Genomic DNA, 62,631 nt, shown 5'->3' on the forward strand with positions numbered 1-62,631 from the left:
AATTACTTTTGGAACGGCTTCTCTGATAGACTTACTTGCTGATAACGTTCGAAAAGACTGGTTCTACGCAGTGGAGTGCTCCCGTGCAATTTGTCTGATCATGATATGGTATTTTGCGATGTTGGTGTGAATGTAGGTAGACAATCTCCAGTGTTTAAGTCTTTACGACTATTAAGGCGTATTGATAGTGTATCTTTTCTGCATGATTTACAATGAGTTCCATTCAATTTTATATTTTATCTAACTGATATTAACGACAAGGTCTCATTCTTTACACAAGCCTTAATTGATTTATTTGATATTCACGCTCCAATAAAGCAATGTCGATTTACCAAGCCTCCCGCACCCTGGATGACTGATAATATTAGATTAATGATTAAGTTGAGAAATGAGGCTAAAACCAGATTTAGACATACGGGCAGGCCGGCTCATTGGGAATATTATAAGACCCTTCGTAATCTTACTATTGCAGCTATAAGGAATGAAAAGCGAGCTTATTTTGGTTCTATTGCTGCTACGGACAATACCAAACAGATGTAGAATAACTTGAAAACTTTGAACTTGAAACCAATTCAAAAATCTTGTCTACCTTTAAATTTAAAACATCCTGATCAGATTAATAATTATTTTGTAGGCAGTGTAAATGACATTATTAAAGATTTACAGGCTTCTGACCTTGATCTGTACAGTTCTCCTATTTATAGTAGTGAGTTTTCACTTAAGACTGTGGACATCTCTCTGGTTTTTGACGTGATTGCATCTATTACATTTTCTGCTATTGGTACTGATGGAATTTCCATTGAGATGATCAAACTGTGTTGCCCCACCATTTTGCCATATTTAACCCACATACTCAATTGTTGTTTAGTTGGCCATGTCTTTCCCTTGGAATGGAAACGCACAGAGGTTATTCTTCTGCTCAAAAAGGATAACCCGCGAGAGTATAGTGACTTGCGACCAATAAGTATTCTCCCTGTTCTTTCTAAAGTTTTAGAAAAGGTTATGAAGGCTCAATTGGTGGTGTATATGGAGACCAATAGTTTGCTCTCTTCAGAACAATCGGGTTTTCGATGTGGGTATAGTTGCACAACATCAATGTTAAATCTAACTGATGATATATTGTCCGCTCTTGACGTGGGAGAGAGTACTGCTGTGGTTTTTTAGACTATTCAAAAGCATTTGACACTGTTAACCACACCATTTTGAGCAAACTACTTCGTTATCTGGGTTTTGGTGAAGGCGCAGTAACACTATTGAGTAACTATCTTAGTGATCGCACACAGAGGGTGATAGTTGATGATGCCATTTCTGGTGAACTCGCACTTTGTAATGGTGTTCCCCAAGGATCTGTGCTGAGACCTAGTTTATTTTCTATCTATACGTCACAATTTAATAAATTTATTAAATTCTGTAAAATGAGTACATATGCGGATGATACCCAGCTTTACGATTCATACGCGACAGCGGGCAGTGGTATTGCTGAGGCTGGTATTAGCGGTGACCTTGATATGATTTTTGAATTAGCAAGATACCACTAGCTTAAAATAAATCCTGACAAATCTATGTGGATGAGTTTTAATGGGCAACAGCGCAACCCTACTTCGCACTTAGCCATTAAGATGAATAACACCTTAATTAAAAAGGTCTCTGAAGCTAAGTGTCTTGGTATGATTTTAGACACTAGCTTAAGATTTAGAAAACAAATTCAAACATATATTCAGAGATCATATTTTTTTGCGTCGGCTGTACCCGCATCGTTCATGTTTACCTTTGAAATTAAAAGTACTCCTCTGTGATATGTTTGTTCTTTCACAATTTAATTATATGCCTGCTGTATATCATAGGGCTATAGATGCAGTCACGTCACGAAGTATACAAAAGGTTCAGAATAGTTACCTCAAATTCATTTATGGGATTCGCAAATTTGATAGAGTTTCTCATAAACTTAAGGATGCTGGGTGGCTGAACATGAGCTCTCGACGGGAGTTTCACAGTTTGTCTCTCTATCATAGAATCGTTACCTCTGGAGTCCCGGAGCACCTGCATAATAAAATTAAATATAAACCACAGTGCGAAGGAAGTCAGACAAGGTCAGGTATTAGTTTCTATCCTCCAAAACATAGAACATCACTTTTTCAAAGGTCATTTACATATCATGTTTATAAATCGTATGGAAGCTTGCCACATGCTCTACGTCAACTGAAATATGACCAATTTCTAATAAAATTGAGGAATATGATTTTTCAGCAGTCAACGGGTCTTGTCTGTTGTTTGTTATTCTTTGTTTCTCTGTGATTTTTTTGTGACCTCATTCTTATTGATATAAAGTCACTGTTACGATGTTAACAGTTACGCCATCAGTTATTACACTGAGTCCTTTTTTAATTTTCATTATTATTGTTTTTTTTTTCTCCTCTTCTTTCTTTTTTTTTCTCTTTCATTTAATTTACGTTTGGGTCTTTTGGGCCCTTTCATTTAATTTAATTATGTTTAAATTTAGATTTGATATGATGCGGGTGATACTGTATTAATGATTTCAAGATTTTGCCTTTGTTTTTTTTCTTTCTTTTTATTTGTTATAATTCATAGAATTTTTTTTTTAATTTTACGGTTGGATAGAACATACTATTCTGGATCTCGCCGTTTGATCTCCATATATTATGTATATATTTGTATTGTAGTTTCTTCTTTGTAATGGAGACAATAAAGTCATTTATTATTATTATTATTAATAAGAAATTTTCGTTTCTTTTGTTACTAAGTTTCTTTGTTTAAGCCTAGAAGCCAAAATTTCTGAAGCAGCCTTTGACAGTCCCAGATCTCTGACAAGGTCCTTTTAATCATCTTGGTTGAATAATTTTGGCGCTTTCAGGTCACATTCAAAGTCACTATCACTACTGTCAGTTTTCGTCTCAAAATGCATAGGCTCCTCCTGTGAAGCATCAGTTTGAGGTGCAAGTGATATTTTAGGACTCAAAACACGTCTATGTGCCAACCGTATCGTGGTAGCTCGATTTTTTCGGTTAACGCCAGTTATGTTCACCAAACAAAAATAACAGTCGTCGTGGTGGTTCAAGGGTTCAGTCCAGATCATAGCGGTTTCGCACCTAAAGCTATTCCTTTTCTTATTTGTCCACAAACGTAGAAACTCAACGCACGTTTTGCATACCTTTTGCGGAATCCAAGGCTTGTCTTTCATTTCTTGTGTGTGACCAAAGTAATTTGTTAAGCCTCAATCACGAACGCTGTCGCATTCAAACGGTATTCTTTAAGTATATACTCTCCGCAAACGAAACAAAAATTATTGAAATCATTGACACAAAGTCTTCTTGACGATGCCATATCAAATTATATTAATAAAACTTAATATTTTCTGAATTACAAGCAAATTAACACACTAACACAGCGATTTTTTCGTGAAAGCTATATCTCGTAAACAAGAGCTGTCACAAAAAAACTCAGGGTGTATTTGAAATCAGCGACGTCAAATTAGTAAATATCACGTGATAAAAGTCAATCATCAGAGAAAAGTTGCCATATTGTTGTGCAGTGTAATTTATTGAGTGTAAAATAAAGTTTACAATACGTCAAAGAAGAAACAAAGAAAAATTTAATACTACTATTTAATACTGTAAAAGACATTTTGCGTAAGATATGTTCTAAGGTATATTTTCATTTTCTTCAGTAGTGTAATTCTGAATAGTAATCAGTTATAAAATTTATATGTCTAAATGTTGAACTATTGTGTGGAAATTTTAACGAAAATACTAAATTATGTATTCTTTCAAATTAAATTTAGAAAAGTTTAGAAAAGTAAAATTCTTTGTATTCAAATTATGTGATTGTGTGGATAATGTAAGTATAATGTTGCTATTACGTAGAAATTATCATAAAAATCATCATATATAAAACGATTTTTGATTTCACTCTCTGTAAACAACAGACTGGCCAAAAAGAAGTAAGTTTTTTAAATATTTAAACTCTCTGATAATGTAATATATTTCTTATACTCTTTTAGTTTATTAAGTTATCATGGCTCCTAAAGATTCTGGCGCCCCCTTAATAAAGTCAATGAAAAAATTAAATGATAATCATCAAGAAACACCAAAAATGTTTGGTAAATACAATATTTTTGGTTTTAAATTCCAGCAGGAACTTAAATACAATAACATCATCTTCTTCGCCAGTTTACATCTACTATTGTTCTTCAGTATAATTACTTTTCCATGGATTCAAAAATGGAAATTAGTTTTATGTAGTAAGTTACATTATTTGAATTTTTTTCATTACGTTGAAAAATACTTTCTTTAAGGTATCGTTTATGTCCACTTTATTGGGTTGGGTGTAACAGCGGGAGTTCATCGTTATTTTACTCACCGCACATTTAAAGCAAGTCTTCCATTAAAACTATTCTTTTTGATGATGTACGCCGCTTCTGGACAGGTATAAAAATGTTCAACCGTTAACATAGCTTTATTTCAATCATTTTGATTTCAGAATAAACTTTTTGAATGGGTTAGAGACCATCGTGTCCATCATAAATACTCAGAAACCGACGCAGATCCACACAATTCCAACCGTGGTTTTTTTTTCGCTCATATTGGGTGGTTAATGATAAAAAAACATCCGGAAGTGATTAGAAAAGGAGCTAGTATTGATATGAGCGACATAAAAAATGATCCAATTCTGGTTTGGTTCGACAGAAACATAAGTTATCTCATGATATTGTTCTGTTTCCTCATTCCCTGTACGTTCATGCGATATTATTTAGAAGAATCTTGGTTTTGGAGTTTTTTATCTCAACTAGGCAGATACGTGATTTTGTTAAATGTAATTTGGTTGGTGAATAGTGCAGCCCATCTATACGGAAATAAACCTTATAATAAGTATAGTTAAAAATGGTCTTCAAATTACCCTAATTGTTTATTGTTACATTTTTTAGGACTATTAATCCAAGAGAAAATTTGTTTGTGAGCATAGTTAGTACAGGCGAAGGTTGGCATAATTACCATCACACATTTCCCTGGGATTACAAAGCTTCTGAGTACGGAAAATGGAACTTAACGACTCATTTCCTGAATCTTGCCGCAAAGTTAGGTTTAGCTTACGATTTAAAATCACCATCTGATGAATTAGTAAAGAAAACAATTGATAAAGTTGGAGACGGGACTTATTCGCATTACGTTAACGAAAACGGTGACATCGTAAAATTGGGATTAGATTAAAACACTTCACAAAATGTGAATATTATGTATGGCAAAATTAAATAATTGAACTTTACTTCAAGTCTATTAGAAGTATTTATTTATTTTAAAATGAAACTAATTAAGTAGTCCTAATAATCCAGTCATGATAATATCCAACTCCGTTTCATTTCCTTTGTTAGTAACTCGTACAATACAGCGAACCAGATACTTATCAAATGCTTATATGTAGATAAAATAAAGAATATCCCAATAAGATTACCCGATATAAATTTTTACGCCATTTTTTGTTTCTGTGCCAGTGGCATATCTGAAATTTAACTATCGGTTTAGCTATCATTTGCGATTATTCCGATTATTAATTATAGAACGCTACACAAAGGAACAACGAGCAATTCTCAGTCACATTATTGAGCACCAAATGTATCGACGATTTGAAGAATGATCAATAAAGAAAGCGTGTAATAAGGAAAATGGAATAAAAAAAAATCAAAATTAAGGCGAACGATTAAAAATCAGATTAAACTCAAAGTAAAAACAGCGGAATTCAAATACCATTATAAAAAAAAATAATACAATAAAGCAAAAAGTAAAATAAATAAACAATGCCTAATAATAACGACGAAATTAAACATTATAAAAAGACTGAACCAACGAAAATCCTGAACTACCAAAACGTAGGAAGTAATGCGCTGACAGCATTACAAAGTAAGCGCCTAAATGTAAAAAATTAGTCCTGAAATAAATCGATATCAGTTCCTAAAAGCATTGGTGCGCGGAATAAGCGTACAGAACAAGAAATTATAGCGAAGTAGACGGGGATTTCAAAAGAACTGTGAAATCACACATATTGTGTAAAATCTTGTAGAAGAATAATACGTCATTACACCGGCGACGCTATTATTAACAGTAGTGTCAATGTGCTGTGCATAAAGAAGCTTGGAATCGAGGGTCACTCCAAGGTCTCTAATAAATGAAACGCGTGTTAGGTTTTCACCAGCGATGCTGTAATTGTACTCTTTCTTCCCGAAAAAGAAATAACATTATATTTAGACAGATTTAGGGTCGAGTGGTTTTTAGTGCAAAAGTTAGAAATCCTAAGAAGGTCAGTCTGCAGCCTAGAGCAGTCCATATGAGAGAATATAAGCAGATAAAGCTTGAGATCATCTGCTTACATTAAACATTCACGATGCTTCACAACCTTGAATATATCGTTAATATAGAGATTAAATAGCAAGGGTCCGAGATGGCTACCCTGAGGGACGCCAGAGGGAATTGACATAAGGTCAGAGTAATATCCGTTAACATTATTAACAATTTAATTTATTTTTTGTTAGTAATTTAACGAACAGTACAAGATAATAGAATATTGTTAAACTTTGCTTTCTTGCTAGATTACGGCACTTTCGTTTGCAAAATAATCTGCAAATCTGCTACGTACTTGAAAACCTTCGGCGCAAGCAAATCCTCCTGTTCCTTTGAGAGGAATCATATTTTCAGTAGAAAGTGGAAAAAGGTTTTCCTCTAAATACATTTGTCTCGGATTGTTAAGTGTACATTCGTTACGCAACATATTATGTATACAACAGCAAGCAAGAATAATTAGATCAACAGTACTAGATTTTACATTAATAGGAGAAAAAAAAATTCGAAATACATGGCAAAGTATACCAAAAGCGTTTTCTGTTACTCTTCTAACCCGAGACAGTCTGTAATTAAAAACTGTTTTCTTTTTGTCCTCTAAAACTTGCTTTTTTGGGTAAGGTTTCATGACATATTTGTCAAGGTTAAACGCATCATCTCCAACAATAACATGTGATAAAATCAATTTTTTTGAACGGGGAAGTAATGCTGGTGGAGGGAAATTGAATTTTTCACCGTAAATTTGTTGTTCAATATCAGATTTGAACAAAATTCCTGCATAGCCCTCTTTCCCATATGATCCAATGTCCACATAAAGAAATTTGTAATTAGCATCAACAAGAGCTAACAGCACTATTGAAAAATAATTTTTATAGTTAAAAAATAGTGTTCCGTCGATGGCTGCAATAACGTTAGGAAAATTCCAACGATTCCAAAATTCGTCAGCCTTTCCTTTTAAATCAAATTTTGAAGGTTGTGGTAGTAGAATTGGCATTAATTTTTTACACAAACTATGTATGACAACTGGTACAAACACGCTGATGTAGCTGTGGGAGATTCGAAACGCAAATGATATAGATCTGTAAGACTCCCCTGTTGCAAGAAACCTGTAAAAAAGAGAATTCTTAAATAATATGACGTATAAAATTTTAAATATTAACATTTCTTTTAAGTTGCGTCTTGCAAAAAAAGGTGGAAGAACATTCGGGACAATTATTACAAACAAATAAAGAACACCCAAATGCCAACAGGAAGTGCCTCAAAGAACCGGAAAAGAAATCCAATTTTGGATCAGTTAGGGTTTTTAGATGTAGATTACCGGTTAAGAAAAAAATAAATACATTTATATATCTTTACTATTGCAGCGTGCTGACAAATATGCAAGTTGATAATATACAATCGGTTGCTAGGGAAGCGAACACTGAAATGAACGCAGAAGAATCTGACGAAAGTATACAGGAGGAAATAGCGCCTGAAGTGCCAACATGCAGCGCGTCGAAAAGAAAGCCACATGAAATTTTGGCTGCAGTAAAGAAAAATCGGTTGGAAAGAGAAGTTATAATAGTCAACTAAATTCGGCATAAACTGTGTCAACTGAAGACGAAACAGACATGTTTTTCCAAACTCTTGCGATGAATGTAAAAAAATTTACACCACTATTAAAGGCACAGACGAAAAGCAAAAATTTTAATGTTATGTCAGAAGCTGAAGTGGAAGCACTGCTCCCAGAAGCAGCACAACCTTCTCGGCTATATTCATACGAAACCAGCTGTACTAGCTCACCCTCTCCTTCAAGCTGGGAACAAAGAAATTATCATGTGGGCGAATCCAATGACCAGTAAGATTGCTCTAATGCAGCACATTTTTTTAATTGACTTACTGAATAAAACAATAGCTTTAATAATGTTGCATTTTTACTTAAAATATAGTAAATATAGTAAGAATAAAGGAAATTTGATTACCTTAACGTTATTGCCAATTTTTGTCCTGGTGTTATTGGATCCTTCACACGGTTGTAGGGTTTTGTTACAAGATCATCTTGGATGAGTTCCAATATATAATGAAATTGATGGCGTGTGATTCGAAAAAACTCTTTAAATCTTGTTTCATTGTCTTTTAAATACTGGTTTATTAATATTGATTGAAATTCGTGCAATTTTCTCCGCTGAAACATGGATGATATTTTTTTCCTTTTTCCTTCACTTTTCGTGAAGTCGAAATTCGTCAGCGAATCAGTCGCAGTCGTCGGCGACCGGCGACCAAGGAGGAAAACGTACCTTTATATATACAAGAGGTATATGTAAAATTGAAGCAAAACGGTCTTAATTTATTAGTTAACATATTATTATGATTAATCCTACAGTGAAATACCTACATATGTATGTACCTACCATATGTATAAGTACATAATATATAGGTGTTTCTAAATTAATGCAAGACATTTCAAGGGGTGATTTTTCAGCAATTTGTTCAAAACCCCCTCCACTCCCATTTACAGCCCTCTAAAGTTAAGGGGAATATTGCTTTTATTTAATACATATGTCCCTGATGAAATATCCACTATGAAAAATGCCTGTAATAAAAATATTTGTCATATGACTTTATTTGCCTACTTGATTTTTCTTAACAAATAATAACCAATCTGAATTACCTATGTTAAATGAGCCTATGTTTTATTTTATTTTTTTGTGACCAAACTAACAATTTTGGGAGAAAATGTCTGGAGAGAAAAAAGTTTGCAGATTGAACCACTTTGTTTAAACCAAAATTTAAAATAGAAAAATGTAGACGCATTAAAACGTTCTGATGCAAAGTATTGTAGGGATTGATTTTTTCACCCCCTTGTAACAACATTTTAGGGTTATAAATATCGTCAAAAGGTGTCATTTTATTAACAACAATTATCTGCCAAATTTCATTCTTCTAAATTCCTCCATAGTGAATTTATTAAATAAAAACAATTTTTTCCCTAACTTTAGAGGGCTGTAACTTGGAGGAGAAGGGGTTTTGAACAAAAAGTTATATGAAAGATACACCTTAATTTTTGCTGAAAAATCAACCCTTGAAATCTTTCGCATCATCCTGTATATTACAATTTAGGGTTTAAAATAAAAAAAAAAGTTTAACATTTCGCACCTAAAAGTGTGTATTTTGCATTACCCTGTATCTGAAAATAAAAAAAACATTTTAAGGGATGAAAATAGAAAAATAATTTTGTCCAGCTAGAATGGGCAAATACCCCATTGTGCGTCGTCTGAAGTTAAACACGTTAGAAGATTCAGTAGGAAGACGGTGTTGTAATAACTTAATAAGTGTTCTTCTCTATTAAGTATTGGGAAGATTGGTAAAGGTGATCAATTAATAATTAAAGACTGTATCGTTGTCTTAACTTCTATTTGACTTCTTTGTAACTATATCTTTTACAATTAATTACACCATACTTATACTAGACTTACTGCTAACGTAACACAACAAACCTTGTTATGTTTGTCGTACTAACCTTATTAAATAACCTTATTACTCCTAACCTACTTAATATTAATAGCAACATTACTATTAGTCATACCTTACAGTGCGGTTTTTCAAACGACCAGAAGAATTCCAAAGTGGTATAAGCACGATTCTCAAGAATCAGAGGATGCGTGCTTAATGAAATAGAAGATATATTAGAAAAATTAGCAAGAATTAAATCAAGAGTGTTCCGAAAGGCATTCAGGGTTTAACCACAGCAGTATTAGGCCTCCCAGTAGAAATAAGTTTATCGCAAAACTGCAAAATAATCTGTATTACGGAACATTTTCTAAATTTAGATAACCTGAAACGTGTTAGTATACCGGGTTTCAAGCTGTCAGCGCACTACTGTAGACAGCAACCACAAAAAGGAGCATCAGCTATATACATATCAAAGGATACTCAAGATGCGTCCAACAACCTTTTCATAAACAATATGGCAACTGAAAGTGTCTTCGAGTGCTGTAGTGTCGATACCATTATAAATAAAAACCTTTTTACGGTAGTATGCTTGTATCGTACACCGACTAGTAATTTTAATGTTTTTTGCTACAATTTTGAAAATATGTTAAATAGTATATTCGCTCGTGGTCATCAAACGGTCATAGCAGGGGATTTTAATGTAGATCTCTGTTGTGATACTCAAAAATGTAATGTATTTCTAAATTTATTAGCTAGCTTTGATGCCGAAATATTGTTTCGTGTACCTACCAGGATAGCTAAAACAGCTCAAACTTGTTTAGACAATGTAATTCTTATAAACCCATCGCGTGCTAAAAGCCCTACCATTGTAGCTACGACCTCACAACGTACCACCTACTCCGATCATAATGTTTTAACAGCCACTAGAAAATACGATATAAAGCCGAAACCATTATTTAAGGAAATAAGGGTAATTAATAAGTATTCTATAAATAATTTTGTAGGCGCAGTATCTTCTGAAACCTGGGTTGATGTGTACGATGATGATCTCGATATTAATGACAAATTTTCTAATTTTTTAAAGACCTATGTGAATTACTTTAATAGATTCTTTCGGCTATTCTAACTTGGTTTCGGCTGTACAGACGGTTGCTACATTCGACTGTGACTTTAAATCAACCTATAATTTATACAAAAATCTTTATGACACCGAAATTAACCAGCTTAAACGCAAACGGAATGATCATATACTTGAACGGTCAACTAATAAGAACAAAAGTATGTGGAAAATAATTAATGAACATACAGGGAAGCAAAAGTCATCCAATCTCCCCTTCACGGATGACCTTCAATCTCTGGCTGATGATTTTAATAACATGTTCTCTAGCATTGCCGGTGGTTTGCCTGATATAGTTGGAAAAGATTTAAACACAAGTTACAATAGTTGTCCACATACGTTTTATTTTTTCCCAGTTTGCAAAGACGAACTGGTTTCGATTGTAAAAACGCTGAGTTACTCGCAGGCATGTGGTTTTGATGGAATACCAATCAACTTCCTAAAAAAATGTCCACTAACTTTTATGGATCCGATATGCCACATAATAAACCAATCTCTGCAGTGCGGGATATTCCCTGAATACCTAAAAAAGGCAATGCTTATACCACTATATAAGAAAGGCGATTCAAACGATATTTCCAATTACCGACCAATCAGTTTGCTAACTGGCTTCTCTAAGATCTTTGAAAAAGTAGTCTACAACAGACTGTATAATTATTTAGAAAAGCACAAATCACTGAGCGAGCGCCAACATGGTTTTCTGAAACGGAGAAGTGTGGAAACTGCATTATTCACGTACACGTGCGACATTTATGATGCTTTAGAGAGAGGAGATATTATCGAAGGCGTTCGACACGATTAATCACAAAATACTGATCTCGAAATTGGACTCGTGTGGGATGAGGGGAATCGCTCTTGATTGGTTTGCTTCGTACCTATGTAATAGAAAACAAAATGTGCGAATTACGGAAAATGGCGTTCCAATTATTTCAAGGGAGACCACTATGTCGAGAGGTGTACCGCAGGGCAGTATACTGGGTCCTATATTGTTCCTGATATACATAAATGATATACACAGTGCTACCGAACACGTAAATGCAAACTTCTCCGCTATTAGCTACGCTGACGATACCAGCTTTCTATTATATGGTGATACATTTGAATCTATTGTTACTGGTGGTTCAGAATTGTTAAATACTGTAGAAAATTGGCTAACCACCAACGACCTCATTATAAACCATGACAAGACTAACGTTATTCTGTTTAAAACTGCAAATAGCTCTTATCCCAATACTATAACCTTCAATCATCGTTTATATACAACTGAAGAACGGGTACGTATGCTTGGAGTGGTTATCGACGAAACTCTGTAAAAAGTTGAGCAGTTTTCAAATGAAAAAGTTGGTGAATGATCGCGTTATACATTTATGCCCGGGATACACGAGGCTAGTTTTGTAAGCTAGGATAGCAAGCTAGGTAAGCTAGATAACTGTCCTGGCTTGCTGTCCTCGCTTGGAAGATTCTAGTGCTGTTTACATGATGCCAGTAATTTTAACCCAGCCAAGCCAGTACCATTGCAGACGGTTGACGGTATTGACGGTACAAAACGTCCGTGAAGTAAAAGGAACTGCATTCGTAAGAAAAACACAATACGACTGAAACAGTTACTTCGGAAACTATGTCAATTTGCATTAGACGAATTACTAGAAGATGTATTAGAAAAACGTGTATGGACAAGACCATGGCTTTTAAGAAGGAATGAACGTGGATCATCGCTTTACTTTTAAAAGAACTTTGCAATAACGATATAGGCGAGTACAAGAGTATTTTGCGAATGACGCCCGATATGTTTGATATTCTGTTGAGTCTTGTGACGCCAAAAATACAAGGAATGGATACAATAATGAGACAGGCGTTACCTGCAAGAATAAAATTGGAGATCACTTTAGATTTTCTTTCGTCCGGTATTAGTTACAGGAGGCTTAGTCACTTTTATCGGGTTTCAAGATGTGCTATAGGCAAATTTATACCAGAAGTATGTGTCGAAATCTACAAGGTATTGGAAAAAAACATTAAGGTTTGTATTATTTTTTATTTATTAAAAATACATTTGGGAATAATAACAAAGAATGTGATGTTTTTCCACCTCCACAACATTATGCATTTTGAATGCTGTGGTAATCACATCGAAAACGTTCGTTGAATCTTCATAGTCAATACTGAATGTCGTGTCTGAAGAATCGTGACTCGGTGTCTGGTATGATCTCTGGCACTTTGAGCTGTGATTTAGATGTAGATGGTTTCGCAGCAGCTGGTACTGTTGTTTTCGTAGTTATTTCCGCGGACTTGTTGCGTTGCGTTATATTATTTGATGTAGACGTAGATTGTGAAAAATTTTCTGACATTGCATCATTGTCATCATTGTTAACATTATCGATATTCAGATTTTCAGTATTGGTTCGTTCTTCATCCACTGTTGACTCTTCACTGTCCTGAAAAAAAAACAATCATTTTACTAATTATAAACTGTATATTTTTACAGATCCCTACTAATTTCGAAGAATGGGCGGAAATAGAAAATGGATTTAGAAACAGATGGAATTTCCTATTTTGCTACGGTGCCATTGATGGAAAGCATATTCAAATTTTAGCTCCTGGTAATAGTGGAACTATATATTTCAATTATAAAAATTTATTCAGTATAGTTCTTATGGCAATAGTTGATTACGACTATTGTTTTCGATATATAGATGTCGGATCCTGTGGAATGTCATCAGATGGAGGGGTATTTAAAAATTGTTCCATATATAATAAACTGGAGAATAATCTTTTACCAAATGGTGGAGTGATTGTTGCTGATGCCGCATTTCCTTTAAAATCATACATTTTAAAACCTTATCCAGGCGACAACTTAACATTGTCACAGAAAGTTTTCAATTACCGACTATCCAGAGCCAGACGTGTAGTGGAAAATGCCTTTGGGATATTGGCAAGCCGATTTCGTGTATTTCAAAAACCAATAGCAGCTAATGTAGATACAGTGGATAAAATTGTATTAGCAGCATGTGCTTTGCATAATTGGTTGAGAAAAGAAAATCGAAACACTTATCTAACCAGCAGTGATGTCGACCATGAAGATATTGAAACAGGAAACTCCCCTCTTGGCTCATGGAGAACAGATACAGAAGGTTTACAAAGCATATGTCACCAAGGAAGTAACCATTCTTCGATTTCAGCAATCCAGAAAAGAGAAACCTTTAAAAACTACTTTAACAATAAAGGTGCTGTGCCTTGGCAATCAAGAATGATAAGATAATCATTAATTTTTATACCTAAACTGAAGTATTGTTCAAGAGTGATTCTTCTGTACGCTTGTACTACATACTACTTTATTCTGTGCTGTAGGTATAATAAATAGATAATAAGTAATACGTAATAAATAAATAATGAATGAAAACAATTCACTTACCGTTGTTTTTCTTTTCATTGGTACATTTTTAATGAAACTGTGCATTTCCTTGAACCAATTTAACTTTGACGTATATTCCTCTTGAGAACCAGCTCCAGACCTGGTTGATTTATCAATTTTTGACAGTTCTTCACAATAAGTTGCTCTTAAATTTTTTATTTTATTTTTTACTTCTTTGGTATTCATTTGTATACCCATTGTCAATAATTCGCCACACATTTTTTGTAGTGCTGAATCTCGCATAGATTTGTCTTTATAAGACGGAATGGTAGCGTTCCATAGACATTCCTTCTCACGGTACAATTGTACAAACTTTAAATTTATTTCGTTACTTAGTTTCGGCATCTCGTTGCAGAAACATACGTAGTTGCAGTCAGACAAACAAAACCGCGTGGACACTGCGGCACTGTAGCCGAACGGATACTAGCTTCCCCGGCCACACGAAGCTAAACCACAGAATAACCAGAAAGGACAAAACCGGCGGTGCCTTTGAAGTTTCACCAGCTATTTTATTTGACCTTCGGCCATATTGTTGGCGTTTAGGCGCCAATTTGAAAAGTAAAGTACTCTGTTTTAGGAGAGTGTCCACTAAAATGATTTTGAAATTTAATTTTACTAAATTTGTATTGAAGTTATAATTACGGTTATTTTTATGAAAATTTAATACAATATATAAAATTCATTTAATACAGTATATCGTTAATTAAAAAAAATATGTAGATCATTTAAAAATATTTATTTTATAAATTATTAACAATTTTAAATTTTGCACTTGGTCCATTTACAGGTGTTTTTTTCATATTCCGATTGTGATACTTTAAGGTATAAAATAATCTTAATCTAATAAACAAGCTTAATAAAAACTTTGTAGGAAAATTTGAACAATCAAAATGGTGCTCTATTGTTTTTAAATTTTGTAAAAATTGACTACCCACTCCTCTTTTGTGTAGTATAGTCGGATAGACTGCTTTGATCTAAAACAATTACATAAATATAATTTAAATTGTAAATATTACTACTAAATTTTCTTTACCTTTCTAGATCTTTTGGTATGCGAAACATACTTATCTTCGTGCCAACAGTACTGGTATTACAACCACGTACCATACAATAACAGCCACCTTTCACACTCATTTTATATTAATAAAAACTAATTAAAATAATAACTACTAAAAAACTATTATTAAAAAATACAAAAACTAAACTATGCTAAAAGATAAGATAAACTAATACTACTTTAAAATATAAGAAAAAATAGAATAATACACTAAATAACTATTAACTACACAACTACAACTCAAAGAAAAACTTTCGCTATCAAAACAATCTCAACAAACGCACGTGGTAACACAGATTGACAAAGATGTAAATAAACGCCAACAATATGGCGGCCATAAAAATGAGTTTCGGCGGGAAGCTCTCTTTGTCCTTTCTGGTTATTCTGTGGCTAAACCGAAGCCAGCACAGCAAAATCAGTGGTGGGGGAAGCTTACTAGCTTTAAAAATAGAACGGCAAGCTATTAAACTATCCTGGCTTCAGACACTAGCTTACTAGCCTGGAATAAAGCTAGTTTTGTATACACGAAGATAGATGCACTAGCTTGCTAGCTTACTAGCACTAGCTTGCTATCCTAGCTTACAAAACTAGCCTCGTGTATCCCGGGCATTATGCTACTACGGTTGTTGCTATTCGCAAATACGGTTTGTTATCATGGTCTGGGGAGGCAACAGCGAATTACGTCGCGTATTTGTGCTGCAGAAGAGAATAATACGCACCATGCTCGGTTTAAGTTACGGACAATCGTGTAGAGGCAATTTTAGGAAAGATAGGTTGTTAACTGCGTCTGCAATATATATTTATGAGATTTTAGTTTTTCTGTTTAATAACAAAAGTCTTTTTTCACAAAACTCATTTAATCACCATTACGAAACTCGAAATAGGCGCGATTATTGCTACCCAAGACATCGCCTAGCTGCTAGTGAAACTTCAACTGGTTATGCGGCCCTAAAATTATATAATAAATTACCAAACTCGATAAAACATATTACCAGAATTAGTACGTTTAAACAGGATTTGTTCAATTTTCTAATCGATGTAGAACCTTATAATGTTGCTGAATATTTAGATTTTAAAATGTAAAATCTTAAAAATGACGTTTGTTGTTGTAATTTTTTGATTTGTCTACAACACAATAAAGATTATTATTATTATTATTATTACTCTACGTCTATCGGCACCCAACAAGAGCTTAGAAATTGCATCCTGGAAGCCGCAGTAATTATCAAGTGTCCTGACGCAATATCACCCCTTCTCAAAGTTACTCTATCTTCATTCATCTTCTTAGTTACAAACTCCTCGTACTTCCTTCTAATTATTTCCATGTATAATTTATAAGCTTCGATAGTTTCATATGCGGATGTCTATCCACCATACCACTCTCGCAGCATCCCCTTACTAATTTCCACTCCACTGTGTATCAATATATGTCCATTGTTCATCTTGATCATCCATGGTAAATTCCGATAGTTTAAATTCATCTTCTTTTCTTCCTTTCTTTGTATTCTTCCGATATTCCATGAACTTCCATCATAAACTATCATCATCTTTTGATCTTTGTTTATGTTGTATCTTTATTTATTGAACGTTTCTAAAATCGCCTTTGCCAAACTAGGGTTAACCTTCGACAAAGAGAATAACCTTAAAAGTGTTGCGAAAGATAGAAAGGTCAGTATTCAATCGTAAAATATAGAAAAGCAATTATCAAACTTAAACTGAACTTGAACTGCAACATTAAGTTTGATATTAAGTTTTATTATGATAAACAAAAAAACAATAAATCAAATTAATTTTAAAAATAATCCATGAGGTAATATACAAAATGATTCTTAAAATAGTTACCAATTTCATAATTTATGTTACACTATTGACCTTAAAACAGATAAGTACGGATAAAAGAATAGATTAAAATGTATTTCCAGTAAGATATATTATATAATAAATTATAATCAAAAATAACCGTTTCTCTGAAATTAGTTGTAAAATGATTTGCAGCTTAACCGAACGTTTTAAAATGTTATTTCTCTTAATTCCGTTCTGTTTCTTTCAAACAACTATTTCAAGCGCTTCCGAACCAATCGTTACGATTTCTGACGGAAATTTAAGAGGATCAGTTCTTAAAGATATCGATGGCAAACATTTTTTTAGTTTCCAATCGATTCCATTTGCAAAACCCCCAATTGGAGAACTAAGATTCAAAGTAAGTTTTATTATTAGAATCCATGTTGCGAGATTAATTAATAAAAATAAGATATAATAAAACAATAATGTGTTTTAAACTTCAGTTTCTCGCGTTTATTTTAAATTTCCTCGGTACCGGTTTCGACACTATATTAGGTAATCATCAGCCGAATCTATAAAACAATTGAATTACAAAAAATCCTGTATGAATGAGAATAATTAAAACTATAAAATCTTATAAAATATAATTTTTTACAAACTTACGGTCAAGAATAAAACTAATTTGAAATTGGAAACAAATAACGATTTCTCTCATGATCAACACTGGAAATATATAAAATCTATTAAAAACAAACCGATAAAGGCGCAGGCATTGTTATATTAAGTAAAGATGAATATATAGAAAAAACTAACCAATTTATGAAAGAAAATAACTATGTTGAACTTGAGCGGAACCCTTTAGAAATAGTTATTCGCCAAACCAGAGAAATTATTAATAAATGTAAGGACACATTGATTAAGTACTCGCCACATATAAATATTAACAGTAAGATAGTCCAATCAAACTTTTTCAGCACTCTGTTTATACATATGAACCCAACAATCCCAAAACTGTATGCTTTACCTAAGCTTCATAAACAAAATATACCAATACGACCTATAACTTCCTATAATAACTCACCTACATATAAACTAGCATATTTCATGTTAAAAATTTTCAAAGAAATGAATTTTAAACCAAATTATTCTATATTAAATTCATTGCAATTTATAAAGAAAGTAGAGGGTTTGGAACTTAATAATAGAGTGCTAATCTCGTTTGATGTAGTAAACCTTTACTCAAATATTCCAATTGATTTCGTCTTGGATCTCACTAATAAAATGTTCAAAAATCATTTTGGTGACGACACAAACATTAATGACTTCAATAAAATCCTGAAACACATTGTTACCCAAAACTATTGTAATTTCAATGACAAAATTTATAAAGTTTGTGACGGTTTATCCATGGGTATGCCATTATCCGGCATTCTGGCAGATATATTCTTGGACTATTATGAAAATAATTATATTATGACAAAACAGAATCCTTTCAGAAAACATATAATTAAATGGATAAGATATGTGGATGATATTTTTTGCATATGGGAAGGAAATCTTAGCACCTTGGACGAATTTCATAAATACCTAAACCAACTACATAATAAATTACAGTTTACCATCGAAATAGAAAATAATCACGTTTTAAATTTTTTAGATCTAATACTTAATAATATAGAAAATAAGATTAATTTTAACATTTATAAGAAAAATTCTTCTATAGCCACAATAATCCCATACGACTCGAATCATCCCATATCACAAAAGTTGTCTAGCTTCCGATTTTTCATTGAAAGAATTTTGAATTACCCTCTTCCACAAGAAAATAAGATCTCTGAACTTAATTACATTTTTGAATTGGCGAAAAATAACAAATTTCCTACAAATATAATTAATAAAATAATACATAAAGTTAAATTAAAACAAGATCCTTTGTTTTCTAAGATTCAAAATTCCAATATTCATAATCCTATACCCTTTAACTCTATTACAGCTGCAGCTAAAAAAATATTTTTGAAATATAACATTAATCTAGCATTTTCCAATCACACTACTCTAAATAAATTACTATCTAATTACCATCTCAACAGTTATAACATAAATAATGAAAGTGGTGTTTATTTCATTAATTGTTTTAATTGCGATAACATTTACATAGGACAAACAGGCCGAAAGTTGGAATGTAGAATAACAGAACATAAAAATAAAAGTAATTCTAACATTTATAAACACAGAAACGAAACAGGTCACAATATAGAATATAGTAACGTTAAACTTCTACACAAACGCAGCAAAGGTTTTAAATTAGACCTTTTAGAGCAGGGGTGGCCAACCAAAACGATCTTGCGGGCCACTTTGAAAATATTTTATAATCTCGCGGGCCGTATAAAAATTTTGTTGAGTACATATTTAAAACAGAATGATTTATTGTTATTGTTTTTATTATTACTCAAAGATATGATGGATAAACATAGATAATATAATAATAAAATGATTAACAATAATTATATTTTATTTAATTAGTGAGATATTTGTTTTTCAACTCTTTCACTTAACTTTAGCAAATCTATATCTATGCGGGTATTTGCACATCGTAATTGGTGTTGTAGGTTTTCGTCTGTCAAGTTCGATCGTGATTTATGTTTGGTGAATTTTAATTTTGAAAAAAACGATTCACAGGTATAAGTTGATCCAGAAGCACTCACAACTTTTTGTGCCAAATTTCTCAAATTTGAAAATTTTTCTTTTGTGATATAAATGTTATAAAAATCTATTTTAGATTCTACCGTTTCAAAAATTTGTTTTAACTGACTATTGCATTGTAAGTCAATCAGTTCCATTTGAAGATATTCTGGGGCCGACTCGACCTCAACATGAAAGGGAGATTATATTTCAGAATATATTTCAAATATTTTGTTGTATTTGTCCAAATTAGTGAAACGACTCTCAAAAGCAGCTGCAAGTTTTCTTATTTCTTTTGCATATTTAATGTAATTGTTACATTTTGAATTTTTCAAATCTTTTAACAATGGAAAGTGTTGAACGTTATTATTTTTCAATTGAGATTCAAATAACAATAATGCTTTGATGTGATTAAACATATCGATTATTAAATTATCTTTCCCCTGTAATGATATATTTAATTGATTGAGTTTTTCGACAATATCCACTAAAAAGCATAAATCCAATAACCATTCATCATTTCTTAATTCTGGTACTGGTATTTGCTTATCATTCATAAACAAATCAATTTCTTGACGTAACTCATAAAATCGCTGTAAACATCTTCCACGACTTAACCATCTGACATGACTGAAGTATACTACGTCACCATATTCAGAATCCAATTCTTTCAGGAACTCCTTAAATTGTCGGTGAGGAAGTGCATGTGATCGAATGTAATTAACTGTTTTTATGACTACTTGCATAACATGATTCATCGATAATACTTGGGCACATAGATTTTGTTGGTGAATCAAACAGTGGATTATAAATAAATCATCTCTTTTACAGCAATTATGAGTTTTGTTCTTGGATTCTATTTTACCGATCAGTAATTTTATAGCTCCCTTATTTTTGCCGATCATAGCAGGCGCCCCATCTGTTGATATTCCAGTAAGAATTTCCAAACCCAAGTTGTTTTCGCGTAAACAGTTTTCAACAGCATGGAAAATATCTTCACCTTTTGTAGTATCTTTCAAACTTAGCAAGCTTAACAGTTCTTCAGTTATTTCAAATGATTCATTTATTCCACGAACGAATACTACAAGTTGAGCTGTATCTGAAATGTCTGTACTTTCGTCGAATGCTAAGGAAAAATATTTGAAATCTCGAATTCGATCGCGCAGTTTTACAATAATTTCATTTGAAATGTCATTAATTCGATGACACACTGTTTGCCGGGACAGACTTATATTCGAAAATAGTTTACTTTTATCAGGAACAATATCGTTTGCTACAGCTTCTAAACATTCTTTCACAAATTCACCATCCGAAAATGTTTTCATTTTTTTTGCTATCAAGAATGAAACAGAATAGCTTGCCTTGACAATATTGAAAGGTTGCTGTAAAGCTGAACCAAACATTTTTTGTTGAGTCTTAATTGTGACTTTAATTCCTGGAGCTTCGATTGTTTCACTTCTTTATCGAATTTCAAATAATCATTGTGTTTTGTTTCGTAGTGTCTTTTAACGTTAAACACAGCGACGGTTTCTCGACAAATTAAACACATTAATTTTGTGTTTTGAGTTATAAAAAAATACTTTTCTTCCCATTCATCGCTACACCTTCTATTTTCGTCCAGTATTTTTCTTTTCTTTGCACTCATACTGATAAAATTAGAAGGAAATAAAAAAAATAAAATAATTTAATTAATTTTTAATTTAATGGAATTTGTATTACCTGCTTTCACATAAAACGAAACTGGAAAACAAATTATCAACTAGCACTGACGCACTTCAATAGTCAAAGTGAGCGGACAGATTTTAACGCCGTTTTTTACACAGCCACCGGCAAACAAGGACCTAGCCAGGTATTGCAATAGAGGGGTTACTCAAAAGGGTTTTTGAAGGACAATAAATAAACAATAAAAGAAGTCGAATTTCTAGGGATAGGTTCTCTTATTATAACCGATTTACAATGAGGATATTGGGGCTGGACTTCCAGGCGCCAAGTATTTAACTACTTCCACATATTGACAGTATTTCTTCTAAAGCTCCATAAATAACCAGGTCTAACTTTTTGAAAATAAAATTATCAAGCTCTTTTTTTCTTTTACATATAATTTGTTATTAGCTGGTAAATTTAGGTTATTTTATTGGTAAATTAATAAATCTCGCGGGCCGCAAAATTATCCGGAGCGGGCCGCGGGTTGGCCACTCCTGTTTTAGAGGCTTATGAAATTAATAAATATAAAAAAAAAATACACCCTCCTTAACGATCAAATAGATCTTAATTTTACACCTCTATTTAAATGTTTAAATGATTTTTGAAACGGCGAATTGTTAAATTTAATTTTCCTTTCTTCTCAAACCCGTTTTTTAAAAAAACTCATTTCATAACTTGTATTATTGTATTGAGTCCTTGATTTATGTTTCATGTCTCGTGTCTTTTCGTGAAAATAATTCGAAATTGTTAGTTACGTGTGAAATTTTATCTCTAATGACCAAACAGATGTTTCCAATTTCAAATCAGTTTTATTCTTGACCGTAAGTTTGTAAAAAATTATATTTTATAAGATTTTATATTATTTTATTTATAGTTTTAATTATTCTCATTCATACAGGATTTTTTGTAATTCAATTGTTTTGTAGATTCGGCTGATGATCACCTAATATAGTGTCGAAACCGGTACCGAGGAAATTTAAAATAAACGCGAAAAACTGAAGTTTAAAACACATTATTGTTTTATTATATCTTTTTTTTTTTCAAAGTAAGTTATTAGCATTATTTTAATGTCAAATTTAATTTAGTACCAAAATTCTGTAATTTTTAGGATCCACAACCAGTTGAAAAATGGTCAGGAACTCTCGATGCAACCATAGAATCTCCAATATGTCTACAAAAAGTTTTCGTTCTAAATACATTCGCAGGAACCGAAAATTGTTTATATCTCAATGTTTACACACCGAAAGTAGAAATAACCTTTATGTTGACCTTACTTTTTATTAAAGAAAATCTCATTTTAGTTAAAACCAAAAAAACTGAAACCCGTTTTGGTTTTTATACACGGTGGTGGGTTTACTGAAGGAACCGGAAATTACAGCACTTATGGACCAGAGTTTTTGATGACCCAAGATATCGTCCTAGTCACTATTAATTACCGATTGGGAATCTTAGGATTTACCCATTTTAACAATCCAAATGTTAACGTGACTGGAAATGCTGGTCTTAAAGATCAAACTATGGCTTTAAAATGGGTTCGGCGAAATATTCGTAATTTTGGTGGTGATCCCCAAAGAGTTACGATAAGCGGAGAAAGTGCTGGTGCAGCCAGTGTACATTTACACGTTTTATCTCCGTTATCACAAGGTTTATTTCAAAGAGCTATTCTGCAAAGTGGGACTGCTTTATCGCCTTGGTGTAATGGGCAAAGGAATAATGGAGTTGCTTCGGCAAAATTTTTAGGTTTTGAGGGTGATGATGAAGAAGAAATGTTGAAGTTTTTACAAAATGTTACTGATCATCAATTGGAAAAAGCTTCCCTTAATGCTACTATGGTAAGTGCTACTAATGATCATCTTTTTGATTTATATGATAAACCCTCCTCCTTTATCCGTGCTTGAGATATTTTAATAATCACCAATATCAGTATTTTTACGCAAAATTACCACACCATATCTCTGGGAGTGGTGTGATTGAAGACGTTGCGCCGGCACAGTCTTGAACGTTTTTATACCATGTACGCTACTTGTACAGGCCCAGGGCAATTTTAATTCAAACAAAAAAAAATCAATTCTAGTGCCACTCAAGTCGAAATCCAAGTAAACACCACAGATACTTATTCAAAAGTTATTGCTGCATTAACGGAAAAGAGAACTCAACTTCATACATATTAACTCAAAAAAATCATAGCTTCAGAGTGTTGGTCAAAAATATCCATTCCTCTACAGAATTGGATGATCTAAAGAAAGCAATGGAAAACCTTGGCCACAAAGTTAAAAATGTGTCAAATATACGACAGAGAAACAGCAAAAAGGAGATGCAACAAATAAGGCTATTTACAAAACCATAAAGTTCCTAGATACAATTCCGCCTGCTATAAAGGTTACGCCATTTATAAAGAGTGAATACTAACATAAGCTTTGCTCAGGTCACATTTCAATCTGCTGATAAGAAGACTCAAAATCAGAAACCCGAACTATCTAATGTTATTCAAACTAATCTATCATGATCATCACTAAACACCCTAGAGGTAATAATCTATAAAATGATGGCAAAATGGATAAAATGTTAGACCTACTAGTCACTCTACTTTCGACGTTACACATTCAATAATATTAAAATTGGAGTCTGGAACGCTAACGGATTAATGAATCGTCACAAGAACTCAACTATTTATAGCCGAACACAAACTCGATCTCATGCTTATCTCTGAAGCATATTTGACAAAGAGAAGTTCCAACATCCTTTAGGCCGAGTATAAGGAGGAAAACGGTGTTTCCAGCCTCCAGCTTCCAGCCATTTTCAGCCGTGTACTGCCCACGGAATAAAAGTATATCAAAGAATAACTTGAACAGATTCTATAGAAAACTAGATCACAGATTCATAGCGACTTGAGTTTACAATGCTAAACACCACCAATGAGGTTTTAAGATAATTACACCAAAAGGGAGAAAATTATTAAATTCAGTTCAACAAAATTGTCTTTACACACACTCCATAGAACACCCTACGTACCGGTCCTTTGACATATCAAGATTTCTAACCGTTCTTTGTAAATTTATATCTAGATGCTCGCTAGGTATTCAAAGATGTTTTAGATATCTCAATGGACATCCAAATTCCCGTCATATCGACGGATTATATAGAAACAACGAACACAAATTTAACCCAACATATTCAGAAAGCTGATGGGCTGCAACACTTTCACCGAAACACATGGACGAATTGACTACTTAGCCAAATCATATATTACAGCAAAAGAGTACAAATAAAGGCAAAACTGCTGCTTATCGTAAAACAAATTTCAATTCAACGCCGCACAGACATTGCCTGAAAACTCTAACAAATTCTGGTGATTGTGAAATAAGTTACTCTTTATGGAAACTTAGCTTATCCAAAAGCCAACGTGATATTTATTGTCTGGGCTGCAGCATGTATCTGATTTGGCAATATTTGCTCAGTATTAACTTCAGTGGCGTACACTATGCTTTTTAAATGACCCGAAAAGTAAAAATCAAGAGGGTTGAGGCCAGGCGATCACGGTGGCCAGGCCATTGGACCATCTCGACTTGTCCATCTTACAGGAAACACATTATCAGATTATATCAGATATCTAGGAAACTAAAAAACTTTTACTACAATTTTTTCACCAATTAGTCATTATTTGTCATAGGTAATAAATCCTCAAGTTTATGCGTATAGGTTGAGAATCACCCTGTATAACTTCAGTCTTTCAACCTCACATGACAAAAACTTTATCTACTCAAGAAGAACACATGGGGGACACTCTAGAGACCCCTTACCAAACACATTGTTTACCGACGGAAAAGTTTAAAAAGACAGACCTCGGTATGATTACAACTTTGAAACCCAGAAAAGCCCCTGCTTTGCGATCTCATTATAGGGCAAATATAGAAAAATATAGCTCATTACCTACGTTTTTAATGTCATGCTGCGACTCGAATACTTCCCAGTACAATGAACAATTGCTGAAGTTAAAATGCTAGCTAAACCCGATAATGACTAAAACGAAGCGGCATCTTACCACCCTATCAGTTTGCTTCTGCTGCTTGATGAAGTATTCGCAAAAAAGTTGCTGCTCAAGCTTAATCCTTATCTGAAAAATGTAATATCATATTATCATTTTGGATTCAGAGAACACCACGGTATCATTCGAAGAAAAAAGCTACTGTTCGACGGTTCTCTACTGCGATCATACTTTTAAAAAGGTACACCTGTTATGAAAACTAATAAGGAACGCCCTCGGAATTGGACAGATGTAGGAGGACGACCACGGCGAGGAAAACAAGACTTGAATATTGGAACCTGAATGTGTTAAGCTGATACAAACCTGTAGAAGCTAAAAAATCAGCAAATCTATAGTAGGAGAGAGAGAGGCACATTGATGCGATTTTTGCTTAACAGCAGCTGTTACGTTTAGGGAATATTGAGCAGTTTTGCAACTTTTGTTAAAATTTAGATTAGGCCTTTCCGTATATCCCTTAGTTGTCAAAGTTCATAAATGTATTATAATTTAGACACAAAAAATTTTTCAAAAAGAAATCGTCTTCTGTATCAAACTACCTCACAATGAGGCAGTTTGGGGGTACATTGATACAAGTAAGAAATTAATAAGAAAACCAATACTTAAAAATATTTATTGAATTACAATATTTAGTAAACTAGGAAAATACAAATAACTAGCCAGGCGGGCTGTACCACCCACAGGAATTGGGCTCGGAAGTTTAAATATAATATCTTCACGTGATACTGAACTGATATCATCATTTTGTGGAAAAGAAAATCGTAAAAACTTAATGTCCATTTCGTGTTCATCAAGTATACGCAATAGTTCCTCAAAAAATTATTGACAGTTTTTTTTGGTGCAAAATTTTACAACAACAAAATCATCAACATTCAACAGATTGTCATCGCACAGTGGTGGAGATTCCTCGTTGTTGATATCATCTACTGAATCAGAAGAAAACCCTAACTCCTGCTGTGTATATATTGCAGTATTTGTATTTATTTTTAGTTACCTGCATTAATTTCTTTTCGTTCCTTTGCTTCAAATTTTCTTCTAATCTAATTTTTTTCTGGAGTTGATGTGTAAATACGACATTTTCCTTTCTTCACTTTCGAAGTTATCTTTCTGGCTCCTGCCTTGAAAAACGGTTTAACGTGTTCAGGAAGATGATTCAGAATTGAAGCACTTTCATTCAATTCTGTGGAAGCTGATACCACCGACGTTGATGCCACTTGATTTAGTACCACAGATGTTGGTGGTTCTGGTAAAGTTGATATAGATAGGTTTGGGCTCTTACTGGTTAGGCCTTGACTATGTTCGGGGTTGTTTGTATGATTAGTTAAATCAAGATCATCTCGATCAGTTACATAACTAGATAAAAAGTCTTCATCAGAGAAAACTAATTTGTTTATTGGCCAAATTCCTGGTTTCTCAAAAGCCTTTAAAACATTTTTGGGAGTAAATGAATTCAAAAACGCTTTGTTTGCTAAAAAAGGAATATCGTAAATAGATATTTGCTTTCAAGCATTGGTCAACATCCGGTCATTAAATGCACTTTTGAGATTGGCTTTGAACGGGCCATAAACTCCAACGTCTAGCGGTTGAAGTTTATGGCTAGTGTGTGGAGGAAACCACAGAATTGTGATACCGTTTGCTCGGCAATAATTAATTGCATCTACGGTACACACAAAAAAAAGATTGCTTATTTCAAGTAGATTTTACTTCACTGGAGTAAATGGTAGGTTCCTATATAATCAAGCGTATGGTTAGTGGAACAGAGGAAAATATATATTCAGATTTCTAAGTAAATATATACTCAATTTGAATATATCACTTATTTAACACAAGAAAACTGTGTTTTCAGAGAAGTACGTTATAATTTCAGAACAACCGATTTACATATTCTAATTAAGTATTTTATTGTTTCAGTGTAGATTATGGTGTAGTTAAAAGAAAAATATCAATTAGTTTCTTCAATCTATTAAAAAGGTTCACCAGATCTACTTGATATTTGAAAGAAGGTAATCGTGTCATTGGGATAAATGTATCAACTACTTTGTTTAAAGCATCATTTTTTCCCGTTGAACTTTTGTAGTGTTATATCAATCGGATTATACCTTCACTCAATAATTTGATATTATTTAATGAAGTATTAATACAGGTCGTTTTTAATAAATAATAGAATTGAATTACTACTTTATGTTAAGACGTTTATTTGTTCACTTATTTACAGTTCTAAAAATATCGCAACAATAGATTTACTTATTATGGGTAAAACGGTAACTATTGTGGTTCCTAAAAAAGGGTTACAGGGGACGCTAGATGGAGCACCTGTTTCATAATAATGTTTGTCAAAACTTGAGTTCTTGTATTTAGCCTTCCCAATCACCCATTTTCGAGTCCTGCAATAGTTACTATTCTGAAACCCAACCATATATTAATGCCTATTACTTAATATTGAACTTAGCAGAAATCTCTAGCATTTTAATCTCTCGTGTTAACGAACCGTAAAAGATGGATTTTTTAATCTGATTATCTAGGTTTTTGATAAATTTCCATTAAAATGATATGAACGTTTCTGCAACCAAGCATTAAAACAATGAAATATACATAGAAATAGGTTTTCACAATAGTTATCGAAAGATAATAAAGACAAACTAAATAAACTTAACACGACCCAGAAACATAAACATCCCCATTTGAAAGTTCATGTAGATTAAAAGGGGTTTCAAAAAATATATCATTAATTTGAATAATTTTAGAATTTCGTTCATTATTATCGGAAATCACTTTGTAACCCTTATAATGAGAACTGTACTCGCGTGTATTCATAGTGCTACAAAGAAAATAAATAATGTTATATGTATGTATTCAGAATTAACAGTAAGAAATGGATTTTGAAGCAATGTAGGTCATCAAACATAACTGCATGATTAGAGTCTAATGCAGGCTTACATAAAATGTCAAAACATTCTTTTAAAATTTCAAGTGGTTTAAACAATAAAGTATTTTCTATACAATCTAAAATTTGTTGTACCAAATTTCGTGTTATTGATAAATTATCATAAAGGCCAGCGACAAATATCTTCAGTGATTCACTGAAAGCAGTTTTAAATTTTTTTAAATATACAGTCATGTCAATTTCTATGGGTTCTGAATTGATAGACGATAATGGTCGCACTGTATACAGTGCGACTCATGGTTATCAAGAAGCAATAGAATTAGGCGTTCAGTTGATGAATTTATATGCTTGCATAAATGCTTTAATACTTCCAAGAACAAATCACTCGTCATCCAACCTGATTTAGAAGCTAAGCCAAGTGAGCAGTTTGGCGCCTCATTCAGGAAGTAATTTTTGAATCTAACTCGAGGGAATATAAATGCTGGAGAATGACAATCATCTTGAATTATACGAAATTCAATTCTAAGGTGAGGCACATTGATACATGCATCAAAGATGGCTCATCTTGTTTCGTATCAATGTACCCCACTAGACACTTTAATAAGAAATAGCTACTCATACATAACCTTCAATTTTGTTAAAAAAAACATAACTGGCTGTTATCTTTCATAAAAATATAAACTGTTACTGTCTATAAACGTTCTCTAAAACTTAACTAAATACGAAAAGAACGAAGTGAAATAAATTACCAAAACTTACGTTATTTACTGCAAAACAAACAATAATATTCTCTGGAAACACTTATGACACTGCACATTACAAACTTCAACACAAAACACGCCACGGTAGTGTCATTTAATATCTAGAAGCACAAAGAGACCTGCACTGTGCCGAGAAATTTTCTCCCCTACTTTACAATGGTAGCCCTGATAATAAACGTGAATTTGGAACGGTTTTTGTCGTACGGAAAGATATGCGAGATTCTGTTATAGATTTTAAACCAGTAATGAACGAATTTCTACAAGATCTCGATGCTATCAGTCCATGCACCAACCGAAGAAAAGGATGATGTAATTAAAGATGTCTTCTACGACCAACTAACGGCTTTGGTTGTGGCTTTGCGTAAACAAGATGCAACACTTCTTATAAGAGACTTTAATGCAGAGGTGGGAAGGAATAGGGTTTTTAAGCTCAACATCGGTATACATAGCCTACACGAATTCTGCAGTAATAACGGGCTTACACTGGAGGATTTTGCAACATCAAATAACCTCTTCATTTAATCAACGATGATAAGCAAGCAGACTTGGGTGTCTAAAAACGGAATAACGAGTAAGGAGATTAATCATGTTCTGATTATAATGTAAACGTGGCAGCAGTATCATCGACGTTAGAAGTTTACATGGCCTGACAGCAAACAGTGACCACATTTTAGTTACAGACATTTTAGACATACGAGGAGAATCTTCTCGAAGAACTTGAGTTGAGCAACTTTTACTATAGGGGTATATCCCTCATTACCGCAGGATATATAGTCTTTTCCCTAATGTTACTGGAACGATTGAAGCGTATGTGGAATAATGGAGAAATGTTGGGAATACAATAAAACTACACCAGCTGTTTGCGGGAAGTTGTGGAATGCCATGGCAGAACTAAGCAGGAACTAGATCTACAATTGCAGTAAAAATTGGCTTTCACTGATGACATACCTAGATATAATTGGAAAGACAACCAACTATGATTCGATGTCAAGAGTTCATAAAATGGGAAGTTGCTGCAAGGAAAGTTGACCGTAAGAATGGATCATTACAGTTTTGAAAGAGTTCATCAGTTTAAGTAAGTCAGTATGATTGAGAATGACCGCCCATGTTAGGAGACAAGACAAACATGTCGTTCAGTTGGTATGGAAAGAATCCCTAGGGGGAAGGTGGCCGCTGGAACAACCAAAAGAACTAATGCTGAACTGCAATAAATTGATTACACTGATTTGATTACAAAGTCCTTGTATTAATGTATTTTTTTGTTTCCAACATGGTTGTAAAATAAAGCACATTTTTCTTTTTCCAGCTAATTCCAATCCATATTCCGAATCAATTTGGACCAACCATTGAAGACAACTCACCCACAGCATTTTTATCGAAAGCACCAAGAGATATCATTAAATTCGGAAATTTTAACACTTCAGTCCATTTAATGGTTGGAATCACAAGCGCCGAAGGAATTATTTTCGACGCACTACACGTTTTAAGAGATAACGCAACATACAAACCATGGCCAACAGAAAGAAACATACCTTTCCAATTGAATTTAAATGATTGCCAAATACAAGATTTGACCCATAAAATCGATTATTTCTACGGCAATAACGAATCTTATCATAACTTATCACATATTGCTATACAAACAGATAGTTATTTTACTTATCCATTATATGAAACAATTTTTGGTCATTTAAAGCATGCACAAAACATGCTGGTGTATTTATTCTCCTCCGATTCGAAAATGAATGTGATTAAACGAAGTAATAACATAACATATAATTTTGAAGGTTGTTCTCATTTGGATGATTTAACATATTTATTTAAATATGATATTAACGCTCATACATATTCAATTGAGAACGATTCCATTGAGTATAAATCGATTAAAAACGCTGTTAAGTTGTTTGGTGATTTTGTAAAGAAAGGAAATGTAAAAATTAACGAAACCCAACATTGGAATGTTGCGAAAAGAAATAATATAACATATCTTGATATAAATTTGGATAAAAACCAATTCGATGTAGATTTATTTAGAAATAGAGCGAGTTTTTGGTGTGATATTTATAGGGAATACAAACAAGAACAATTTTGTTCCGATAATTGGACTCTTTTATAAAATCAATTGTATTTTCTAAAATCAATAAAGAGAATGTAGTAGTAAAAGGTTGTTTAACTTCCCTGTACATGCGCTTACACAGTTACACGCGACCTTAACTCACTTGCATCATGGACTAGCTGTACGAATGTTTCTAATTCAGGCAAGGCTCTGTAATAGCCCCATTGTACAATGCCCGGACTTAAAAAAAACATTTGTTATTACAACAGACGCTAACAATGTAGCTATAGAAGCAGTAGGGGAGATCGAGGCACATTCGGACACTTTTGTAAGAGACCAAAATTATAATACAAAAAAGAAACCGGCTACAATGAATTCAAACTCTTTATTCAATGACGTAATACATATCTAAGTTAATTGGAAACTTAATTATTGCATTTACTCTTATAGTGCTTGACTTGATAGATTGTGGCTGTTTCAAAATGACATCAGACCTAGGGACCACTGACACGTCCAAGATATTCGGGAACACAAAACCTGTATTGCCTTTTTCTCAAAAAGCTGACCTCGTATTCATCAGATCGATCATCAAGGACTTTGCCAATGTAATATTTGATGCTTTTTTTTGTAGAAAACTTAACCAAAATGTAATTATCGATCTCAATTATTGTTTCAAACTCTAGTAAACCTGGAACATCAATTTCTTCATCTTCTAGGTCCATGTTGTATAGATGTGATGAATCAGAAGAATATTTGCCTTTTTTTCTTTTTGGAACCTCGATATCTGAATCAGATGAAGATCTTCTTGAATTTTCTTTTGCCATTTCTTTTCTTTACTTACTTTCTTTTCAGTGTTTAATTTTGACACCACCTTCTTTTTTCTGATTTCTTACTTTTTGTTGGAAAGACTTGTCTTGTAGCATTTCTTAGCTTGTTTCATCATTTTAAGTTTAAATTTGTAGGGTAAATTTTGTAGCTTCCTTGCCTGGATTTACGTACAATCTTTCGTGGGGGTGCTCTTGGAAAAGGGCGAATTACAACAACCGTGTAATTCTTTTTTCTCTCTTTGAATACGTTTACAAGCAACTCTTCAACAATACTTGTCACCATCTTGAGAATGTCAGTAGTAGCTTGGATTCCAGAAGGACCAAGACCTCATTGATCCAGACAAGATCCAGAAAAGTCACTCATTGCATCTTGTTTTGCTACGGAAATATCTAAATCCCGAATTGCCACGAATGTGCTGAAAAGCCTGTTATTGACCATTGCTGAAAGGTAATCATGTTCAGAGAAAACTTGAGAATTTAGCAGCCAAATTCCTGTTTTAGCAAACGCCGAGGGGTAAACCGTTGAACAAAATTATTCACTAATTCTTCACTAATTCCCTTAATTCCTTACTATTTCCCCTAATTTTATTAATTTCCACGCTAATTCCCTACTAATTCCTCTAATTTTACCAATTCCCACTCTAATTACCTAGTAATTCACCAAATCTATCAAGTGAACTACGCCACAAAATGGTGAAAAATAAATCAAGCATATGTGTTTGTAGTATACGTATTAAAATAAAAAAAGTTGGTAAAAAAGCTAGAAAAAAAACAGTTTATTTTTACATAAAGATACAGGTTATAGTACAGGTTATTTATAATAAAACTAAACATAATTTTTCTAGTGTATAATATTATTAAACAAAAATAAAAAATTACTGTTTTTTAAACGCTTTATATGTGCCCTTAATGTTAAGTTGGTCTGCCCGTTTTATTTGAAATGGGCCGCCACCAATTAAATTAATAGGACAGTAAAAAATAAAATCTTTATGAACGGTATCAATGTCTTCTTTTCGGGGCCAAATAAATGTGTCGAGCTCTGCTTTCAGAGGCTCTGCTTTATTTTATAATGTGCGTTTCCTCTATCTTCAATTATCCGACCTATAAACCACGATTGGTCATAGAAAATCTCGTAATAGTTTTCTAAGAGTACCTCAAGTCCTCCATATCATCGAAGTCGTCGAGTTCCATCACGTCTGAGTCAATGGATGAGTCACTGCTTGTGCAACTAGCCTGATCCATGGGTAGCTTCTGTTTAGTCAAGGTCGGCAGGGAATTTTTGAAAGGTGTTTTTCTCGGTATTTTTCTTGTACTGCCTATAAATCTTTTTAATCGGTCAGTACTTAGTCTACCGTTAGACTGATCTAAAAGCCAGCAGTACGATGACTTTTTAATAATTGAAGAATTTTTACCGACAATGAGTTTTACATATGGTGATTTTTCCGATACATTATGCACTTTTTCGGAAAAGTCTTTTAAACTTATAGAATTCGTTCCCAAACTATCACATTTGCGATCTTCATTAGAACTCTCGCTAGAAATTAAGTCCATAACCTCGTCCATAACTATATCGTCATCATTACTGATATTATTCGTTTTTGCCACATCTTGGTCAATTTCATTTTCTTCGGGGTTTTCGTCAGCTTCAACGTCGTCTTCGTCGATGTCTTCATTCTCCTGTGTTCCTTCGTTATTTTGTTTGTGTCTTATTAACGGTACTTGCATATATTTCCAATCATTTTCTTGTGCATTGATTCCAAATTGTTTCATGTCCTCTATGACATTTTGTAAAGCTTCTTCAACTGTAGCTTTGATATCCAAATTGAGAATTTCTTTTTCACGTGGTAAATTTTCTTTCTTCAGGCTGTTTTGTAATCTTTTGTCTTCCCTTGGAAATGTAAAAGTTCCCCTAAGATAGTTTATTGTATCAATTGTTGTCTTAATTCTCTCAACTCGGTTTAGCATATCCTTTATACTAAAATTTATTATAGTTGAATACGTGGAGGTCATGGACCTGGCAGCCCGAAATAAGGATTCACATGCTTGGCTACCAAAAATACCGATACTGAACATCTCTGGTTTTAACTCACCGCTTTTAAGCTTCCATATTAGTTTAATCAATTACTGGTTAAAAAGTTATCTGTTATTTTATATTCTTTTTTTCCTTGAATCCAGGCTCTCCAGATCCTAGTAAAAAATACAACATACCAGATGCGATATAATCTAGTACCCAACTCAGTGCTGGAATTTAAGAATGACGATTCGATGTAGTACATAAGCTTAAGATACGCCACACTACCTTCACTTTGCGGAATTTCCTTATTCAGTTGTTCAATTACTATTAAACTGCACATTTTTTCTGCGGATGCAAAATTCATCTTGTCTTCACTTTTGAGATCAGAATCTGTCAGGAGATGTTTGTCTTTTGGAACCTTTAAGATCAATTCCCTGAGATGACTAGAGGTGGCAGTGTATTTCCCAATTGGCAAATTTATTCCTGATTTTAGGAAACGAGTACGCATTTTTGTTAAAATATGGGTGGTGTCCTGTACATAACATTCATCATTTTTTTCGAAGTTGCAGTGGTACCACTCCCAATCTGGAACTGGCAAAGAATGGAGTAGCTCAGAATCTTTTGGGGTTGTTTTGTTATTTTTTTTATATTCAGGTGCTAAACGAGACTTCAAAGTATTTAAACGCATAGCTCTTAAAAGCCGAGTATCCCCGTCTGAGGAAAATCCCATAATTCTGATGCCAAATTTTTTAGCTTCCTCCTTCATCCATTCTCCAACTACACCCATGCGTTTGTAGAACCAAAATCAAAGAGGGCGATCACGCGTTTGCAGTTTTATGCGACACGACGCCATTTTGCGCAATCTACTTCGCTTCCAAATTCTTCCAATTTGTTTCTAATTCCATACTAATTCCCCACTAATTCCCTACTAATTCCATTATTCTCTTATTAATTCCCCGAATTTCCAGAGTAATTACCCAAATTCACCACTAATTCCTCTAATTCCCCACTAATTCCACACTAATTCCTCTAATTCCTTACTAATTCCTGAAGATTGTACACCAAAATTCCCCTGCGAAATACCCCTCGGCAAACGCTTTCACGATGTTTATAGGGGTAAATGATAATAAGAATGGTTCACGTGAAAGTTGAGGAATGTGATTTATTTTAATCGTTATCCTAGGATTGGAGTTCAAAAAGTCGTTGAATGATGCTTTACACCTTGATTTAAATGGCCCATAGATCCGGACATCTAGAGGCTGCATTTGGTGGGTGGCGGCCAAATGTGCCCTAGTGCGGCGGAAATGAAAGTAGTTTAATACCGTTTTCTCTACAATAACAACCATAGAAAATAGCTTCGTAAAAATGAAACTCTCTAAACAAAAACTTCGTACTAAAAATTGAACGCATGTTGCGCCATCTGTTGGGGATATTTTGGAATTATTCAGCTAAGAACCGAACCACTAGAATACAGGTTGGATTGGGTTTATATAAAAAAACTCCAACCACAGAATAACTGTTTGGAAAATGTTTGGAGCCACTAACGGTGGCTCCAATTAACGTTCCGACTGGTTGGGAATTCCTCAGATGCAATTACTATGGCAATTACACCTGTCAAATAATGCCACACATTTGAATATCACTGCATCATATGACATGTGAGATTGCATCTGACGAGCTTCCAATAATTTGTAACGTTAGCTGAAACAAAGCTATAATGTCAATTATAATCTAATTATTTAATCATACCATTATTACTTTATTATACTCTTACCGAAAAAACACTTTAAAATGACGTTTTTATCTGTCATTCTGAATAAACTTCAACTTTTTAAAAGATGAAGTTAGCGACAAATTTATAAATATAACACAAATTGGAATCTCTACTTTTTAAATTAAAAGAATGATACTGGTAATAATTGTTATTGCTGTCTGTCAGCATTCCCACTATTAATAATAAAATTGTTGGTTTATAGTTATTTAACCAACAAGTCTATTAATGAAGGCGATTAATTATCGAGATATTTTAACGCGTGAGCGAGCGAAGCGAAGCGAACGCGTTAATTATTGAGATAATTAATCGCATTTTAATATACGAGTTAGTTACAATATTTTTCCGTTGACCGTCTTTTCAACAAAATAGAGAAAATCCATCGTTGAAAAATCTCCCAATTCTGTCACTGGCAAAATAACCTCACTTTTAATGTTTCATAATTTATTTTTGTAGTCTTACCAAATAGATATAGTGGTCGGTTGGGTCGGTATTACAAATTTCATTGGACAATATTTATTAAATTGACTACTATTTAGTTCGGTCGGACTTTCTTAAAATCGTTTATTAATAGAAAATCGTTTATTAATAGGTGCCATTAATGAATGATTTTGTATACATTTATAAATCATATAAATACACGGTCGACGGAAAATTAAATTATTTCAGTATAGACGCTAGTGCCATCTTACGGTGGGATTTCGACATACAATCAGTCCTAAGTAGGATCAAGGTCTATTTTGTTTGCAAACAAATGCCCTTGCTTTGGCTTCAAACCGGTATACGGGCGAACATAGACAATGCGGCTTCTATATATACAATTTCTTTGGTTAATTTAATTTAGTAATTTTGTAAATTTTAGGTTACGTTAATGTCAAAATTTGACAGTTTCGAATTATGTATTTCAAATAATTCATTAACATTATTAAATAACTTAAAATGAATTAAAAATTAATAACGAGAAAATTCATTTTGGTAAAATAATTAAAAATTAAAATATACGATTTAAAATCTAATAAAGGTGTGAAATTGATTCAATACGTTTTTGACATTTGACACATCATACAATTTATAACTAAAAATATTTAAATTCTTTAAAACAGTATTATTTATAAACATAATCTAAACTTAAATCGCTTTATAGCATAATAAATATTTACGTAAGTATAACCATACACAATTTATCGGTAAATTTGATAACTTAACCTCACTTTCTTAAAATTTATTTTTAGGTTAGAATCTCTACATTCGAATATTTTTTATAAAAATGGTTTTATCAAATCAATTATCATTCGTAGTAGCATTAATTGTATCGTTGCTCTTATTTTCTGGTATGCAAATGTACAAACAATGGTTTATTTCAACGCAACTAAATCATTTTGTTGGTGGTTATTTGGGATCGCTTTTATTCGTTTTTTCGTTTACGGCCGTCGGAAATTTAGAGGCAAGCGTTTTCGGGAAATCGTTTCAATCGAAAATGTTTCCCGAAGTAATAATATGTTTATTATTAGCCCTATTTTCCACTGCAACTTTACATAGAGTTTGTGTAACTACGTGTTTATTGTTTTCTTCGATATCTTTGTATTATATAAATGGTTATTCACAGAAAATACATGTACCAGTTAATGTTGCTAGTAATGTTCATTTGGGGAAGAAAAAAAATAAGTAATGTAAAAGAAATTTTATTCTATTTCAGTATTTGTATTGGTAGAAATCTCATTGTTTAAAGTTATTAATCCAGTTAATTTACTTCTAATAGATTTCTTAAAGCTTCCTTTATCTTTTCTCGTTTTTCGTGGCTTTTTATCAGCGCTTTTTGTGTTTAAGTGACATTTTTCTATGTGTATTTTGTAATTTTGCTAAAAATAAATAAATTTAACTTAAATTAAAAAGATATTAACTCATTTTTTACCAACCATTTTACTTAACATTTTATTGCAGCCTTCATAGTGGCATGGAATTTTCGGTACATCCACTTTTTCGTGAAATCTCTTTATATGAAAATCTAAATTCTTTTTATATAAATAAACCCGCTCACAATTTTTGTGGGGACATAGAAAAACATCTTTTTCATCAGGAGATTTATGAGTTTCTTGATGCTGTTTTAAGTTATGTTTACTTGCAAAGTTTTTATTACATATCGAACAATTCAACCCTAAAAAAATGTAGGTATAATAAAAGAATCATCATGACGCTTAAAAATCGACGGATAATCACTCAAGTAAGCCGTTACAAATAAAAAAAGAGCCGAAAAGTGTAAAACTTACTGAAAAATTACTTTAAAGTTTTGACGTGACGTCACTTTTTGTGACGTCATCGACCGTGCTAAGCATATTTTCGCAGCACATTTGGTTAAAACGCATATTTTCGGATGAAACACTGTTGTTTCTCAGGTTTTCGACGCACAACGACTAAAATATCTGTGTTTACCATCTATAAACTAAAGATAATCTAAAATCTATACCTGATGCCCTACCCCCTCTTTAACTTATTGGTTCCTGAATGCTATATACTGTTGTCAGAAGACTATTATTGCTATCAGAAGATTAAATACTGTTAGTAAAAGACTAAAAACTGCTTGGAGACGAAATACTATTTCAAAAAGTTGGAAAAGACTAGATACTGTTTTCAAATTGTTGTTTTCTATTGAGTCCAGAACGCTAAACATTACTGTTAAAGATTTTAACTTACTTGGACAGGCGGAATACTGCTTCCAAGACTACTTATTGCTTTCAAAGACTTTAATAATTGTTTGGAAGAGAGATATGCTTTCCAAAAAGTTACCTACTGCTTTCAGAATGTTAGATACTGCTGGAAAAGACTAATAACTACTCAGAAAGAAGAGATATGCTCTCCAAAAAAGGTACCTACTGTTTCTAAAATGCTAAATACTGATGGAAAAGATTACAATCTGCTTGGAGAAGACTAGATAGTGCTAACAAACAACTACAAACTGATTGGAAAGACGAGATATTGCTTCCATAAGACTACTGACTGTTTTCAGAGCGCTATATACTACTAGCAAAGATTAGGACCTGCTTGGAGAAGACTAAATATTGCTGGGAGAAACTACTATCTGCTTGGAAAGACAAGATACTGTTTTCAAAAGACTAATAACTACTTTCAGAGTACTAAATATTGTTGGAAATACTACTAATTGCTTGGAGAAAGGTAGATATTGTTGGCAAAGACTATTTAATGCTTCCAGAACACTGTATACTGCTGCCAAAACACTACTAAGTGCTTGGAGATTACAATACTACTGGCTGAAGACTATTTACTGAAACTATTCTTGTGTTGAGCGATATCTTTCTGTGTCCCTTCCATTACAGATTTAAAAATCGCTGCTACAACAGATTCTTTGTCACCCAGATGCGACATATTTTTTTTCACGTTACATTCGGATCCACCTAATTTACTGATTTATTTGCGAATTTTGTGTAGAAATTCCACTTTGAGTTAGGTCTGAAGACGCACGGCTAAACCCGATACTTTCTAGTTCTAGGTCTAGTGTTAGTTTTACACTATCACTAGAACTAACACAAGACCTAGAACTAGAATTATTCGGGTTTAGCCGTCTTGAGAGACGTGCGGCTAAACCCGAATGTTTCTAGGTCTAGTGTTAGTTCTAGTTTTAAATGTTGTTTAGCGTTAGATTGTCGTATATTTTTAATGAAAGAAAAGTAAAACTAACACTAGAGCAAGAGCCAGAAACATACAGGTTTAGCCGTGCATCTCTTAAGACGGCTAAACCTGAATGCTTCTAGTTCTAGGTGTAATATTAGTTCTAGTGACAGTGTTGCATTTTTTTATTGCAGTAAAACTAGAACTAACACTACTTTTATAATCAAAAAAACTAAGGAGGCGATTAAATTGTTTAAAACAAAGGTTGAAAAACAGACGGAAACACATAAGTTTCATCCAAAGCTGACAAACACTACTTCCACAGTATTTAATGAAAAAGAAGAAGAACTATTACAAAAGGGACTAACATATGCCCCAAGAAACCAAAAGGACCTACCAATGCTGTTAATGGAAATCCAAGCAACAATAAAAGGACATGAAAGAGAAAATATAATCAACAAAGATATCCAACTAATCCTAATAAAGGAAAAAAAGAATCGATAACAGCTGCGAAGAGAGACAAAGAGGCAGAAGAGCACAAGATTATCAAGAACATAAAACAGAAAATTAAAGATGATGGTCTAATAGTAACTCCAGCAGACAAAAATGCAGGAATGGTTATAATGAAAAAAGAACAATACATAAAAACGACAGATGAGTTCCTAAATGAAAATAATTTTGAGACCATAAATAAAAATTCAACCATTAATTTCCACAAGAAGACCAAACAGACGATTAAAGAAAACATAAGAGTAATAAAAGACTTCATGAGTGACAGCAACAACCTAATACCTATGAACCCACAAGTACCAAAACTGTACGCCCTACCAAAACTACACAAAAATAATATGCCAATTAGATATTCCCCACTGAGTGGAATTATGGCTGACCTTTTTATGAACAATTTAGAAAATAATTACATTATCAACAACAATAACCCACACCGAGAAGAAATTGTTATATGGATTAGATATGTTGACGATATCGTAGTATTTATTAAAAATGAACATCAAATAGATAGTCTCCACAACTACATTAATATGCTACACCCCAAAATTAATTTCACAGTTGAAATAGAGAATGACAATAGGATTAACTTTCTGAATATTACACAGACACGATGTCATGATAAAATAAAGTTTAACATATACAGGATGATTTATTATTACCATCAAACTTTGACATATGATAACTAATCGAATTACCAAAAAAAAATGTTAATGAACATATGTCGTATTTCAATTATTTGCGAAATTATAACACTTTAAAGTTTTAATTTTTATATCATAATTAACTGCTACATTTTTTTAAAACACATAAATTTTACAAATATTGTTTAAAATAGCCTCTTTCTGCTAGAATACATGCTTCACAACGACGAATTAAAGGGTTCTTCAGCCGAATTAAAATGTCTGGTTGATTTCCTATTTCAGTAGCAGCCATTTGTATTCTGTTTAATAACTGTTCTCGTATGTTAATTTCCACTTGATACACAATTTGTTTAATTTGACTCCATAAGTAGAAATCCAATGGATTAAGATTAAGATTATCTAGGTGGCCAAGCAAATGGAACATTATTACCAATCGACTTGTTTGGAAAATATTGGTTTAACCACTCGATAACTACTCATCCACGATGAGGTGGGGCACCATCGAGCTGGTACCACATATTTTGAATTATATTAAGAGGTATATCGTCAAGTAAACCAAAAAGTGTATTGTTCAACAAGAAAATCTGTAATTTACAGCGTTCAAACGTCCATCAAGTACATGCAAACCTAGTAAATTGTTGTTAAATATTCCATCCCAAACGTTGATGCTGAATCGTTGTTGAAATTTCCTTGGTCTAATCGCATGCGGATTTTGTAATGTCCAGATATTTTCATTATGGTAATTATTTATACCATCTGGTGTAAAACATGATTCATCTGTCCAGAGAACATTTGAAATGAGGTCATTATTTTGGGCATATTGCTGCAATAACCATTCACAAAATGTTAACCGTTGCTGATTATCTCCTGGCTGTAGAGTTTAAACATTCTGTTTACGATACGGATGAAAGTCTTCGCGGTTCAATACGCGCCATGCAAAATTTTGACTTTCATGTATGTTCTGTGCTATTCTTCGCATGCTGATGGAAGGATTATTAATAACAGCATTAATTACAGCTTCTTCGCCCTCTACATTAACTACATGCGGTCAATGGCGCTGTGGAGATCTTTCTTGATATTCTCGTACTGATTGTCGAGCATTTCCATTGCAAAAACCATACACGAAAATTATATCAGCATATTCTTCAGTGCTATAAACGTACATTTTGAGTTTCTTCTTGTATTTAATAATTAAACCTTACAGCAAACTCACATATTACAATGACAACTTTGTTTTTGTGGAATGTTTGATTTTACTGACTATTAATAAATTCGCTGCAGAAAACTTTAAAATGTTATAATTTCGTAAATAATTGAAATAGGACATGTTCATTAACATTTTTTTTTTGGTAATTGGATTAGCTATCATATGTCAAAGTTTGATGGTGAGCTAATAAATCACCCTGTATAAAAAACCTACACAAACAAGTACAATGGTTACAATGGACTCATATCATGATAACAACCAAAAATTCTCAGCATTTCGACCTTACTTACACAGGGCCTTTACGTCAAATCTTGAACAACACGAACTGGAAAGGGAAATTCAGGTCATTCAACAGATTGCTAGTGAAAATAAATTTCCACAACAACATATACAAAAACTCATCTCAAAAATACAAAGTAAATTCGACTTAGAGAATATTTAGAATACTTAGAAATTTACTTTTTGTTGTGATGGTATGATTCGAACAGTCTTTGGTATCTATTCTGTTACCTAAGGTTAATGGTTTTCATAAAAGTGCGTTACCTAATTATTTGAAAACTTTGATCATGACATGTAAACAACTTTTTTTCTATCTCTTTTAGTTTCGGAGATAGCCTATGCGGACAACAAAATTGGGACACCCTGTACAGGTGGGCCAAATTGGACACTTTTAAAGGGAAACTCCTTTTTCTATAAGAGATAGAGGAAAAATGATATCAGTGTCTGAGGCTCGGTTTTTATAAGAAAGTTAATGGCGAAAACCGCATTCGATATCTCTTACAGTTTCAGAGATACAGGTGTTTTTCAAAAAAGTGCATTTTTGAAAAGTCGTCATAACTTTTTTCTTATTGATAAATCTTCCTTTCTGTGAAAACATTTCCGAAGCAACTTTTTATGTAGAATTCGATGGAATAAGGTATTGCTTTCCTTAAAGCAATATTTTAGTGGTTATTGACATAAAAATGATTTTTTTGAATGGAATCCTATATATCATATATATCATCTTTCTTTTTTGCAAAATCGACGAGAGCATAAAATTTCCTTTCCAAAAATATAGCACATCAGGTGTGCTATATTTTTGGAAAGGAAATTATATTATCTAATAGATAGTATGTTTTATACAATCTGGGGAGAATGCAGAGACTGCAGGAAATTTATATCATGAACGATACCTAGAGAGGCGGCAACCTTTTAACGATATTTTTAGAAGATTGTGATATAATCAACAAACTAGCGGCCAATTCGAAAAGAAAAGATCAAAAACTTATATACCAAATGAAGACGGGGAATTAGAAGTAGTAGTGTTAGGGGCAATAGAAAATAACGCACAGATATCAACGCGGCAATTAAGTGTAACCACAGGAATTCCAAGAACCAAAGCTAGGCGGATTTTGAAAAAATTCTGATTTAAGCCATACAGAACTAGCAAAGTTCATTACCTCAGACCAGGAGATCTTGAACGGCGCATGAATTTTTGCCAATGGCTCTTGGAAAAATGTGACGAAGTACGCAATTTTTCTTTAAATTGTATTTGGACAGATGAAGCGCATGTGAGTAGTGCTGGTGCACAGCACAAATAATATATTTGAACATATTTAGGCAACAGATCGAACCTGTTGTTGATGATTTACCTCTAGCGCACCTGCGAAATGTATTTTTTCAACATGCCTCACAATGCTGCAGTTGTCACCAATTTTTTGACCGCAGCTTTTGGTGATTGTTGATTAAATGGAATGATTAAATCTATGAACGTAGATAGTATTAAAAAAATAAAAGACAGTAGTTGTTGATTGAAAAAATAAATAATGCGACGAATATTATTGATAAGAGAGCTAATTATTAAATGTTGTATAAAACAATCAAAAGAAATAAATATATTATTACAAGATAAAGGACTTTTAAATAACCAACAATTAATAAGTTATGGACCCAGACTACAGTCGTTAAATTAAACAAATAAATTTACGTAACCTTAAAAATAAAACATGATGCAATCGACTAGCAAGACTCTAGCAAGGGGTTCTACAAATGGTAAAAACTGTAATTGATCAGTCTAAGATGAATGAAACAGCAAAGCTAAGTCGCTGATAGTGCAATGTGTAGCGGATAGCCAGTTAGAACATTTACGAGAAAAAGAAACAGCATATGAGATGTGGAAAGCATTGGGCAAATGTTTCTCAAGAAGAAAATGTTGGCAATGAAATTGAAGGAAGGTGAGTGCCTGAATAAATTTATAAATGAATTTGAAGAAATTTTAGATGAAGATGTAATTTATTTGGCATTACCTAAATCGTTTGCAGCAATTGCTACAGTTATTGAAAATTTATCATCTAAGGAATTAAAATATGATTTTGTGAAAAAACTGTTATTGGAATTTTGAGAACAGTACAGGCACTAATCAGATGGCATTTATGACTGATAAAATCATGTTACAAGTGTGGTAAACGGGGACATTTTAAAAAGGATTGGTGGTATAATAAAGGAAGGGGTAGTTTCTTTATTTTATACTTCAGAAATCAACGTGGCAGATATATCCGTGGGCAAATACCTGGAAGGTACTCAAGAGGAAAAGGTTATGGTAATCAACCGAGAAGTAATTATGTCAATAATGAAGAAAAGAATAACAACAAAAGGAAAACTGATTATAGTGTTCCTGATACAAGTGTATGCTTTATGAAGGAATTGGATACAAATAAGCAAGCAAGTGGAACGGATTTAAAATTCCATATAGATTCAGGTTGCACTGATGATTTAGTCAATGATAGGCAGGTATTTAAAAATCTATTAATGTTAAAAAATCCAATTAGAATAGCAGTGGCGAAAAATAATAGTAGTTTGGATGCGGTAGGGATAGGAAACATATTAGTCAAATATATTATATCATTAGACGTTTCAGGAGTTCTGGCCAAAATAAAAATTTGAAAATTCAGATTTAAGTATTATCAATTGCGTTTTCTTCGATTAAAATATTTTCAGATTTCTAACACTTACAGTTATACCGGAAGTCACCACCTACTTTATTTGTTTAAATGGAACACCTGTATATTTTTACAAGTTTGGATTTGTCTGTTTTCAAGGCTTATGAATAACTTTACTTATTGCAATTTGATATCAATTTAGGATTTAGAACATGCTTAAGCAACATGATGGAGTATATTTTGGTGCCGAGAACGGCTGTCTAGATCGTTTGGTCACTTTACTATGGCACGTTAACTTTTCGAAATTTTGAAGCACCATAACTTCATTTTTTTAAATGGCAACCCCCATATTTATATTACTTAGTCGTCTTCGGCGTCTCATTCTACATATTTTATACTCCATATGTCCTATGCCTAACCTTAACAGTTTGAGAAATAATTAGGGTTTTTTGAAAAATGCTAACATATCATATCGATATTAACCTAGCGTGCCATGGAAAACAAATGTTTAATGACTTATTGACAAACGTCTAAGTCTAATTTACGTTGTTTGATGCTTGTGAGTCTAAAACCAGTTAAAATGGATATTAATAACGTAAATAATGTTTATACAAATGAAGAAATCCTTAATTTATTTTTTGTGCACGGAAAGTGCGACAAAGTTCTTAGTAGAACTTGCAGAATGTTTAATGAAAACTATCCACATTTACCTCCGATGACAAAAGGTAAATTTTTTACCTTTTTTTGCATTTTGGACGAATTAATCAACTGACGAAAAAATGTAGTAGATAATACAGCGGAAGAGCTGAATACCCTGGCTTATTTCGAGCCCAGTCCCAACGCCTCAATTCATGTATAAAAAATAAATTAAGAATTTCTTGACTTGTGTAAATATTATTTTCTTATTGTTATCGATTAACTCTTTTTAGTACTAATATTAAGGGACCTAATAGATAATTATTAGCTCACATGCATAGCTCACATGTATCAAGTGACGTACACAAGTGAGTCTTTGACAAGAACTCATTGAGAAGGCTTGTTTTCCATGGCACACTAGGCTAAATATCTACATATATGACTATCATATATGATATGTGTGCATTTTTCAAAAAACGCTAATTATCTCCCAAACTATTAATGTTAGGTATGGAATATATCGGATATAAAAGATGTAGAATGAGACACCGAAGACGACCAAGTAATAAAATATGGGGTGTGCCATTTAAAAAAATGAAGTTATGGTAGTTCCAAATTTCGAAAAGTTAACGTGCCATAGTAAAGTGACCAAACGTTCTAGACAACCGTTCTCGGCGCCAAAACATACTCCATCATGTTGCTTAAGCATGTTCTCAATCCTAAATTGATATCCCAAAAATTGAGTGTTTTCTAATTTTTTGAACAAATGTCTGCTGGAGCAGATTTTTCTAGAAAAATTCGAATAACTCGAGAACGACCGAATCAAATTGCAAAAAGTAAAGTTATTTATAAACCTTCAAAACAGACAAATCCAAATATGTAAAAATATACAGGCTGTTCCATTTAGAAAAATAAAGTAGGTGGCGACTTCCGAGTGCTAGAAATCTGAAAATATTTTAGTCGAAGAGAACGCAATTGATAATACTTAAGTCTGAATTCTCAAATTTTTATTTTGGCAGAACCCCAGAAACGTCTAATGACCGGTCTTGTTGAGACACCCTGTATATTTGTTCTTGTTTTATAATAAAATAAGTTTTATTAATTTAATCTGCTCTTTGTTTATGAGTTTATGCTTTAATTCATTGTAACCAACTATCTTGATATTACTTATAAATATAATCTCGTTTTTCTTTTATTTCCAAAGCCTACTTTTTCAAAATCCGCACATATAAGTTTTAAAGTTGTATATTTCAAAAAAGACTTGAACGAAATATCAAGTGTGCTATATTTTTGGAAAGGAAATTTTATGCTTTCATCGAATTAGCAAAAATATATAGGATGATCCATTTAAAAAAATCATTTTTATGTCAATAACTGTTAAAATATTGCTTTGAGGGAAAGCTAACTTATTCCATCGAATTCTACCTAAAAAGTTGCTTTGGAAATGTTTTCACAGAAGGGAAGATTTATTAATAAGAAAAAAGTTATGACGACTTTTCGAAAATGCACTTTTTTGAAAAACAGTCTGTATCTCTGAAACCGTAAGAGATATCGATATGCTGTTTTCGCCATTAAGTTTCTTATAAAAATCGAGCCTTAGACACTGATATCGTTTTTCCTGTATCTCTTATAGAAATAGGAGTTTTCCTTTAAAAGTGCCCAATTTGGCCCATCTGTACTTTGTTGCGTACGTGGGACACCTGTATATTGGACAAATGAGAATGGATATTCGCGACGTACATATGTAACTACATTTTTATTGCGCATGTCCTACATATTAATTTGTTAACTTTAAAAAAGAACTTTTTCTTGATTAAATTTTTCCGATTTTGGAATGAGTTTTTTCGTCAAATTTTCAAATTTCCAGAAATTTGCAAATAAAAGGTTTATTTTTTCCATTTTTAATTAACTTATTAAAAGCTTAATGTGATTTTCGGTATGTTCTACACTTTTTAACACTTTATTTTTATTTTAAACATGTTTTTTGAGTCATTTCACATTGATTAAAAAAATCATCAATTTTTAAGCCACATGATGATTCTTGAATTTTTCTAAAACTTATTAACAAACTTTATTAACTCAATTCTTAATAATAACTTACTTTTTCGTTGACATTCTCTTCTATGCTCCAAAAACAAACTCCATTTATCGAGAACATCTCCGCATTCACAAGTGTACGTATTTAAGTGTACCCTTTTATGTCGATTGCAATCCCTAACCGTAACAAATCCTTTGTCACATTGATCGCATTTAAAAGGCAATTCTCCTGTATGAACATAAGAGTGTTGTTGTAAATGCCGTTTTCTTAAAAATCCTTGAGAACATTGTTTGCAATTAAAGGGATAAACTCGTTTAGGATCATGACATCTTTGAATATGCTTTTTAAGCCCCCATTTATTCGCAATTTCTCGATTACAATCATCGAAAGGACATGTTAATCTTTCTGTTCCATTTTCATGTTTGATTTTTTGATGTCTCCTCAAATGGGAAGAGTTTGTGTATGCTTTAGTGCAATTACTACATTGAAATGGACGCTGAAATTACTCATATAAGTGTGTTGTTTTAAATAGTTACGTTAATATACCTCTCCGGTGTGTAATCGGATGTGATTAATTAATTTACGATTTTTTGAGAACGCTGCTAAACATCCGGCGTGAGTACATTTAAATTTCTTTTCTTTATTATTAGAAATCGATTCGTCACTACTCGTTTCTGTCTCTGTTGAGGTGAAATCGGATAAATTAGTTTTTAAATCAGAACGTCCCATTTTATTTCGATTTTTTGAGGTTATGTGAGGTTATGTTCGGAAACTTCAAATTTCAACGTGCTGTCAATAAAATAAGGAATGTTCGATTCACTTAGTTTTATGTCATTCAAATTAATAAATAAATTTATTTAAAATTATTTACTCAATTTATATTAAATAATGCAAATTTTTATTGCTATATTATTCTAATTTTTAATTATTAATCTAATTATTTATTAAATAAAATCACTCTTTTTAGTTGACAGCGTTGACAACTGACTTAACCTTAAAATTTTTCAATCAGCCCGATTTATCAAAAAAACATTCCATTAAACCGTTGACTTTAATTTTATTTTTGTATTTTATCATTAAAAAACCATAAATATGGAGGAAGTTGACAATATAATAATAGAATCTTTAAAAAACATTAATTGGTGGGTAAATAAACATAACCTCACTTTATTTTTATTAAATTTATTTTATGTACAGTTCGATAGATGAGGAAATAACAGCGATTAAACATTTCGAACCAAATCTAGTCGTAGACGCTGTATCTTGCTGTTTAGAGATGATTACTCCTCAAATAAAACATCCTCATAAATTACCTGCTTCAATGAGTGGTCGTTTAAATCTTGCTACAAATCTGGCTGAAGCAATAAGAGATTTGGGATTTCGAGGTGATATTGGATATCAAACAATCCTCTATTGCAATGAAATTGAATTAAGGAGAGTTTTAATGTTTCTAATTGAGCGATTACCTCGAGAAAACGATGACAGTTTACCATTACAAGAACTTGGTATAACTCAACAATTAAAGAGAAAAATAAATGAAAACGTGAGATTGTGTTTGAGTAAACCTTGGGTTCCATCAAATTTATTAATTAGTGGTGTTAGAAAATGTGGAAATATTTATTTCCAACAAAGTTATATGAATGTTTATCCACTAAAAAGTGAGGTGATTAAAGTACCTCAATGTTGTAAAAGTGTTAATGAAAATCGCAAACAATATTGGGTGCATAACATGTTAGATGTTACAAAGCAATGCACTGAAAGGAATTTAATTGCATCCTTATTGTTTAAAGATTACGATTTGAAATCTGTAACAATGCAAAGTGAAAATGAAATGTGTATAAATAAAGATGTAGTGGATGATGGATGTGTTAAGAAGGTTAATTTTAATAAAGTGAGTCAAGAAGAATGTGTAGGGAAAGAAAATATTAATAATGAAGGCCAAAACTTATTGATCATAGAAGATGAAAAATTAAAAATTCAAAGATTACAAGATGAAGTAAAATTCAATAGAATCAAATTAAAAGAAGTAATGTTTTTTATTACGTTTTAATTAAGTAAAATATTTAATAATTCCCGATAGATTTTAGATAAAAAAAATAAAGAAGAATCGATCCTAAAAGAACACATCACGCAATATAAAATAAAATCAAAAACGTTAGCGGTACTTTCGGATGAAGAAAACTTATTAAAATTAAAGAATTTGGTACAAAATGGAAACAATAAATTAGAAACGCTAAAACAACAATGGAATGAGGTTCAAACACCTTTATTGCGAGAATATGAAGAGTTGCAAGAAAATAGTAATCACAAAGATGTAAAGAATATTATATGTGGCTGAAGTTAGATTCATATTCGAATCTGTACCAGATTCAGATTCATAAAATTACAGTTGACCAGACAAGTATTGAACTTATCAATTGAAAAATCGTTTTCTGAAACTACAGAAGTTGTACCCATCTGTGACTACCCTGGATAATTCGAATAGACCCTCTAGTATGTTCCCTATCTACCCTCACCCCAAGATTTGCTGTAGGGGCCAAGTGGTGAATTTTTTAATATTCCTCGTTTTCAATACCATACCTAAGTATGGGATAGACTGGGACTAGTCTAAATTATTGCATTAGGTCCTCTGGTATCCTTCTAGCCCATCAGCACCCCCAGATTTGCCGTAGGGGCCGAAGGGTGAATTTTTTTAGTATTCCTCGTTTTCAATATCAAATTTAACCCTGATTTTCTCAATAACTAGAAACTGCAGCACCCTGGGACTACTCTAGATTATTGCATTAGGTCCTCTGGTATCCTTCTAGCCCATCAGCACCCCCAGATTTGCCGTAGAGGCCGAAGGGTGAATTTTTTAATATTTCTCTATATCTCAGATTTTCAAGAGCAAATTTAAACATTACTTTCTCAATAACTAGAGACTGCAGCACCCTGGGACTAGTCTAGATTATTGCATTAGGTCCTCTGGTATCCTTCTAGCCCATCAGCACCCCCAGATTTTCCGTAGGGTCGAGGGGTGAATTTTTTAATATTTTATGTTTTCAAGAGCAAATTTAAACATTATTTTCTCAATAAATAGAGACTGCAGCACCCTGGGACTAGTCTAGATTATTGCATTAGGTCCTCTGGTATCCTTCTAGACCGTCAGCACCCCCAGATTTGCCGTAAGGGCCGAAGGGTGAATTTTTTAATATTTCTCGTTTTCAAGAGCAAATTTAAACATTATTTTCTCAATAACTAGAGACTGCAGCACCCTAGGACGAGTCTAGATTATTGCATTAGGTCCTCTGGTATCCTAGCCCATCAGCACCCCCAGATTTGCCGTAGGGGCCGAAGGGTGAATTTTTTAATATTCCTCGTTTTCAAGAGCAAATTTAAACATTATTTTCTCAATAAATAGAGACTGTAGCACCCTGGGACTAGTCTAGATTATTGCATTAGGTCCTCTGGTATCCTTCTAGCCCATCAGCAGCCCCAGATTTGCCGAAGGGTGAATTTTTTAATATTCCTCGTTTTCAAGAGCAAATTTAAACATTATTTTCTCAATAAATAGAGACTGTAGCACCCTGGGACTAGTCTAGATTATTGCATTAGGTCCTCTGGTATCCTTCTACCCATCAGCAGCCCCAGATTTGCCGTAGGGGCCGAAGGGTGAATTTTTTAATATTCCTCGTTTTCAAGAGCAAATTTAAACCTTATTTTCACAATAACTAGAGACTGCAGCACCCTGCGACAGGGTACAGAAGTTGTAGCAATCTGCGACTACCCTGGATAATTTGAATAGACCCTCTAGTATGTTCCCTATCTACCCTCATCCCAAGATTTGCTGTAGGGGCCGAGGGGTGAATTTTTTAATATTCCTCGTTTTCGATACCATACCTAAGTATGGGATAGACTGGGACTAGTCTAAATTATTGCATTAGGTCCTCTGCTATCCTTCTAGCCCATCAGCAACCGCAGATTAGTCGTAGGGGCCGAAGGGTGAATTTTTTAATATACCTCGTTTTCAATAGCAAAATTATTTTCTGAAGAACTAAAGTCTACAGCGCCCTAGGACTGGTTTAGATTATTATATTTAAAATTTATTCAATATTTAGTTTGATTTGAAATTATAATTTTCATATGGCGTTTACTTCTTTATTAATGAAACTTGAACGACACTTTTCTAAATTTTGAGAACCATTAAAGCATTTAAATTGAAAAAGATTGCAGGTAAATATGAAGGTAACGGGAGACGCTTGTTCAAAAGACATGTTTGGTGGAATATTGGCACAATTTTTAAAATGATACCACCGTTGACATTGATTGCAACAAATGTATTGCGATTCGTTATAGAGACCACACCTAGGGCAGTACTTTTTAATATTTTCAGAATTTTCCAACAAGTACGTTTGTAGCCTAAACCGGTATTCCTCTGTATCCAATTGTTTATTTACATAAAAAAGATCATTAATATTACCACGTTCTCCTATAACGTTCATAAAATATATAACAAATATTCCACAATTTGTGCTATCTGTTTGTTTAGGCTATTTGTGGTCTTTAGCCATTTTCCAACCTTTAATATTTATTTGTTCATTACGACTTTTTGTTTTATTACACCTTTGGAAAAACTTTTTAATTTTGTTAAATATATTATTGTCCGTATTTGTTTGACCGGAATCGAGTAAATAAATTAATTTTTCTGACATACTTAAAACTATTAATATCCGTAAACTATAATTAGTAAATAGAGTTTACGTTATATGGAATAAATACGTACTTATAATTATTTACATTTTCCACGAATACTTTTAAATTTACGCAATCGTTTCCGGAAAACATAAATTGCACTGAGAGAATCTAAATCTAATCTTTATTATCTATTAGTCATTTTTTTTAAATATGAAAGCGCAAATGCATCGATGCATTAGTCTGACAACCACTTATCTGTTAATGTTTTTGAATTAACTATTGTAGAATTTTTACTTGAATGTAGCAGTAAAAAATCGTCGCTCATTAATTTAATAGTGGTGTTACGGTACTTGTATATTCCAATCAAAAAAATTTGGGTGTTTTGTAAATTTTGATTTATTTTTATTGCTTTCAAGAGGACCAGAGGACCTAATGCAATAATCTAAACTAGTCCCGGAATGCTGCAGTCTCTAGTTATTGAGAAAATAATGTTTAAATTTGCTCTTGAAAACGGGGAATATTAAAAAATTCTCCCCTCGGCCCCTACGGCAAATCTGGGGGTGCTGGTGGGCTAGAAGGATACCAGAGGCTCTAATGCAATAATCTAGACTAGTACCAGGGTGCTGCAGTGTCTAGCTATTGAGAAATTAATGTTCCCATTTGATATTGAAAACGAGGAATATTAAAAAATTCATCCATCGGCCTCTACGGCAAATCTGGGGGTGCTGGTGAGCTAGAAGGATACCAGAGAACCTAATGCAATAATCTAAACTAGTGCCAGGATGCTGCAGTCTGTAGTTATTCAGAAAATAAAGTTTAAATTTGATATTGAAAACGAGGAATATTAAAAAATTCACCCTTCGGCCCCTACGGCAAATCTGGGGGTGCTGATGGTCTAGAAGGATACCAGAGTACCTAATGCAATAATCTAGATTACTCACAGGGTGCTGCAGTCCTTAGTTGTTGAAGAAATAATTTTTAACTTTGCTATTAAAATCGATGAGTATTCAAATATTCATCAGTCTGCCTCTATGTAAATCTGGGGGTGAGGGTAGACTGTTTAATTTTTAATTTTGCTATTGAAAACGAGGTATATTAAAAAATTCACCCTTCGGCCCCTACGACTAATCTGCGGTTGCTGATGGGCTAGAAGGATACCAGAGGACCTAATGCAATAATTTAGACTAGTCCCAGTCTATCCCATACTTAGGTATGGTATCGAAAACGAGGAATATTAAAAAATTCACCCCTCAGCTCCTACAGCAAATCTTGGGATGAGGGTAGATAGGGAACATACTAGAGGGTCTATTCGAATTATCCAGTGTAGTCGCAGATTGCTACAACTTCTGTAGTTTTAGAAAACGATTTTTCAATTGATATGTTCAATACTTGTCTGGTCAACTGTAATTTTATGAATCTGAATCTGATACAGATTCGTATATGAATCTAACTTCAGCCACATGTAAAGAATTACCTATGTGAAGTTAATCCCCATTTTTCTAGCCCCCAATTAGATAGGATTAGACTCGACCGATTTTGATAAACAATATCTCATTTGAAAGCTTAATTCTTGATTCGAAATCTCTTTCAAATTTACCCGAAAATAACACAAAAATTACCATTTTTAAGTGGTCATAACTCGTAAACGATGTACTCGATTATGAAAATCTATACATTATTCGATTCGTCATAGTTTCTTCTATGAAAATTACAAAATGCCTGATCTCAATTCTGTCCATTTAACCTTGTACAGCCCTCGGAATGACACTGTGTTCGGCTTGTTATTTATGCACGTATAGACGCCCGAAAGTTTAGGCCCCAATTAGGAAAAAATTACTATGTATAACTGAAGAACAGTTTTTAACGGATTTTAATGTTTTATATCTCAAACGAAAGCTTACGTTCGATCCCTCCTCTGCAGTGATAGATTCCTGCTCTTGAGATAACTTTTTTAATAATGAAATTACTTCATCGGTAATAATCTCTATTTTCTTAGGACCGAGACTTCTGCAGTTTGTAATTAGCGGATCTGGCGAAACTAATAACATATTGAACAGATCCTTGGTGTTGATGTTTCTGAACGTTTTTCTAGCGGGATCCCTCCGAGACCTTCGACAATCCTTGCTGCGCGCAACCTAAGAAAGCTGTCCAATAGGCAGAAGAGAATATTTAACAATGTCCATTTCATGAATTAACAGTTTATGAACACTTGCCGGCATGTAATACTAATTATATAATTGAATATACAATTTAGCAGTGTCTATGGCATATTCTTCAAATGTTTCCAAATTTATTTCGTATCCACTTCTAATTATATCTCATAGTATCTCATTCACTCCTGTGATCGCACTGGATAGCGATGGATTAGAAAAATATCTTCGAGCAGTGTTGCCATCATTACTTATTCCATCATTTCCTTGCGAAAGCGATCTTGAATTAATCTTTTTCTTGTCCACATTTTCCGGGCCTTTTTTCTCACTTGTCAGGGTTGAACTTCAAATCTGTAAGTAATGTGCAGCAGATATTCGAAGCATCTTATTCACGCGGGGTGACTTGATAACCCAAAAATGAATGGCCCTTCATCAACAGGCGTTGATGCGAGTCTAGCCAAGTTATTCATTTCTTTAGGTGTTGCACCATAGATATAACACTTGAAATGACTCTTGTGCAATAACACTGCAGACCTTTTCGTCATCACCATTTTGTGATCCACAAATATGTCTTTGCCTTCATTTGTAATATGGGTCGGAGAAAGACCTTTTATTTCTGTTTCCACTTTGTCCTGATGCGCCATCTATGTTTGTATCTATATTTTTTTAAAATATCACTGATACTGCCAACTAAACGTTGAATACTGTGATCAAACAAAGCTTGAAGCTTTACTTCGGCAGTAATCTCCGTGACAGCTATACCATCCGGATAACACCCCTTCTTTGCTTTTAAAAGCTTGTGATAAGAAGGGTAGATATTCGCGTTTTGTAGTTTTGCTTGGTTACAAATTAACAAGTATTGTTTTTTTGTTAATTTCACATCCACATATAGTGCTAAGGCTTTGTCGCCTCTTAATGTTATTGGTACAGGTTTGTCAGGACTTTTATATGCTTTCTTAGTTCTTGTCGCTCTCATTGGAGAAATTTCAATTTGTTCCACAATTTCGGTTTTGAGCGTAGACTAATCTGGGCTGCGTAAACCAGCTCTGCAGAAGTTAATTGTGCCACTACAGGTAGTAAACGTCTTTAATTTGTTTTGTCACTTACTTCTTCGAAAACTTGTTTGGACGACCCAAATGTGCCTTTGGCGATGAAACATCACGAGAAGAGCCTGTTTATTGAAGCCGCGTTTAAAACAATTCCAAGAAATTAAACTATGCCGTCGAACCATTTGGCCTTTCTTGTTAAAAGGTTTTTTAGTATATGATGACATTTTTACCAGCGGTCTTTTAAATGCACACAAAAATCTTCAGTCACTTTTTTCACACATCCGGTTACGTGATGATCGCAGTTTTCTAGTCTTAATTTGTCTGTTATATAACTGTAGACACTGTAGTTTCTATTGGAAACATTTGCTTCACATCGCCACGCGTCGAACATAGCTCTTCGAGTGAGTTCGTTGTTGATTTAACCAACCATTTTTAGAAAAAGTTGGATGCAAACGGAGAATTTTATATTAGCTTGACTAAAGTCGGACAATTATGGTAAAATTTACATTACATCATTCGTTTCTTAATGACGTCGTAATAATATTTTAAAAAAGCACATGTACTAACTGCAAGACACTTTACATACCTTTAGATGAAATTTTAGAAACAGAACTGCAATTGCTAGACGCTGTTTCAAAAAAACAGGGCTGATAAATGTAACGATTTAAGAGGCTGCTGTAGATCCTTTCCTACATGCGATTGCCAAAAAACCCCGAACAAACGGGCAGATTCCTGTCAATTGTCAATTTATGGAGACATTAGAAAGTAGTTTGCAATTGTTACAAACCACTTAATAAGAAAACCCTTTGTGCATTTTATCCAGCTAATATAGCAGGTTAAACCACTGTGCGTCTGGCTGAATGCGTATATCGAACCGCACGATTCAAAATATTTAAGGATTCCGATTAAAACACAAAAAACCAATTAATCAAACACATCAATAAATTATCTCCTTAATTACTTGACCAATTTTAGTCATCAACGTCACAATCGAAAGTATGATACATAATTCATTTTTTTTTATAGTATGCATAGCACAATTGTAGAACACAATATTGTATAACAAAATTAAACGAAATAATGTTTTGCAGCCTTTCCCAGTGGTCGAGACTGCTTTACACATAATATAGATAAATATTATCATATTTTTAGAGTTTTAAGATCAAAACACCGATACGCGGAACACACATTTCAGTTATTACCTACTGTTTTTGTTATAATTCCGCATTATTGCTCGTGTTCTGCAGGCGACGCAGAATATCCTCGTTGCCGAGAAGCTGGATGGCCTCGATGTTGGGATGTTCGTGCGTTCTCGTCTCATGTTTAAATGCGAATGATGCAATTTCTGATGACACCGATGCTACTTTCAAGTCGCAATGGAGGTCGCTGTTTCTTATATACCAAGGTGCATTCACTATGCACCTTAGTACTTTGTTTTGGAATCTTTGAATCAGACTTGCATTTGACTTGCAGGTCCAAATCCACAGTTGGATTCCGTATGTCCATTTTCGTTTTAATACTTGCTTGTATATTAGCAACTTGTTTCTTAGTGATAACGTAGATTTTCTGCCAATAAGCCAATATAGGTGTCTAAATTTGATATCAAGTTCTTCACATTTTTTTTGACGTGATCTTTCCATTTGTGTTTGGCATCCAACGTCATACCAAGATATTTTTCGGTGTCGGCGTAAGGGACTGCAGTGCCATTTAAGTGTACCAGGACGTAGTTTACTTTTTTATAAGTAATGTTTATGTATGTCGATTTATTTGTATTTAATTTTATTAGCCATCGTTTGGTCCAGTTTTCTATTGAATTTAAGGCCAATTGTAACTTATTTGCTCCAACTACTTCATTTTCTGCAACAGCCAAGATCGCTGTGTCATCTGCGAATGTAGCTGTTAAAGTTTCTGTTGTCTGAGGAAGGTCGAATGTGTAGAGTAAGTACAGTGTTGGGCCAAGTACACTTATTTGAGGAACACCGGTTTGTATTTCATGTAGTGGTGAGTAAGTGTTTTCGTGTGTGGGTGGTAGTATTTGGTCTAGTTTGTAATTTTGTCTAGTTTTATTAGTTAGTGATAAAAAGGGTTCTTTGTTATATATGTGCTTTGTTATTTAGAGTAATAATTTACTGCTGAGTGATCTGAGTCCAGCCCTAACTCTTCTTCTTTGTTTACGACGGTCCGGAGTTTTGCTTCTATCTGTTGGCCAACTCTATTGCATGTTTCAGTTCTCTTAGATATTAAGCCATTACTAGTTTAATCTATACCACTGTAGTTTGATGTGGTTCAGTACTAATTGTATTGTTCAAATAGTAGTCAATATTACTTTTAATGATAATTGCACTTCTACCTCGAGCCGCAGATACGATTCTCGTGTAAAGTGAGTTTCGGAGATAACACATATATCAATATTATTTTCTTTAAGTATTATTGGTAGTGTATTTTGATGCTGTAGTAGACCCTTTGAATTTCACAGCATTATTTTTAGTTGCTCTTTTTTAGACATTTTGAATCGCTCCTTGGTTTAAGTTGCTTTCAATGAAATTTAGACGTGCATATAATATTTTTATTGTTTTTTCTTATTGAAGTATTTTTTCTAGTATTAGATCTAATTTACTGTCAGCCTTTTTATCGATTAATGTACTTACAGTTTTCTCTGCAATTTCACTACTCGCTTTTTCACCATAGCTTTCTTGTATTTGAATTTACTGTTTTCTTATTCCTGATGGCTTGTAGTTCCTTAATCACAATGCATCCTCGGTAGTTCGCTGGACGATTTTCTCCACAGTTGAAACATTTAGTCGGGATTTCTTTGGCTTTAGTGCATTCGCTGGTCCAGTGTTCACCAGCGCATTTAACATATCCCTGATTTTTCTGGCAGTAAACTATGGTGTGGCTCCAACCTTGACACCTTTTGCTTTCAGCAAAATTTCTTATTAAGCTTTCAAATCAGATTTTTATTTATCGAAATCGGTTGAGTGGTTCTCTTGTTATAATCAAAATATTATCCTATCTAATTGGGGGCTAGAAAAATGGGAGCTAACATTGCATAGGTTGAACAACTAATTAAATTTAATTTCATTTAATAATTTTTTTTAAATTTTAGATAAAAATCCAAGAAAAGCGTACGAAAATCAAAGAAATTCGCGTTAAAAATCAACAATTAAGCAACGATATAAAAAGTAAAGAAAAAATGGAGAAAGGTTTAAAAGAGGAATGCGAGCGAATTGGAAAGAACACAGGAAGATCGGCTTACACAAAACGAATTTTGGAAATAATTGGGAACATCAACAAACAAAATAAAGAAATTGATAAAATTTTGGATGATACTAAACATGTTCAAAAGGAAATTAATAACTTAAACGGCCAATTAGATCGATCTTTTACACTTTCTGATGAACTTATTTTTCGGGTTTGTCTATTAATTCAATTCAATTAACTAAATTTTTAAAATAATTTAATTTTAGAATGCAATTCATGATGAAATGTCTAGAAGTGCATATAAACTCTTGGCAACTTTGCATAGCGATTGTGGGGCAATAATTCAAGCGATCACTGAATTAGGTCTAACAGAACGTGAATCGAGGAATTTACAAGAACAAATCGACTCAGAAGTGATGAAATCAACCGGGGTCAGTTTGGAAAGGGTTAATGTTGATTTACAAAATGTTAAAAAGGAGATTCTTGCTTTGGAAAATGAGAAAAAGGGGTAGGATTAAGAAATAAAAAAGTGTGAGGTTATATTATTTTATTGATTGTTTATATTTGTCAGTTTAGATGGATTATTTTATATTCAATTGGATGTATTTAATGAAATAAATATATTTATATGTATTATTATTTAAACAACGTCTTTAATTCTTGTTATACTGTAAATAAACATAACATCACTTTATTTTCATTAAATTTATTTTATGTATAGTTCAATAGATGAAGAAATAACACTGATTAAACATTTTAAACCAAATTTAGCCGTAGATGCAATATCTTGTTGTTTAAAAACGATTACTCCTCAAACTTTGAATAATCCTCATAAATTACCTGTTTTGATGAATGCTAATTTGAATCTTGCTGGGGCCATAAGAGTCTTGGAAGGCAGTCTTCCCTAAAGTATTTAATGGATAAAATAAAAAATTTAACTACTTCACCAAATCCTTGGAAGTGAAAGATAATCCCACTCAGAAAGTATGGTTATTTGTCCAAATTTAGCGAAAATCTTGCATCAGTTAAAGCATTTAATACTTAAGTCAATAAAGGACGTATGGAGAGGGAAGGAGTTTTCGGACAGGTGGAGGATGGGAATAATATACTGCATAAAAAAGGGAGTAAAGGGGCGTTGGACAATTATAGAGGGATCACCCTGTTGGATACGACGGTTAAAATATATGCAATGGTACTGCTGAGGAGATTGCAAGAGGAAATGGAGAAGAGGGAAATTTGGCGGATCGGCAGACGCCAACATATCATGAAGAGAAAAGTAGCGGTTGACAATGTATACAGACATCGCCTGACAGATAGGAAGTTGAACAAGAAAGGAGGAAAGTTGTATGCATCATTCATAAATCTGAAGGCGATTTCATAGGCATTTCATAAAGTGGATAGAGGGAAGATGTGAGAGGAAATGAGGAGGGTAGGTGTCACAGAACAGCTGATAGAGAGAGCAAAGGAGACGTACATGGACACGATAGCGAAGGTTAAAGTGGGGGTTAAGTGTTAAGCGAGATATTCTGGACGACACTATTTGCGATGTATACGGCGGACTTTGACGAGAGACTTAGAAGAGGTGGTGATGGAACGAACGAAGGTACACGCGCTGGGGTACGTAAATGGCTTGGTAGTCGTGGCGAGAGGCGGTGGAGATGATAAGGTAAACGTCGAGAAGACGAAATGGTGAAGTTCTGCAAACAGGGAGAAGAAAGAGGAAAGAATGGATGTGGCAGCGAAGAGAGATAGAGGAAGTGAAAGAGAATACTTACTTGGGATATGGATTCTCAGAGTGTAATAAGATTGTGTCGCACGTAAGGGCGATGACAAAAAGAGCACAGGGTGATGGGCAGGTTTGAAGATGGGGGGAGAGAACTTTTGGGAGGGATGTGGGAAAAAGAAAGGTTATGTTTAAGGACTTGGTAAGGAACGCAATGATGTACGGCGCAGAAGTATGGGGATGGAGAGAACAAGGATTGCTGGAGGATGTACAAACAAGGTATTGGAAATGGGTACTAGGCTGGGCGACGGAGACTCCAGGGTATGTAGTGAGGGAGGAGGTTAAGGTGGATGCAGTAAGGGTGGAGGCTGGGAGAAAAGCAGTGAAGTACGAGGAGAGGATAGAAGGAAGACTGTATTGCAGGATCCTGCGAGAGTGTTGGAGGGAAATCAAGGAGAGGAGATTGATATATGGGCAGGAAGGTAGGGAATGATATTATAGGAGAGTGGGATATTCGCCGACTGGGATGGAAAACAGAAGAGTGGAGAGAACGGACAGATAGGGACAAGGACATACAGAGGCAGGAAAGAAGGTCACAGATACGGAAAGGGAGATGTAATGAAAGTTATGGGGAGATAGTGACAGATGAACTGCTCAAGTATCTGTTGATGGATGGGGGTGATGAAAGGAAGAAATTGGTGGCCAGATTCCGCTGTGGCAATGAGGAGAGAGGGAATAAGTACTGGACGGACGATGTGAAGAGGTGGTGTAGATTGTGTGGAGAGGATTGGGAGACGCTGGAACACATGCTGAGAGGGTGTAGTGAACTAAGAGAGTCACTATCCAATCACTATATTCCCTTTTTCTCTCATCCATCAAAACATCCTTTCGGTAAATCGAACACATTCAACATAGCCGTTCTCAACTGCATAGCACATCGTGTCTGCAGAACTTCTATATATATTCGAACGCTTGATACTTAAAATATCACTTTATAACCCTATCTTTTTGTGCGTAGCATCACATTCAACTATTTACATACGCATTGAGGTGCGTCCATGGTTAAGGTGCTTTATCCTACTGCCCATTTCATCTTTTTCCCTAACTGGGCTGTTACTTTCTTCTCCCGTGTGGTATTGTGGGTTTACATTAAACACTGTTATGTTATGGTTTAATCACTCTATTAACAATTTATGTTTTAAAAGAAAATAACAATCTATTTGGTATAATATTTCAGTGTGCATCCGTTCACTGTAACGGTTGTAAAGGTTGTGTAGCAACTCTCCCTTGAACGTGTTTTAACCTGTTCATTTTTAAGAGGCCTGGTTCTCGCGCCCGCCTGTCGCGACGTTGACGTCATAAACACTACATCCCGCATCCTTTTTTCTTTCAAAAACACTTTGCATACAGCTACCTTCACTGCCATTTTAATTATCGTTTCTTCAGATATTTCTTGAAGTCTAGAATCAACAATTTTACCCAACTTCTCTATCACTTCGTTGCAGTATTCAGCAAAGCTTCCAATATCTTTTTAGAACTTGTACATAAAATAACTGCCTTACGATGGACTCCTTATCCTCTGCTTGACATTCGAGTCGGTTCTTCTAAAGGCACTTGATGACACATAATGGATTTTTTATCCGTCTTCTCGTCCCTTTTTCTCCACCATATCTTCAAACCAATCGATATTCCGCCATTATCTTCTGTGTCACCTCCTCCCTTTCCATTGACTCCCGCTACTCCTCTGAGCCCAGGAGGAGATGGTACAAACCCAATCAGATTAAACCGGTTCATAAAAAGGTATTCGTTATAACGATATATTTGGAATTAACGATCCGCTGTACCGTTATTTCTACTTGTAAAGGGTACGGCATTGAACCACAATTTACTGAAAGTTCCTACACATTTCAAGTATAGGATAAAAGTGTAAAATGTACTCCTGAACGATCACTTTGAACTCTAGCCTGTCAGACCACGTATTTGCCATATAGGCATACATATGTAAACAGGTTCAAAAATTTCGAAGAAGGGGTAGAAGAGCGATGAAGAAGAGGCGGGATAGCTTTAAGGAGTTCAATTGAGCTCTCAAAACCTCAATAACGTATGTTACAAGTAATGCTTTTGGAGACACTGACTTAATAACGACGTTTCAATGCAACCTATATTATAGGGTAAAAGCAGAAAGGGGAAATTATGATGGGCTGTTGGGAGGATCATTATTTCATCTATTGCCATCTCCCCGGGCAGTAAGGCCTATTTTGAGAGTTCTATGAAATCTCTTCAAAATACTATGATGGTAAGAGGAAGTACGAATTTGGTTGGTTCCTAGAAAGATAAAGAATTGCCAAAAAGTTGGAACTCAAATATGTAGTGTT

General features: G+C 33.5%; 6 protein-coding genes and 1 long non-coding RNA gene across 7 annotated transcripts; 5 read left to right on the top strand and 2 right to left on the bottom strand.

Annotated features, from left to right (window-relative positions):
* The first annotated feature begins 4,026 nt into the window (after window positions 1-4,026).
* Window positions 4,027-5,269, top strand: LOC111418602 (acyl-CoA desaturase 1-like). Its single transcript, XM_071200306.1, has 4 exons — window positions 4,027-4,258; window positions 4,313-4,443; window positions 4,498-4,886; window positions 4,943-5,269. The coding sequence occupies exons 1-4, from the start codon at window positions 4,033-4,035 to the stop codon at window positions 5,223-5,225; spliced, it is 1,029 nt and encodes a 342-aa protein (XP_071056407.1). The 5' UTR covers window positions 4,027-4,032; the 3' UTR covers window positions 5,226-5,269.
* Window positions 5,270-13,273: 8,004 nt separating this feature from the next.
* Window positions 13,274-14,256, top strand: LOC111413920 (uncharacterized; the record flags this gene model as incomplete). Its single annotated transcript, XM_071199918.1, has 1 exon — window positions 13,274-14,256. A coding segment is annotated over one exon (879 nt), but the record flags the coding sequence as incomplete, so codon positions are not given.
* A 770-nt stretch (window positions 14,257-15,026) lies between these two features.
* LOC139431935 (uncharacterized) lies at window positions 15,027-15,746 on the bottom strand. The gene is made up of 2 exons (XR_011641962.1): window positions 15,339-15,746; window positions 15,027-15,279 (listed from the first exon to the last, which is right to left on the bottom strand). It is a non-coding gene; the product is annotated as an uncharacterized lncRNA (long non-coding RNA).
* Window positions 15,747-17,331: 1,585 nt separating this feature from the next.
* On the top strand, window positions 17,332-31,380 carry LOC111418617 (esterase B1-like). The gene is made up of 4 exons (XM_023051211.2): window positions 17,332-17,562; window positions 22,639-22,776; window positions 22,832-23,362; window positions 30,524-31,380. Exons 1-4 carry the CDS (start codon window positions 17,347-17,349, stop codon window positions 31,331-31,333), a joined length of 1,695 nt encoding a protein of 564 aa, XP_022906979.2. The 5' UTR covers window positions 17,332-17,346; the 3' UTR covers window positions 31,334-31,380.
* Window positions 31,381-36,768: 5,388 nt separating this feature from the next.
* Window positions 36,769-37,781, top strand: LOC139431675 (protein KRTCAP2 homolog). The gene is made up of 2 exons (XM_071199764.1): window positions 36,769-37,045; window positions 37,118-37,781. The coding sequence occupies exon 2, from the start codon at window positions 37,153-37,155 to the stop codon at window positions 37,552-37,554; it is 402 nt and encodes a 133-aa protein (XP_071055865.1). The 5' UTR covers window positions 36,769-37,045; window positions 37,118-37,152; the 3' UTR covers window positions 37,555-37,781.
* LOC111418603 (zinc finger protein 184-like) lies at window positions 37,552-48,253 on the bottom strand. Its single transcript, XM_023051169.2, has 4 exons — window positions 48,006-48,253; window positions 47,523-47,955; window positions 37,802-38,040; window positions 37,552-37,744 (listed from the first exon to the last, which is right to left on the bottom strand). The coding sequence occupies exons 1-4, from the start codon at window positions 48,186-48,188 to the stop codon at window positions 37,568-37,570; spliced, it is 1,032 nt and encodes a 343-aa protein (XP_022906937.1). The 5' UTR covers window positions 48,189-48,253; the 3' UTR covers window positions 37,552-37,567.
* A 171-nt stretch (window positions 48,254-48,424) lies between these two features.
* LOC111418606 (coiled-coil domain-containing protein 22 homolog) lies at window positions 48,425-59,129 on the top strand. The gene is made up of 5 exons (XM_023051174.2): window positions 48,425-48,601; window positions 48,657-49,485; window positions 49,540-49,773; window positions 58,439-58,744; window positions 58,800-59,129. The coding sequence occupies exons 1-5, from the start codon at window positions 48,552-48,554 to the stop codon at window positions 59,043-59,045; spliced, it is 1,665 nt and encodes a 554-aa protein (XP_022906942.2). The 5' UTR covers window positions 48,425-48,551; the 3' UTR covers window positions 59,046-59,129.
* Window positions 59,130-62,631: the final 3,502 nt, after the last annotated feature.

The sequence above is a fragment of the Onthophagus taurus genome, chromosome 11 (genome assembly GCF_036711975.1).
Source record: "Onthophagus taurus isolate NC chromosome 11, IU_Otau_3.0, whole genome shotgun sequence".
Classification (NCBI taxonomy): Eukaryota; Metazoa; Arthropoda; class Insecta; order Coleoptera; family Scarabaeidae; genus Onthophagus; species Onthophagus taurus.

Coding starts and splice junctions, on each gene's coding strand:
- LOC139431675 (XM_071199764.1), top strand. CDS start 37,153: ATGGTTTTATCAAATCAATTATCATTCGTAGTAGCATTAATTGTATCG.
- LOC111418603 (XM_023051169.2), bottom strand. CDS start 48,188: ATGGGACGTTCTGATTTAAAAACTAATTTATCCGATTTCACCTCAACA. Junction 47,956..48,005: donor TCCGATTACACACCGGAGAG/GTATATTAACGT, acceptor GAGTAATTTCAG/CGTCCATTTCAATGTAGTAA. Junction 37,745..37,801: donor ATAAAATGTTAAGTAAAATG/GTTGGTAAAAAA, acceptor ATTTATTTTTAG/CAAAATTACAAAATACACAT.
- LOC111418617 (XM_023051211.2), top strand. CDS start 17,347: ATGATTTGCAGCTTAACCGAACGTTTTAAAATGTTATTTCTCTTAATT. Junction 17,563..22,638: donor TTGGAGAACTAAGATTCAAA/GTAAGTTTTATT, acceptor TGTAATTTTTAG/GATCCACAACCAGTTGAAAA. Junction 22,777..22,831: donor TCAATGTTTACACACCGAAA/GTAGAAATAACC, acceptor ATCTCATTTTAG/TTAAAACCAAAAAAACTGAA.
- LOC111418606 (XM_023051174.2), top strand. CDS start 48,552: ATGGAGGAAGTTGACAATATAATAATAGAATCTTTAAAAAACATTAAT. Junction 48,602..48,656: donor TCTTTAAAAAACATTAATTG/GTGGGTAAATAA, acceptor TTTTATGTACAG/TTCGATAGATGAGGAAATAA. Junction 49,486..49,539: donor ATAGAATCAAATTAAAAGAA/GTAATGTTTTTT, acceptor AATTCCCGATAG/ATTTTAGATAAAAAAAATAA.
- LOC111418602 (XM_071200306.1), top strand. CDS start 4,033: ATGGCTCCTAAAGATTCTGGCGCCCCCTTAATAAAGTCAATGAAAAAA. Junction 4,259..4,312: donor ATGGAAATTAGTTTTATGTA/GTAAGTTACATT, acceptor ACTTTCTTTAAG/GTATCGTTTATGTCCACTTT. Junction 4,444..4,497: donor TGTACGCCGCTTCTGGACAG/GTATAAAAATGT, acceptor TTTTGATTTCAG/AATAAACTTTTTGAATGGGT.